Here is a 71,668-nt window from a genome sequence, read left to right as displayed (position 1 = left end):
AAAATTTCTTGTTTATTAATTATACTTTCTAACTTATCACCAATTAAATAATAAAATATGTTGGACTTTTATTTCTTCTTCATTTAATTTATATTTTCTCATCACCTCACCAAATCAACATTAGAAACTCCCATAGTAGCTTACAAACCGACACTATCCAATCTCTCTTTTTCTATACTTTTTGTTATCCATTTTGGGCCTCCAACCGTGATTCTAAAATTAGCATTTGATAACTCCTCAGTATACACTATTTTTTATAATGGAAATATCTTTAAAAATGATTATTTAGTAGTTATTTATACTTAATTGTTAAAAATTGATATTTTTCCTATTCATTGCTTTCAGATATAAAAATGAGGGATTCAAAGCCTAAAAGATGAAGAAAATAGCAAAAAGTTGAAAAAAGGTTCAGTCCAAGACACGCTCAGTGCGAAAACAAGCACTGATGCTAAGCGAGGAAGAGACACGCTAAATGCGAATACAGGCACCCATGCTAAGCGAGCATAGCGCGAGTACGCAGACTCAAGTCCACTCCAATAACTATAAAAAGAGAATCAAGCCAAAGAACACACCAAGTCTCAAAGCATTCTAATATACACCTAAAGCCTGAGAACTGTCCCTTAGGAAATTCTTTCTTCTTTTTCATCATTTTCTATTTTTTTTTTCATCCCTTCTCCTCAATCAATTCCTATATCCCTTTTCTAGTGTAAGGCCTCTTATGGTCAAGAGAGACTAAACCCTTAGTTAAGGCTTAGTAGACCTAAAAAGTGTATTGTATACTTCATATTTATTAATGCAACATGTGTTTTCTTTCCTATTAATTATCATTTCTTACTTTTAATTTCATGCATCATTCATCCTTGCATCATTTTGGGGGTTAGGTACTCGATGCATGAAATTAAAAGTTTTGCATGCATCAGTTTTAGGAATTAATCGCTCAACACAGGATAATTTCTAATAGAACTAAAAGAAAGAGATATCTTAATAAAATCATTGTTAGACATAGAATGATTGCATTATGCCCATGCATCAAAGCAAACATCTAAAATTAGAACTTCATACATTTCATCTATTGAATCTTTGCAAAAATATTTAGGAGATAGATAAGTCAAATAAGCTTATCATCGTGAGATATCGGGGACAAATATTCTAATAGACATGGGTATGATAAATTCACCTGATTGATAGAGAAAAATAAAAAAAATACATCTTAGACAAATAAGGCATGATAGGTCCTAGCATTCTCGTCTCATTGAATTCCCTATTAATTCTTTTGTCTTCTATTATTTCCTATGTCTACTAATATCTATTTAGTTAATGTTTTTTTTTTTTACTCATCTTTTATCCCATCTTATATTTTCTTTTTATAAATTAAAAATTATCTAACGTAAGTACAAAACAAAATTCCTGTAAAAATTTATATTCATACTTGTGAGTCTTTACTACTTAAATGTTTGCTACTTAAATGTTTGGTACAATTGTTAAACGGTTAACATCATTACAAACTAATTATTAATCTCAAATTCATCCTGATTATTATTAACAATTTTCATAATGATCTATACGTTTATAATGAAGAATCAAAATATATATCATCTAAATTAAAATTCAAACAAAAGGAAAAAATGATAAAATAAAAAAAATAACATAAAAAACTAAATTTTGATAAAAAAAAATGTCAAAAAAATAATTCAAAGACTTATTTTAAAATCTATTTTTATGTATAAATAGAGTAGTAGACTTGAAGATTACCTCCCACTTTCTTCACTTTTTTAAATGGTTCACCATCTATAATGAGACTCCCATTTACAATTAATGAGAGTAATAAAATTTTCTCACTCTTTTATATCTATGTAATTTTTTTATTTTAATTTAGGTTTAAGTTATAGAAAATATAATAAAAAATTATTAGCAAATAAAATATTTGTTATCAATATATAATATTAAATTTATCCTTATCAAAAGTTATTCATGTCACTTTTAATCCATTTAATAAGTATGTTATAGTATTAAAAAAGGTTTTTAACATTATGAAAATTTGAATTTCCTTTTATCTAAGTACTAATCTCATGAGTGTTTTATTTAGTTTTAAATTATAAGAAGTAAACAATTAGTGAATTGAAAAATACTCTTATCTTTTGAAGTTTTTAATTTAAAATTTATTACTTTTATATTTATTTTTTCAGTTTACTTTAAATAATATATAAAATTTATCGTTGCGTTATATAATTAGAAAATAAAGATTACTTTAATTAGTTTGTCTTTTTTGTTAATTTATACACCTGGCAGGAGTGGAACTAGTAGCAAACAGAAAGGAGAAAAGTAGGTGTGGCTTTGTAAGTTCCATATTCTTTCTTGTGTAATAATGACAAATAGATAAAAGGAGAATGCGTAGATTATTTTCAACACATTACTCAACTCCATTTTAGATTTCAAAGTCCTTTCATCCATTAGAGTATAATTGACCCCACGCTGATCATGAAAAGTAAAAAGTGAAATTTTAGAATGAAAAAAGAAGAAGAAGAGAAGAAGAAGAAGTCACCCGTCGATGCAGTAATGATCTCATAAAATTGGAGTCAACGTTTTTTTGAAAGGAAATTGGACTCAACGTTAAAAAACGAGACACACACACTTCACTTGATGGGGTTTATTTCGTGGTATTATTGATATATAGTGCTATTTTTACAAATTTAAAGTTTTTAATATTTTAAGTCTATATTTTTTAACAAAAATTTATAAGTTTTTCCTATTGAACTAATTAAAAGTTACATGTTACTGAAAATTACAAAGTTTTGTTAAAAGTTGTAATTTTTGTATTTAGAGAAAATCAGATACTGGTAATAAAAAAAATTATGCTATATTAAAAATAGCAAAGTGAACTTGGTTTTGGTTTATTTTATATAGACATGGATGAACTGATCAGTGGTATGAATAGATTGTGAAGAAGAAGAAAAAAAAGATTTCTGTACAATACAACGCACGAGGTTTGAAGAAAGAAGAACGAGAAGTTTGTGGCGACTAGCTAATTGAAAACAGCGAATTTCATTTCAGCTCAAATGAAAATCGAGGATTTTGGATGATAGGCTGAGTAAGAAGTAAATTAACGGATTTAAAATAAAAAACATGAAATTAAGTATAATTAATTTAAATAAATATATCAAAAGAAATAAGTAATTAAGATTTAGGGGGGGGGGGGGGGGTAAATGCTACAATTTAATTAATAAAATGAAAAAATTAAGATTAACTAATTGATATTTCAAAAATAAATTTTAATATAAAATATTATTATAATTAAAAAGAAATTAAAAATAAATTATAATTTAGAATTTTCAAAAAAAATGAAATTTAAAAAATTTCAAAATAAGTAAAAAATGATAATAATTCCCTTGAAAAATTATAATAAAATTTTCCTAATATTCAAAAAAGAATTTTTGAATTTACAACATACAAATGTCCTAAGAGAGGTGATCATGTTTTTTTTAATATACAAATGTGGGACCAAATGTTGACATAGGGAACGTTTCCATCGATCAACAAGGGTCAATCATCCATGTCAACCCCACCAAAGACGAAGATTAATTAATTTGGTGAGATTTCCTTTTGTCCACGAATCAATGATTAAAAAAAGACTTGCCACTCTTTGGAATGCAAGATAACCGTGTGAAATGTGAACACTTGACAGACTTTTCACATTAAGCAAGTCAATTCTGATAGGGATTGCCGCGAGTGGAAACAAACCCTAATTATGATTATCTGCATAATATTTTACAGCTTTTAAACACAAGGGAAACGTATTCTCATACTAGATAACTTAGATTATATTTGCTTCCCAATTGTAAATGCAGCAGCAGAAATTTCAATGAATAAAACGCAGAAATAACAAACTTGCTCTTTTTGAGTTTTGTGTCCCGTAATGATACAAATTCCATTAGAAACGGCTACAAAAACATGGCTCGTAAAACTTGCTTTTATTTTCCATTCTGGGAGCTGATCATACGAATAATTATTTCTCGCATTATTAGGAAGCAGACAAGCAGTCCTCAATTTAAGTTGACCTGAATAGGTAAGCAATAAAATTATAAATGATAAGAATTTTAAGCTATATATTAAGAGTTGATGTCAAAGGTTCTTTATGTTATAGTATACGTGTTTAATTTTCTTGTATATATGCAACTCGGTTTGTATTATCCGGTATTGAAAACTTTGAAAATATGTTAAACTTAATTACAACATATGCTAAATGCTTTGCATTTTTTATAAGTCAAATTAAATGCATCTTCTTAATTAAAGAGTACAAGCAGTATTCTAATTCAGCAAAAAAAAAAAAAGAAGAAGCAAGATTCTAATTCTAAAACAATATTATAAATGAGTTAGGGAGCCTTTGTAGGGTTTTGATGTATACAATTCAAAAATATCCACGTTCCTATGTTTCCATAACGTCAATGCTTTGCATTTTATCCTTATGTATATAACTTCGTTGTTCTGAAAAAATTATCATGATATCTATTTTAAGAGAAAAAAAATATTTATATGTAAAATTTGTACAAAAATTGTTCGATAAAGGGAGAAATAAGAGGAGGGGAAATTATAAGATAAGATTATTTGATGTGAGAAAATAAAGAAAAAAATAATATTATTAAAAAGATATTATATAAATATTATTTTTAAAAGCTATCCTATATATAATTCATTCTCACGTACAACACATATATTGGATAACTAGGGCGGCATGTGTTATGGACTTGTGGAATTATGGCTGAATATATGTTTTCTAAATCAACAAATTCAATTATTTTAAACCCTAGCTACCTTACCTAACTTAACGCATTAAAACGTTTTACATTTTACGTATATAATTTTCAGGCAAGTTCTACCGTGAACTTATGAAGGATATGGTTCACGCATGAGTCGTTAATTTTTTTTATCGTGTCCCAAAAGATACCTTGTTTACAGACGTGTCCAAAACGCACAGCTCTTTTAAAAGTGTTAGCTATTGATGCGGATGAATCCAAAGATGGCTCTATATTTATTTATTTCCTTATGCACGTAGGTTAGCCCTAATATTCAATATAAAAGAAAGAAAGAAAGAAAGAAAGAAAGGCTAGTTCTAGTATTATATATAGTAGTACTATAAAATAATTAGTGGGCGGCTCTTGCTCTTCTGAGAAGAAGAAGCTTTAATTTGGAGTTGACTCGCCAACAACACTACAGGGCCATGGCCACCCTTATTAATCTACAAATTAATTAAGCAAGGGCGTATAAAACACATGTCTTTTTCTGGGAAGAAAATTAATAAGAAAGCCCCATACTAATTCTATTTTTATTTTATACTCACCCATGGAAGTCCAAACTCGTGGCCACAAATCTGCTTCATCTTCATTTAGGATAGGTTTGGTCGCTAGGAAGCCAAGAGAAATTAAAGAGAAATTTTTACTATTTAGTATGAATTTCACATTTATTTTAATTTAAATATTTATTCTCTTTATTATTTCTTTTCATTTTTTTCACTCTATCAAACCTATCCGTAGTCATTTCTTTCTCTCAATTTTCTGCCGATGTATAGAGCTCGTATTCATATGGCCAAGAATATTGTGTCACCTTGTGTATTATTTTCTTAATTTCCTTTATATATATATATATATATATATATACCAGTTCCAGTTTTGTGAAATTGCACACCTCAATATTACATAAGCATGACATCAACGATAGTCACCACATACTATTTACATACAGTAGTTATTCCAAATCTGGCCTAAATTTAATAACTTTTTATTAATGCTACACTTTGATTGTTGATTATTTTGCATCAATGATACACTTATTACTTGATTGTGGTGCCTATAATATAATTGCCCAAATGTAAAAGCTACTTCATTTTTTACTGTTAATAAATTACATGATGTCGGTTAAAAATGATTAAGAAATGTGTTTTATATTGAGTATTATATTAAAGGCTGAACAGGTCTCTGCCGTGACATGAGCAACAATGGGTCCAGGATGGTCATTTTCTCCTCTGTAAAAGGAAGGAACATTTTGGGAACAAAAGAAGACAACAAAGAAGCTCCAAAAAAGGTTTTGGACGGTCATGACCTAAACAAACAAGAAAGCGATCGTATCATCTAGACAATCAATGATATCCTCTTATAGTCTTAACTCTTATGGCCTTGTAATATATATGTTGCTAACGGGGTCAATACGTCTTTAGACGAAAATGTGGATGTAATTTGATCAAAATCATGTGATGCCATATCTCTCTACATTTTTTTCGTAGAAGGAAAAAGATCATTGAATGTCTTAGAGTATAGACACCGTGTAAGAGATAAAAAGACAGAAGAGGTGATTACTATAATTAATAATGTAATATTATAAGAAGAGATAAATGAAAGATGTTAACGAGGTAAAAAAGAAAATGTTTGTGTAATCGGAGATGGATCTAAAGGAAGCCAGCAAGGATTCGAGTCCCCTCAGAAACTTTTCATTTATATATACATATATATTTTAAAGTTAATTAGTATAAAATTATATAAATTATTTTTTTACATTGTTATTATAATAATAATTAGTATAAAATTCTATAAAATTATTTATATTTGTTGTTTTATTGTAATTATTAAAGTGATAACCAGTGTAAAATTGTATAAAACTAATTAGGTGTTTGTTGTTATTATAATAACAATTAAAATTATCATCATTTAATATAAAATTAGTTTTAATTTTATGTGTAAAAATAGTAAAAATATTTTAAAAAATTATATTTATTAAAAAGTTAGATATTTAAACAATTATAAAAAAAAGAAAAAAAATCCAGCCCCCCATATAAGTTTTATAGATAGTTTACTTTCCATAACCACAAAGTCTTATATTATTTTGGAGTCTAAGTCACATGTTATTTATACAAACATTCTCTTCTTTCAATCCATAGAAGTGTCTTTTAAGAACAAAATCGTGATGGTTAATCGTGCAACTAAGTGGATAATACCCTTGGATACAGAGTCCTAATAATGTTTGTGGATTTGAGATTGGAACAATGGCATTATAAAGAGGATTTAAGTCTCTCTTGTCTCTTAGTCTCGACTAGGAACTTGTTTTGATAACTACAAAATATCATATTGCTTAGAAGTCGATGACATGAGTTGTTTATAAACACTCTCTCCTCTTAATCCATTAAGACATGTTTTATATCGACCGAACCATAATGATTAACCAAACACCTAAGCAGATAATACCTTTAATACAAAGAACCCAAGAAGAGTATGGCTATTATTACTCAAATAAATATTTCATTAATAATAAAGGACAATGTAAGGCCGTGTAACCTATTTTAGTTCGTTTATATGCTCTTCTTTTTTTCAAAGGAAGAAATTCTTTTCTTTTTGTCAGCAAATTTATATAACTCATGGTATGGTGGTATCTAAACTCATATATAAAGTGTTTTAGTAGCGACAAAGTTATTTACACATCATTTAAGAATCAAGGTGAATGATCATTTGTAAATACTTTTTTTCTCAACCCATTGAAATATATTTTACTAAAGATAAAAGGGTAACAGTCCTTCAAATATTTAAATGGACAATACATGTTACATATGCTAAATAACCTTTTGTACACATTTTTTAACAATAGGGTTAGAAAATATGCATACAAGGTTATGAGACGTATTATTTTGTTATAAAAACTGAGATTATATCTTAGTAACATATACAACAATGGTTGACACAGGTTATTGATGATAAGCTTTTAATTTTGATTAAAAAGTAATACTAAAATAACTAAAATATAACATTTAAGTTTTGTATTAAAACTAATGGTAGTTAATTATCTTAATATATTGAGTTATATTAGTTTTATATATTTCATATTAATATTTAATAAAAATTATTGTCTAAAAAATTGATTCCTATTTTTTTATTTATAAGATTCAAGTTTAAAATAATGTTTGTTTTTTTTTTTATAAGATTCAATTTATGATATTATTTGTTTTAATTATTTTTAGACTTGAAATACTCTCACTAAAGAAAAAAAGAAAATGTATTGATGAACTATTAGAAGAGAAACAAATATTAATGATAAGGATAATTTTAGAAAAAATTATAAATTTAAGAAAAAAATTTTATTTTTAATTAAATTAATTATTTTTCTTAATTTTAATAAATTAGGTAATTAAGTCTTATATATAGGAATAGAGAAAATTAAACTTTTTTTTTATAAAAATTATAGAAATAAAAAAAAATTATAAGAACATACTTTCTCATTTACTTTTATGCATGCATGAACACAACCCACAAACTTAGATTCAAAATTTGTTTTCCTTATTAAAAAAAGTAGTAGAAAAGGAGTTTTTTTAATAAAATATTATGTGTAGTATTGATTTATGCATAAATTAAAATGAGATTTTTATTGATGATAAATAATTTTTCCTGAAAAATAATTATTCTAAATTACTGGAAAATTAGTAAATAAAAAAATAGAATGCAAATGAAAGAAAAATGAATGGGTAACTGGGTAATAAGTGTGAAGACTTGAGAGTCATACCTTTAGCCTTTGACTCATGGTGGGTTGGTGGTAAGAAGAGGTCCCACTTCCTATTGCACGCGCGCATGCTTGGTGGGTCCGTTGTTCACTCTTGCCGCCTTAACTGTAAACCAGGTCATAAGCATGACGTCATCTTTCCTCGTTTGCAGAATACTTTGGGTCGTAATTGATTTGCTTACTACGTCTAATTAAACTATCCATGGAAGTTTACAAGAACTACTGTACTAGTACTATAGTATAACGATTTTTTTTTAAGACAGGATAGTACAGCGAATTAGTTCCTATAAAAAAGATTATTATGGTTTCAATTCTCACTGTGCATGGGAGATATTCACATTTACTATTTGGCTATATTTTAATTAAGATTACTTATTCTTAAAAAAAAGTAAGATTATTATTATTTTTTCCTGAAAAATTAAGATTGGTTATCTGTGCGGTTTTTTTTGTTTTCTGAATTGCTTGGACAAGTCCCAAAACAGAATTATATATTATTTTTGGTAAAATATTTTCTCATATTATTTTTCTAATATAGTACATTCACAATGAAATAGGAAATAAATTTCCCCTTGATCTTCACAATCTTAGAGACAAGATCTACAAATTGGTTTTCATGATAGCTGAGATCCTCCACAAGCTTAACAACTTTAGTTCATTGAGTTTCAACAATAATTGCTCTATAACTCAAATTGCAAGCCATATTCATACCAAATAAAAATGGTCCAAAAGCCTTCACAATAATACAATGTTTAAGTCTTCTTGAAAGTACTTTCAGAAAATTTTCTTTATCATTTCAGAGCAAAGCAGCACAAGTAGCAAGAATTGTCGATGCAAGATAAAAATCATTACAATTAATTTTCATAGTACCTTATAGAAGTTTCTTCCACCTTCCAAAAATTTCATATTACCATTATATCATTCTTAATATCATGAGTAAACTTAATTCTACTTATATTATGTACATCACTTCAAATACTCGGAACTAGATTTAAAGTGTTTGTTCACTTATTACTGAAGATGAATTCATTTATTTTTGACCAAATACAATTAACAATAATTCTAAACATAGTGCTTCACTTCATTTTTATGAATTTTTTTATATAAAAAATAGCTATACATAATATATACTTGTGGAACTTGAAAGTATAATAATTGTTTTACTCTTTTATGTCACTCTGTATGATATTTTTTTTAATGAATGATTATTTTTGTGCAAAATATACAAAGAGATATATTATTTAGAAATAGTTGTTTATAATATTTTTTACAATACTATTTTACTTTATCATCACTAATCTTATTTAATCTCGCATTTATCTTTCTTTTCTTATTTTTATTTGTTGTAAAAAAAATATACAAGTATGAATAATTTCGCACCTGTAAATTATATATATATAGTGTCTGTTTTGTCTAGTCAAATTTTAAATTTTAAAGAAAATATATCTGTGTCCAAATACCAGCTGGATGGTTTGCCAAACGTTTGAACCTTCAAGCTCCAAAATTGTGAACTCAATATTAGGCAGTGGTCCATAACATAATATAACACGAATATGTTGCATGATTAGTACGTAAAGTAAACCAATAAATTCAACAAGCCACTCTCTGACAAATTAAAATTCTAAAGTTGAATACTTGCACTGTGGGGCGGAGGCTATGAACCATATGAAACAAGCATACTTAGGTTATGTCAAAGTAAACTTCATCTATTTGAAAAATGACAAAGTTTCTTACATGTCAATTTCCTCGCAATTTCAAAAGAAACAGAAACTTATGGATCTGACCTAACTTCTGTTACTGAATCCGAATGATCAAGTCCGACTTTTTTTTTTAATTTCTTTTTCTTGTCCTTGTCAAATATATATTTTATTTTATGTTGACAATTTTGTTTTATAATGATATTATAGTTGCTAAGAATTTCTTAAAACGGCAGTAAAAAAAGAATTACTCAAAATTGGATTTCATTTGCACTAATTAATTGGTATTTGATGTCAATTAATATACAATTCAAGTATAATATTTAAATAACCTATATTTTGGCTTAGGGTTAATAGTAATATATATTGAGCCCGACACTCGAAAGTCAATACATTTTTCTCTTCTGAATGGGCTGGGCAAAAGCCCCTAAAAGTCAATGCATACAAAGTTTTATACAAATAATTGAATATAGAAGTCGAAATACAAATCGTTTACTCCATTTGTAATAGAGAACTCTTTGCTCTTCCTCCTCCGGACTAACCATACTTAAATGATAGCAAATCTGAATTATCAGTTAGTAAGATATAATTAGTATGCTTAACGTATAAGTTGTATTATTACATGTTCTCTGTTCATGTAGATTTTGTTTATTTGTTGGACATGCCAAGAATTCAGGGCCCATATATCTAATTACGCCTTATTAGCTGATTGACCTCTTTATAGCGACCATGAGAATGTTAGTACACCATTGTATCAAATTTGGCCAGTTTATTTAAACTTAAAAAATATTTTTTTACAATAAGTAATTTTTTAAGAAATAGATAAAATTTATTTCTTAAAACAAGTATGTTTTTTTAAGTAAAAATAATTTAAACAAGCATACCAAAAAATTTGCATATTTTATTTATAAATAAATATTTTTTTAACAAATAAGTTTAAACAAAGAGGTCCAATTACATGACAATTTCTTCATAAAATTTAGTTTATATCAGTTGTGTAGATTGAATTAATTTACATTTTTTTGTCTTTGACCAATATTTTTCATAGGTGAAGTTATGAGATTCATAGGCGTTTATGAATTATGATTCGTTTTAAGTAATTTTTGGAAGAAAAAAGAACAAAAAAAATTATGATTTGATTTAAATCAATTTAAATATTTGAACCAAAAAATCAATTTAAATATAAAATCAATTTATGTGCAGGTATTTTAGAAATTCTGTATGTATTTGTTGTTTATTAGTGAAAAGAAAAACTCAATAGGTGTGATATATATTTTGAGGTTTTGGATGCTATATTGTATGTTGATAAATTAGAAATTATACATGCGCTTAATTAATGATGTGCTATTTATTAGTGACCATTTTAAAATTTAAACCCTTAATTGACATTGTTCGTAAAGTTTATGGACTCACACCACTTCTATATATTGTGACCAACTTTTGGTGGGTAAATTAATTACCAATTGATGAATTATTATTTTACACTGATTAAAAATTATATACATTTTTTTTGTCACATAGTCATGTTACATTAATATTTAAGTAAGAGATATCATATATATCGCCAATTATTTTATTTAGTTTATAAAATTGTGTAAATAAAATATACACAAAGGTGTCGCAAATTATAGACCTTAGTCAAAATGATGAGATAATGTATATATCGCAATCTAATATGAAAGACAGAGAACAAAAGCTCGAATTGTACGCCAAGGATTAGGGGTTGACATTGATTTAATTACGTGGTTTATCCATTATTCTTCTTCCTCCAAAAAGAGGGCTACTGCATTTAAAAAGTATTTGACATCAAACACAAGTATTCTGCAGTAGTTGAAAGTATCTAAACTAATATGTATTAACTACCTAAAGCCAAATATGTATTCATTCAGTGTGGAATATTGTCTATCTCAGCTAATTTAATTTCTAAGGGAACAATGCCATTGTTGACATATGAATCTGGTCCCTGCTACAGTTATGTTAGGTCAAGTATTAGTTACATGGTCGTGTTTTAGTTTCACTAACCCGCGTGATGCACACGCTCCTACTCACAGCGATTTGGCCTTCCAATGCTCATTTAAAAATTGAAATATTAGTGCATTTCCTCACCTACTGGGTTTATTTTATTCACCGTAGTGGTACTACAATGTCTTCAACGATAAACATTTGGACCAATAAATGGTCCTCATGATCAAGTTTATCAGGGAACACACCTTTTTGAATTATTATAATCGTGTACTACCACATCAACAATTTATGAAAGAAAAATGGAGGATTCAATGAAAACTGAATGACTAAAATGTCAAATAAGTAGGAAACTGATATTTCGTTATATAATTAATAAATAGTTAATTAGTTACTATTCCATTATTAATTATTAATTTTTTTTATCAATTTTATGGTATTTTGTTTTTACTGTATTTGACTTTTCAAAAAGCTCAATATTGAGATTTTTGAAACCACAATTTAGAAACAAAGTGATTTCAACCATATGATCTTATATACATCCAAGACATGGCATGTAGATCAACTCCATCACTGTCACCAATATAGTGACCAAACTTTACACATAAGGAACACAAAGTCATGTATTAGTTATAATTCTTCATCAGATACTATTATTTTATTACATATACTTTTTTTAGAAAAGTAAGAGAGAGAGAGAGAAACAAGTCCGGGACAAATAATCATATAAAAAAATACCAGTTAAATATATTTGAAAAGAGAATTGGAATTGGATTCAAAATTCTCTATTAATTTCTCTTTCATTCATTTGTCAAATCATCTCCATGTAATGCCAACCGCGTTCCGGTAAATTCCCCTAGTCGTATCCTTCCAACCGTTCCATATATAAAATGTCTCAAACCCCCTAACCTTTCTTACATCCCCAACAAGCTTCTAAGTGTGTAACTGTGTTAGAACAAGAGCTCAAAGATACAAAAAATTCAGGAAATTCAGAATTGAAGGACAAACAGATTCTGCAGATATAACATATAGCTAGTAGCATCAAGAAGTCTTGCTTGCCATGGCTGAGGATTTTCAAGCTGCTATCTGTGGTGAAAATTGGTGGAATAATATTAATCCAACAAGAAGTGTCTTTCCTCTTATGCCATCAACTTGTTCGGTGGCAGCAGCTGATCATGCAGGAAACTACAGCACTTGGCAAAGTACTACTGATTTCGTTGATTTGAAGGGAACAAGGTCTTGTGCTGAGCTGGAGACTGATAATAACTTGAGTTTTCTTGATGCTGAGAAGCCACAGCAGAGTGAAAGTGGTAGCATCTTGATCAATTCCACCTTACAAATGATGGGTTTTGGCAAGTCATCTTCAACTTCATCGAATTGGAATCAATCTTTATTGTAAGTTTAATTTTCAGAATATATATCAAAACAAATATATGGTGTTGTTATTAATTAGTACGGCCCAAAGCTTCCCACCATGGAAGAAAAAGTTATTTTTTCTTTTCTTTTTCTTATTGTTTCTTTTGAAAAAGGAACTTCATTTTATCAAGCATATGCTTATCTTTTGTGAACTTCTTTCTCTGCACAGAGGGAGCGGTTTTGATTCTGTGCTTCAAGAAGAAACAGGCATAGGTGGTGGCAGCCAAGTTTCCACCGTTGATGCTTTGAAGCCAATGAACCAAGAATTTTCCTTGGATCAGCAGAGTCTGAATTCTGTTGTTACAAGCACTGGATCATTATCTGGTGGTTTCCCAGTTGTTTCAGCCTCCTATGGTTACCCTTCAACATTGATACAAAGCTTATATGAGCCTGAGCCTCAACCACAACAACAGAACTCACTTTTCACCAACCCCTCCATGTCCTACTCATCATCTTCCGCAAACTATGGGATATGTTCCAATGAACTGTCACCAACTTGGTCCAAAGTTTCTTCCCTTCCCAAACCCTCAATGCCAAAGCAACAGCTCAGTGGATTGCACTTTTCCAACAACACTGCTTTCTGGAATTCTTCAGCCGAAGCACTTAATGACATAAGAGCAGGTGTTTTTACTTCATCACAAGCCCAATATCAAACGGCAAAATTTGAAGAGAAACCCAACTGCCCCAATACTCTATTAAACAAGGTAATTAATTAATTAATTAATTAATGGTTTCCAAGTTTATAAATAATCCATGGCTGGCTAGCTAGCTAGGGTTTTTTGTGGATTAAAGGTAATAATTTGGTTTAACTACTTCAGCTCAAGAGAGAAGAATCACCAGACGCAGCGAAGAAAAATTCTCCTGAGCCTGCATTCAAGAGGCAAAGAATTGAGACTCCATCTCCATTACCAACTTTTAAGGTACTTTAGTAATATATTCTATTTTCCATTATCAAAGCTTTATATATATATATATATATATATATACTGGTTAACTTTCATTTATAATAATAACTCTTTAGAATTGATCATGTTGATATGGATATATGGACAGGTTAGGAAAGAAAAGCTGGGGGACCGCATCACTGCTCTTCAGCAATTGGTTTCACCTTTCGGAAAGGTAAATTTTTTTGTATGTTCTTTCTTTCACTTTATTTTTTTTCCCTTCACGGCAGCTTTGACAATGATATGGTAGAATTTAAACCTTTACATTTTAGACTTTGAAGGGTAAATTGAAAACTCACCAGATATTATTATATTCTTGTTGATTTTAATAGACGGATACAGCATCCGTTCTTCACGAAGCCATCGAGTACATCAAGTTCCTCCATGACCAAGTCAGTGTATGTTTCCATTGTTCGAAGTTCTAACTTTGTTTTAAAGAAAACCCTAGTTATAATTTTTATATTCTACAAAAAGAAAATGTTAAACGACAAGGGTTTTCTTATGTGTTTAAATATAATTTTTGTTTCTTAATTTCAGGTTTTGAGCACTCCATATATGAAAAACAACGGAGCTCCCATTCAACACCAGCAGGTACTCCATAATATTTATGTCTGAATACTCTAGTTACACACACATGTACTAGGCATCTTGATTAATTCATTGCAGCTGTCATAATCACCGCAGTGAATTATATATATATGTTGCAATATAAACCGTTTGATAATTCTATATATGCTCATCCGTCCAACAGTTTACGTTACACTACATTAAATGTAGTGAATGTCCTAACAATAACTTGACTGTAGAGAATATATAATTAATATAGAGATTTCAATTGTGAATTTTGAAATATTTGTATATTTGTGTGTTTGAAGGATTGTGATAATCTGAAGGACTCAGAAGGGGCAAAACAAGATTTGAGAAGCCGAGGGCTGTGTTTGGTGCCGATTTCAAGCACATTCCCAGTGGCTAATGAGACCAGTGTTGATTTCTGGACGTCTACATTTGGAGGCGCACTCATTGGCAGGTAGAGACAAGTGGAGAACTCGTGACAATAATAACTATATATTTATAAATAAACTAAAAGGAAGAAGAAGAAGAAGAAAACACGATTATGCTAAAGAGAAAATTAAAGCTGAAGAGAACAAAAGAGCAAAAAAGAAAAAGGAAGCTACTCTTCAAAGAGGACACGTAAAGCAGAATGATGTACACTAGTAAATGATTAGTGACTACTGGAAGAGATCGAATAATAGATTAATTAGCTATAGGTGCTTTAAGAAGTTTTAGTGTTTTTATTATTAACATCGATGAGGGGCAGGAACAAGTGCTAAATTCAGAGGCATTTGACATATTAGATTAGAGTTTTTGTTGCTGCTGTGGTTAGAGAGTCAGTATTATATGCCTGAATTTAGCAGATGGGGCTAGCTAGCTAACACGCCTTTTGTTCCTGCTATAATCGATGTATTATTGTAGTATATATTTTGAATCATTAAAGGGGTTTTACACCAACTTTAATTTTTTTTATTATTTATATGAAAAAAAATAATCAAAATAAAGCGGATTATATTGTACCGTTCAATTAATGTTCATTTTTTTCAGGTTAATTTAATCTTTTATTTGCTTATTGTATTAAAACGGGCTAGTGGTTACATAGTGGCTTACTTACCACTTCCCGGTTTTAGGGTTATCTATCTCTCTTTGTTTACTCATTCAATTAGTGTGTTTATAAATAAATTATACACGAGGGCACGCGGCAATGGCTTTTCAACCTAGCACTTATCAAATCATTGTCTTTGGCAATGAATCATTATTCTCCATCCTTATAAATTCCTATCTTCCCAATCACAAAGCTTTTGTATATAGAAATATTCAGATTACGAGGCAAGATATGATACTGTATTTTTTTTTACAATAATATAATGAATTTAGTTATTACATTAATTTTTTATCGACAAATATTAATCCTTAATATTATTAGTTTTTATTATTACATCAATTATAATTTTTTTTTTAGAAAACTGACTTTCAATTGTACTTTTGTTTGTCAATATTAGCGTTGTCTTAAATCATAGTTGTTTTTTTTTACCCAAAAATCATAGTTGGTTGTTTTTTTATGTATCTAATATTTAACGAGAAGAATGATTATATATATATATATATATATATATATATATATATATATATATTAAATTTATTGATTTTTATAATAATTATTTTAACAATTAATTATAATTTAATGGTAATATAAAAAGTATTTTATACTATCCGTGCATGACTATTAAATTCATATTTAATATTTTTATTGAAAAATATAATTTTGAAATAAATTTTAAATGTTTTTCTGATTAAAATTTATATTTTACTTAATTGTTATAAAAAATTATATTAAAGATCATTATAAGTTTACAAAGTTTAACTTATATACGTACTTGACGGAATAACGAGACTCTACTTTATTTGTCTCTTTACTGGTGTGTGTTTGATTTCTCATCTCTTCCTATTTTAGCACATCCCATATATATATAAAGCTAAAAGGATTAACTTTTTGCATATTGTGTATATTTTGACGTGATTTTTACTCTCAACGTACGCATTAGATGTTATATACCATATGAGTGTCAATTAAGTAAAAAGTTGTTGATCTGATTGAAATTAAATTTGTATATGAAAATATAATTAATTAAAAATAAAGATCTCATTAGAGGTTATTCAGATTTTTATAAAAAAAAATTATCACAAAATTAATAAATACTTTATAATAAATAAATACTTTGCATGTTATAGATAAAAACACTTAATATAGACCAAGTGGAAGGAACAAGTGCTTCGTATGTGTGGAAGTATAAAGTGATGTTTATTACCTCTTTATTTCAGTTATTAATATTTTTTATTTAAAGATTTTATTCGCATGTAATTAATCGATGCAAATATTCACAGTACTGTTTAGATATTAATCATCTCATGCAGAATTTTCACATAGCAGCAATTTAGATATTAATATGTATGAACAACAATATTCAACAAGAGTTTGTAACTCTGTATTTTTTTCTCAACTTTGTACTTGTATATGAACAAAAGTATTTCTTGTACTTTCCATTAACTTTTACCTATTAAAAACATTATTTTTTATGTAATTTTTTTTATTCACACATGACATAAATAATTACCCCTTTTAAAAAATAAATTGTTTTCATGTAAATTTTTATCCTTCTGTGATGTAAAAACTTACTTTTATAAGTTAGATATTTATATAGTTTTACATATATAAAGTTTAATTTTCACCTTTTTATGATACAATCTATAACGTGTTCATATAAAATTTTCATTCACTTGGATTTTAAATATTTATCTTGTGATTTTAAAAATGAATATATATATATATATATATATATATATATATATATATATATTTATATTTATATTTTCAGTCTGTAGCGGTAATTAAAATGACTTGAGATGTAACATTTTTCATTCCTTGTGATATAAATATTCACCATTTTGATTTAAAAATAAATTATTTATAATATGTAATTTCCATCTCAGTTGAAAAAAAAATTGTTTATATAGTTTAGATATTAATATAAATTTATGTGAAGTTTTTATCATCGTATAATGTAGTTACAACACTGTAAGTATTTGGTTAAAGAGTAGTAAATAAAGGACGAAGATTAAATAGAAAAAGAATGATACAACTAACTACATAAACAAATATATCTTCATGTTGCATGAATGTAATATTAATATTTAAGAACAATATTGAATAATACTATTGTAAATTAAAAATAAATAAATATGTACGTAACACATGGTGAAGAACATTAATTTTAGAAGCATGCAACACGTGTGATACATTTAAGATGCAATACATGAAATGAATTATATACTACTATGACATTGTGTTACAGAGGAATATCAGATAAATCATTATTTGAGAATTTTGATAATACTTAACATGCAATTTTACACATTTTTTTATGGATTTATATATAATTAACGTACGAGAAAACAGTGAGTGAAAGGTGAATGAATCAAAGTAGGGAGAAGATAAATTAACCATGTATAAATAAAAGCTGATATATATGCAGACTTGATATAATAACGGTGGACCAAGGATATAGCAAAACAAGAATTTAAATAATGAGAAGAGGAATAAGCTTAAAGCTGAAGAGTGGGCGTATGAGAAGTGACTAATCATGAAAAAGTACCACTTTAGTAATTAAAAATGTAATGGCCAGTATCTCTTGGCAGAGGCTTATCATTTTAATTAATTTATTTACGACTTTATGAGTTGACGATCAAACGCTAAATATTGCACCATACCGTTACCTTGAAGCATCTCGGGATCATATATATCCACCCTTTGTCTGGAGTACTCCGTGGATATATCAATATCAAATCTTTTTTTTTTTTCCTGTATAAAGGTGTGGTTACTTAACATAAAAGAAGATACATAAAGGAATTTCATAAAGTAGGAAATAAAGAAAAAAAGACACGAAGCATCATTGCAATATAATAAAGCATGCGTATTATTAATGACTCCTCACACATCTTTCTTCTTTGGTTGATTTGGCTAATCAATAAGTCCGTGTTTCAATCTTGTAACTTAAGTTTTTATTCCTTCCTTTCTGATTTTGCTATGCCGTCATTCACACATCAAAATATCGCTTAAATGCATGTCAGATTCTTCCATAGCTCTCCCTTGAAAATTAAACTTTTTACCCCGTTTAGTATTGTCAACACAACAATATGCTAGCTTGACCTAAATGAAATGTTCTCATTTGAAAAGGACACAATGATTTTACGGTGCGATAATAAGTACAGATTCTGACTTAAGCATCATGTTACGTTGTCTCTGATTATTGATCCCAAATTATAAGAGTAATAATTAGCTAGGAATATGATGATATGCCAAACATGGGGCTAAAAGTAAAAAGTGAGAAATGTATTGGATTTGGGCTGGCAACTTGAGGTAGACAGACTCGAGGGAACTGCTTAGTGTGGGTATTACTGTTTGGCCCAAAAATCCATGTATGCATGGGCTTAAACATGATGAAGCCTAACCCACGCACACAAAGCATTCTGAAAGGTATTTAATTAGTCCTTGATACAAAGAATTAATTAGTTACACTTATTCGATTTTATATTTTAGCATACATGTGTTTTCTTTATTCCTTTACAAGTGCAGTGGGTTTTTAGTTTGCTCCTTTTAATTATTTATATTTAGTTCTCTCAAAAAATTAATTCTCACTCCAAAATTTATTTAATAATTCACAAATCAGTGTCGGATAGGGAATCCACTAGCTAGGCGAACGAGTGTTAAAATGGAAGGATTAATAAAATGATATACGATCATGTAACCTTCTAATAATCCTTTTCAAAACAAAAATATATAATGTTCAGTTCAGAGGCAAATTCTCTCATGCGAAGCTGTTCTCATGGAAATCTGTTTTTCTAATTAATCCAAGGGATCTTTTTATCCGGCTGCTTTGAGGACATAATCTGAGGACGGATTAGACCATCAAATTAGCATCTGTTTTGATCTATGTGGGGGTTCTGATTTTTTGTTAAAAAAAATGGTTCTAGTTCGGTAGTTATGAGTTGGGGTGAGGCAAATGAAGTAATTATATGCATGTTTAATGCATTTTGAGTTTATATGTATTGCTATGCACCAACCTGGTACATCTTGTGCCACTTCAGTTGGTTTTCAATAATAAAATTCATATATTGCTTCTTCAAATAAAAAATTTAATTAATCGTTCTTTTCCTTTTTCTTTAAACTCATTCATATATATATATATATATATATATATATATATATATATATATATATATATAGATATAGAATCCTTACTTAAAAAAACATATTATAGAATCAAATTATTAACTTATTTTAAAAATGATATATCACATGCAATGATCATAAGATATTATTGAAATAAATATGAGTTAATTATTAGCTAAAAGAAAATGTCAAAGTTGTGTAACATCTGATAGCTAATGAACTTTAACTTTTTCAGAATTGTCTAATCTAATTACTCTGCATCATCACCATAAAGTCAATAATTCTCCTTTCTTTTTCTCCCCTTATAAATATTTTATTAAAGCGTATCATATCATATCATATCATAAGTACATTCCAAATTAAATCTTTTTTTTACGGATCCATATTAAAGATATGTATAAAATTATGAAAAACGGGTGAGAATAAAGTTATAAAATAAGTCGGAAGAAACATTAGAGAACAATTCAATGTGACACTCCCTTAATATATAGTTAACAAATTAAAAGTATCGGAGTAGGACAGATGCCGTCTTGAACAGCATATTCTTTCCAAAAAAGAAATATATTATTTCTAATGTTGCCTTCTTAAATATACTGTATTTCTTTATTTTCTTTTACTTTTGTCTCTTTTTTATTTCTTCTTTTTCCAATCAGAATATCACATCTTTGTTTAAATAAATATATGAAATACCAAGGATCTAATTCAATTAATTAAATATGGTACGTGAATTATTATAAATATCTTTGATATTGGTTTTTAATTTTTACGGATAAGTTAATTAGCATGTTTTATAACATCTCTTCTCTCGAAGTTTGTTATGGTTATAAGAAGATATGATATGATAATAGGATTATAAAATCGAATACATATAAAAAGTTTAAGAGATGGGTGGAAAGAGCCAAACTGACCATGATGAGTTAATCTTTTATCTCTTTTAATTTCTGCTGATGAATATATAATTATTTGAGTCCTTACTTTTTTTTTTAATTTGATCCTAGTTAAGTTTGACTCTTTTTTTGTTTTATAGAAATTTATCAAAATCTAGTATACAAGACCGACCCAAGTATAAGGCGTCCTATGCTCTTGCTTTAGGCCTAAAAAATTGTTCAATATTAAAATTTATATAATTTCTATGGTGAAGCATCTTACACATGGTGTATATACGGTGAAACATCAAAGATGACTTGAAACAACATCAAAGATTATCGCTTCAGACTGAGTTATAACTTTTTCCGGGTATCTGATGATTGAGGATGAGGGTGAGGTTGAATGCCCAATCTTTGTGGTCCTTGTTATATAAATATCTTGGTTCGCATCATACCAAGATTTCACTTTCAGAACAAAACCTAAACTTTGATACTAAGCCTACCAAAATTTGTAACTATTTAATTTACCAAAAAATTAATAACAATATGACTGAGACGGGAATTTATTGCCAAATTATATATCTAGATAATCACTTTAATTATCAAGAAGCGCATGATTAGCACCGAGCTAGCTATCTTCCAGTATATATTAATCACCAAATTCTTGTTATTGACAACAAACACTGCATTACAGGATACATATATTATGACAATTAAGTGACAACAATTGTATCGAAGATGAAGTATTAATTCATCATTATCTCACACGTACGTACTTTTATTTTTTCTACTAACATGACCTTATTCTGGTTTGATATTAATAATAGGGTAACTGGAGAGAGAGTATAGTGTGGGAGATAGATGAATGAGATGTATCTTATCTATCCCTTGAGCTTTTTTGCAATGGCTGCAAAGTATTTACCCTGATGAAAAGCTTGAGCCAATTCCAAGTCACTAGGTTGCCTTGAGCCATCCCCGACAACAGTTCCTGAGCCATAAGGGGACCCACCTTTGACCTTCTCCATCTCATACATGCCATCTCCAAATGTGTACCCAACCGGAACAAAAATCATTCCATGGTGAACAAGCTGAGTGACAGAGGTCAACGGGGTCTCTTCTTGTCCACCTCCTTGAGAACTAGTGCTAGAGAAGAACCCTGCAGGTTTTCCTGCTAGTGCCTGTGTATGCCACAGCCCTATAGTGCCTTCTAAAAATGCTTTGAATTGAGAAGCCATGGTTCCAAATGTTGTTGGAAAACCGAACAGAAAGCCATCGGCATCGGCAAGCTCACGGGGTTTAATAATAGGAACATCATCACTCTTTGGAGGTGCTCCCTTCTTCACAAGGACTTCTTCAGACAGTGTTTCAGGTACCTGCCACAGTTTTGCTTCTACTCCCTCCACGGAAGCAGCACCTTTTTCTATCTCTCTAGCTAGCTTCTCAATGTGTCCATACGTAGAATAATAACTAAACATATATGCGATATGCAAATTCCAATCAGATTTTAACCATAGAGAAATAGTAGACGCTAGCTATAACTTCTTGAACAGGATATGATATACTATTATATATTATTGGTCTTATGATACTGATCAATATAAAAGTTTGTCAGAATTAACTGATAGAGCTTGCTTAGAAACTCTCTACTAGTCGTTTTTGAAAATAATATTGTAGGCTGAAATTCACCTATTAATTGCCCTTGGGAAACCCTCTTGTCCCCAAAAATTAAAGTCAAAACTCTTTCCCTTGGCTTCTATATCTTTTTATTTTTTATTTTATATTTTATGTGATATGATATACAGTCCAAAAATAAATATTTTTAGTGCAGGATATGCGGGGGAATCAAACTTAATTATAGATAAAAAAATGTAATTAAAGAAAAAGATCTTACCAAAGATTATTAGTTAGATTTTTTTAAAAAAAAATTAATCATAAATAAAATCAAGATATTTCACATCAATAATATAATGACTCAAAATTAATTACATATGAATAAAATAAATGGAATATATGGATTTATAAATTGACAAATTCTACAATAGTGAAGTGAATTTATTAGAGGTTTCAATCAACTTGACTCACTTGGGTTGGTTCACCATGAATTTAACTTGAATTACTTTTTTGGTATGCAAAAAAATACATAATCTAGCTCAACCCATCACAGTTTGTTGAATTAAATAAGTTGGCTCACAAACAAATTCACCTGATTTAAAAAAAAATACAGAAAAATGAAAAAAACCATAAATATAATAAGTCCAACAATACACTAATTCATAACAACAAACTTATAGAGAATTAAAAAATAAAATGAAAATTTGAACTCATAAGATACATTTAAATTTAAAAATAAAAAAAATGAGTTAACACATGTTGGTTCACCTCAATCGACACAAGTATTAAATGAGCCGAGCAAAATCAATCAAAAAATGAGCCTACATTTTTAATCCTCTGTTTAATCTGTAATTGAGTTGGACTGTATTGACTCATAAGTTAGAATTCATTTTGACATTATTAAGGAGAAAAGCATATAAGCCGACGAAAATAGAATGTATTACTGTATGTTCAAAGTCATCAGAGTAAGACAAGATGGAGGAGAAAGGAGAATGTCTTACACAATGTAAACCTTGGTAACCATTATTAGTAACCTATATTGCCCTGTGTTGTCTCCAAATATCCGTGGAAACCAAAAGGTGTTGATGAATGACACTTGACAAGGTACCTATACTTATAGTGTCACCTTTCACCATTTTTTTAGATTTAAAAAGTGGTGAGATTTTTTTAAAGTTAATGATAATATTTTTATAGTGATTTAGTTGGGGTTGTTACATGCACTTGGTACTTCCGTTGCAAACTTTGACACTCCTTAATGTCATGTTTGGATTTTCAATAACTATTCATGTTTTTTGTTGAGAGGGTTAAAATAAAAATTTAGACCGCCTAATGGTTAAGAAGCCTTATGCCTAGGCCGGCCTTGTCTCCCTCAATTATGTGATAACTTTATTATTATTATAAGAGAGCCATTTAATTAGTCGTATTGTTCCCAAAATTACATTTGCTATCACAGATTTTTTGTTGTGTACTGCTGGGCCGCCACACTTTTGGATAGTTGTTTTCATCTTTGAGCCTTTCTTGGCCAATCTTAATGAATTCTGTTAAAAAATATGCTTTTAAGGATTTTTCATACAGAAATTATCAAAAATAAAAGAACAGGACAAAAAAGAGAAAAAATGTTTCATCAAGAACATACGTAGGAATTTTTCTACTTTGTAATTATGCAATAATTTCTTTTAAGAAAATAATTATGTAGTAACTTATTTATTTAATCATTATTGTCTTTTGTCAATTATTACTATTATCATTTTTTTTATTGAGTTTCACTTTTGATTAGTCCAACTGTCCAAGACGATGGTGGCTGATGCATAATTGGTGGGTCAAATGGTCAATCCTCAAACTTACGTCATACAAACGGTTAGTAGCTAAAATCACGTCCATGTTCTCCATTAGTTTCACAATGATTTATAATTTCTTATACTATTGCACCATTATAACATACTTTGTGGATAAAAAAATCTGTCTTTTGCTCTTGAACTAGTGTCCTAGCTATCCTCTAATGTTGGGTTTTCTTCTTCTTTATTCTTAACATATAGAAAAAATAATATGCTATAAAATATAATTAAATTTTAAAATAATATATTTATATCTCATCCCATCATCCCATGTAATGTATATAGGTATTAATTATTTAAAAAATATAAAAACTTAAAACGTGGTTAAATAGAATTTTTATCACCATTAAAATAATAGTTTGTTACTACTATGAAATAAAAATTAATGCATAAATAAAAAATTTATTTATAAAATTAATTATTCAAAACATTTTACGTTCTTTGGAAAAAGTCCTTGTACATACAACAATTTTATTAGTTGATAGTTGTGTTTTTCATCGTTAAATAATGGGATTGGGTATAAGAATATAAGGAATGCTAGCAGCACACTTGATCTCTAAACTCTAATACACATTTTACTGTTGATTAAAATTTATGAAAAAATATAAAAGTAAGAGAGCCATTAAATGGTAACATGAGATTTAGGTGTGGAAAGTCATATAAGATTTTGGCAAGACAATTGGTTACATGAAGAGAGCTTTGCAAAACATGATATCAGAACAGCAGAATGAGGTAGTTGGAAAAGTGGGAAAAAATGGGTTGGTGAGGATTGGATTTGGGAATTTAAGTGGAGGAGGACGAGATTTCAGTGGGAAGAAGATTTGGTTGAAAATATGAATAATATGCTGAGGAATGTCTAGCCAAAGTTAGATAGGGAAGACAAATAGAAAGCTCTGAAGAATACTCGGTTAACTGAGCATATAAGGCTTTATACAGCTTACATCTGGATACTCATCAAAGCTATCACATTTTTTCGGTAATGTGGAAATTGTTTATTCTTCAAAACATTGTCATCTTCATATGGAAACTATGTAATGTATAGAAAGGTTGCCAACTATAATCTCAAGAAAAGAAACATTCAGTTGCATAGCAATAGTTGGTTGTGTCCTTATTTGTCAACAAGAAGAAGCCTAAACAGTGGCTCATGTTCTTTTCTTGCTCTAAGGTGACACAAATGTGGTTTGATTGTTATTCCTGGCTGCAACTCACGACAGTGCTACCAGAAAATCCACAAGCTCATTTCTAGCAACATAGTCTTATTGGGGGATCAAAGCAAACAACACAAGCTAGGTGCATGTATTTTTAGAGGAGGTAGTCTTGACAGAAACAAAACCGTGGAGGAGATTTTGTTAATGCTAGGTTGATGGGGAGATTTTTTGTAAAACACATGCTATACTATTGATGTGTTGGGTACATAGATAGGTGGGAATTAACTGGTACGGGAATATATATAGTTTAGTGTTTTATTTTGCGATAGCAGATTCTGTTGTAGAGGCATACATGTTTTTATGCAGCAACAAACTTGTAAGGGATGGTACCCCTTATATCCTGTACGCATTCTCCTCTTTAACTATATAATATACAAAAATACTAAACAGTACCTATCTATAAATTCAAATCCTTGACCTGATAGTGATCAATTTAACACAAAGCACACATTAGTTAGATGGCTGATAGTGATCAATTTTATTAGCACCGAGTTTCCAGTATTAATTACCAAATTCTTGTTATTGACAATAAAAACTGCATTACAGGATACGACGATGACAAGTGGTGACAACAATTGTATCGAAGATATATGAAGTATTACTTTATTCTCTCACACTTTTATTTTATTTTTGCTTCTAACATCTCATTTTATTTGACACAGAATATGGTGTGGGAGATATATGGAGGATAAAAATCATTGAGATCCCTTGAGCTTCTTTGCAATGCCCGCAAAGTACTTTCCCTGATGGAAAGCTTGAGCCAATTCCAATTCACTAGGCTGCCTTGAGCCATCTCCAGCATAAGTTCCTGCACCATATGGGGAGCCACCTTTCACCTTCTCCAACTCAAACATGCCACCGCCAAATGTGTATCCAATGGGGACAAAGATCAATCCATGGTGAACAAGCTGAGTAATAGATGTCAACCTGTTTAATCAAAAACAAACACTGGCTAAGGTTAGTTTTAGATGCCATGTTGAGTGGATACAAAATAAACATTAATGAAGAATTCAGTGACTCACGGGGTAGTTTCTTGGCCTCCTCCTTGAGAACTAGTGCTATAGAAGAACCCTGCGGCCTTTCCTGCTAGTGCCTGTGTACGCCAAAGGCCTCCAGTTGCATCAAAAAATGCTTTAAATTGAGCGGCCATAGATCCAAATCTTGTGGGAAAACCAAACAAAAAGCCATCAGCCTCAGGAAGCTCATTGGGAGTAATAATTGGAACATCACTCTTTGGAGGTGCTCCCAACTTAGCAAGGACTTCTTCAGGCAATGTTTCAGGTACCTGTTTAAGTGCAGAAAGGAAATTCCTTATTTCTTCTGAATTATATGAAGGGTGTATAGCATGGCTAAATCATTTTAAAGAAATTACTATGAATTCTTGAATACTTTGGTGACATGTCATGTCCTCAAGATTGAAAAATGTTGTCAATTCCTCCACACATCAATAATTCTACCAAATTAAAAGTTTCATTAATATCATCACTTATGCGCTGCTAAAAGAGGTTGAATAACTGAGCACTTATTGTTTGAATGAAAATGAAAAGAGTTTACAAACCTGCCACAGTTTTGCTTCTACTCCCTCCACAGAAGCAGCCCCTTTTTCTATCTCTCTAGCTAGCTTCTCAACATGTCCATACGTAGAATAATAACTAAACATGCGATGCAAATTCCAATCAGATTAACCATAGAGAAATACAGTAGACATTTAACTTCATGAGCAGGATATGATATACTATTATTGGTCTTGCTATATTGAACTTTAGGGGTGCGAAAAATTAGTTCGGTAAAAAATTTGAACCGATTACAAACTATTTAAACTGATTCAATTTTGTGTTCAAATAGTCAAACCGATTTGAAAACTGGTTCAGAATAGAATTAGTTTAAAAAAAATAGACTGATTATAAGAATAAGATTAGTTTCAAACTAGTTTTAACCAAACCAATTTTATAAAATCAATTCAGTTAACTGAATTGATTTTATAAAACAGTACACTTTTTTTTTTTCATTTACAATCCAATTTAATCTAAAATGGTTCTTTGATGGAGCTAGTAGCTTAGAAACTCTCTACTAGTCAAAGGGAGCACCGACATTTATGTAGGATGGAATTCACCAATTGCCTTTGTCAAACCCCTCTTCTCCCCGAACTTCCAAAGTCACAACTTTTTTTTTTTTTAAAGTGATATGATAACTAAAGGTGGCGTTAAATCAATTTATAATGAATATACAGTTCAAGAATCTAAAGTTCTAAACATTTCTACTGCAAGCATTTTGTTTATTCAAAGAAAGGACAAAAGGCTTCTTATCTACTCCCAATTTCCTTCCTCTATCTTCCAGAAACATAAAAGGGAGAGAACAGGATAAAGAAATAACAACATAACATAACAATGCAAAAATTTCTCCTCCTTGGCTGCAATAGTAAGAGCTGAAAAGCTATTAATTCATTCTCTCTTCCAAACAGATTTGATTTCAGGATTATGCAAATTTATGTTATTAGTATTTAATTTGGTTCCCTTGGATTCGACACAAGTTCAACTGCAAAGAAGTAACAGGTTCCAATTCTGGTTTGGTGACAGAAAGCAGAATCTCAAAATTTCAAGGAATATAAGACAAAACAGCATGAGATTATGGGAGCTATTCTACATGAATACAAACCCTCGATTCCTTCAAATACCATAAGGAAGTGACGAGATAATACATACACTAATAGTTGACTTTCCGTGGTGAAAATTCTTCACAAGTAAGACACATACTGTACGAAAAGTCAAAAACTTAAAGCCAATACTACTGAAGACTCACCACCCCTTCCTTCCCAATTCATCAATCTACAAATACTCAATACAATTATAAGAGATTAAGAAGAAAAAAAATTCCATCAATCAATCATTAATTATATGTGGAGAAAATAAAGCAGACCCAGGATACGAGGATTTATAAATCGATGAACTATACAAATACAATAGTAAAGTAATTAAGACTAAACCATCAAAGTAGGACAAAAAAAGAGGAAAGTTTGAATGTCTTACACAATGTAAACCTTGGTAGCCATTGGTAGTAATCTGTACTACTCTGTCTTGTCTCCCTGTCTCTGTAGCAACCAAAAGGAGTCGGTGAATGAAACCTTGACAATGTACCTATTCTTATAGTGTCGCTTATTATTATTATAGGAATGGCGTACGTTTAAGGATTTTCAATATAAAACTATGAAAAACATAAGAGCAGGAAAAAATGTTGATCAAGAAATGATCAACTCTTATCCAGAACATACCAACGAATTTTTTAACTTAGTAATAGTTATACAATACTAACATTTATTTGATCATTATTGTATTTGGTCAATTATTTTTCATATTTTATTATGATGAGTTCCAAGGCGTGGTGGGTGGTGCATGATTGGTGGGTCAATCCTCAAACTTACATCATACGACGGTGGAGTAGTTGGAATCACGTCCATGTTCACTCTTAGTTCACAATGATTTTTAATTTCTTATTATTGCACCATTATAACATACTTCTATGACTTAAATATGCCGTAACTGTGATAAGGAAACTTACCTTTTTTTTTTCCTATTATAAATATTGAACCCCTCTTCTCCTCGATTTGACTCGTATAATTCGTCTGTTTTAATAGAATAAATTGCCGTTACTTTCACCTATTTTTCATTTCTATAATCCACGAGTCAAGTTAGATAACACCCGTCCGCCCGTCCGGTTGTGTTTTTAAAATTTATAATTAAAAAGGTTAGAACTTTTCTTTTCTTAATCACTCAATTATTGTATGCATTTTTTTTTTGGTACATGTGTGCATAAATTTGATTAACTCTAAAAATTAATTTTAAATGTCAATTAGTTTTATCATTCTTTTAGGTGATACTTTGATATTTTTTGTACTTTATTTTACGTTTTATTTTTGTTGTCTAATTTATTAATTTTTAAATTCTTAGTCAAGTTAGTCTATTAGTAGTTGAAAATTAAGGGTTACTTGGGAGGCAACCCAAGCCTATTACATATAGAAGTTCCTAAGTACGCGCCTCCTATTGTGTACCTTGAAGCATATCCATCATTCACCTTTGATGGCAAGCCATGAGAAACCCTTGTGAAGTTTTTCCTTCATCTTACCACTCCTAGTTCACCTCATAACAAATTTGAATTTTATATATAAAAAAATGTGCACTAAAAGAGTTAATCTTACTATATTATAAATATCTTCTTTTTAAATAAATTTATTTTCTGTAAAAGAAATAGTACAGACATGAAAAAAAGATGTTTGAATTGTCGTATTCTCTTTCTTTCTCTCGTAGATATGGGACCCATGTATGCATAAACACCAGCAAGGCAGCAACAGTAATTAGTGGCTTTTGATGGACGAATACATGCCCGGGTTCCCATCATAGCGAATACTTGAGATGGGGAAACACAATGAGTCCATGCCAAATGTGCCCGAAAATGAATATAGGAGCAAATGAAGTATATTTGCCCAAAAGTAAACCAATCCCTGGGCTTGCTACGAAAAATATCATCTGATTTCTGATTTCAAATAGCATGACCTAATTTAAAAATTTCACCCAATTGAGCACGTCTAACATATTTTTTCATAGTAGCTGAATCGCTATAACTGACTCCATTTAGCTTGTCACCATTAAGCTTGTCACCATAGAACTCAACAATTACACATACTTGTTTGATACTATATTTCGATTCTGCCCTTTTAGAAGAACTGGCCATTTTGATCCTTTGGGACAACATGATGAATTTAGTAGATCTTTATAGGAGGCTCTTGGGATCAATATCGGCAATGCAATTCATCCAACGATAAGCCTAACTTGAATTATAGAGTTAGATACAATTAAACCCAAATAAACAACATGTTAAATATTGGGGTTATTACTCATTTTTGTAGGTTTTATTCTCAAATTATTTCTTCAATTAATATAAGAAATAGCAATAATAAATAATATATATAAAGAATTCTTTTATCCCATTCGGAAGGATATCATTTCATTTCATAATTATCTATGACTATCATCTTTGATCTTGCTTTCCTTTCTTTTGTTCTCTCTTTAACATTTACTAAAAAATTCTGTATACTTAGTGGAAGGGCCACTGAACATTCTACTCCGCAATCATGGCCTTTAACATCATAGAAGTTTTCTAAGTGAATGTTCCTAAGTTCACCGCTGACATAATTTTGTCGCCTAACTGCAAATGTTCTAATTCCAAGTTCCGGATTACTGATTATATATAGGTTCTGTTCTACGAGGTTGACACAGTAAGCTGACCTCTACCACTTTTATTAAGGAGATTTGGATTTGAATTTTGGAAAATGCGTAATACAAATGTAAATTAAGCATGGGAGGGAGGGAAAATATATTTTTTATTATATAATTATATTAAAGTATTAATTAATTAAATCATGAGATTACATATTTTTTATGTGATAAGATCAACTAATATTAAATGTCAAATTATAAAAAATTACATATTTAATCATTTTTATTAAAAAATTATCAATCAAATTGTTAAATATTACATATGTTTTTTTTTCTTAAAATATTATTTTATTGGATAATTAATTAAGAAAAATATATTGATTCAATTTGATGTAATAGTCCGTAAAATAAAAATACTACACGGTTACATGAGAATGAAAACAAGTATAAAAAGTTTACACTTACTTTCATTCTCATAGGTCGTTCTCATTTTATAACTGAAGATAAAGACTTAAATTTATAATATAAAGGTAAACTTATTTTCTTTTAATAATAAAAAATAGAAAACTGAAAAATGATATGGATGTTTGAGATTGACAACATGTTAGAATAATTTTCAGTAAGCTTTATAAAAAATATTTTTTTTTTTAACTTTGAGAGAGATTTTTAAAATAAATAAACATTTAAAAATAGTCTATCTTTAATACGTACTCTGGACTTTTGTTTTTGTCTATATAAGACTGACATATTTGGGCTTCGACTCAGCCCTTAGACAGGCTCTAAGTCGTCTTGGGCTGAAGTACGACAAATTTTCTAGGGCTTTGCTATAGGCTTCCCTCTCGTTGCTATTTAAACATCCTCAATTGTTTTTTTATAACATGAAAATACCCCTCACAAAGGAAATTAGTTTCCATTATATATGTCTACCACTTATACAACGAAAACTTGCTTCCATTGTGTAGTTGGATGCCTATATACAACAGAAATAAGCTTCGTTGTATAATATTTTTTCACACCCTTTGCTACACAATAGAAACCTTTTGTCATTGTGTATTTTTTTTTTTCGCGTACAGGAATGGTTCATCATGAACCAATTTTAAACTTAGCCGTGTTAAAATGCACCCTGAATAACAGAAAAAAGTACGTGATGAGCAAACAAATCTGGTGTCTGAATAAGCAACGTAAAGAAAACTAGACAATCTGACAAGCTTAGTAGCAACCTTAATAAAGCAAGCAGTGAGATTTACATTAATATTGATTAGGTAACCAGTGACTCAGCGAGTAAGGGTCTCTTTCGCGAACTTAGTGGAGGGTGAACTAACTCCCTGCCAAATACCACCAATAAAAACACGAAAGGCAATATGAACAAACTTTTAAAAATAATTCTAAAAGTAAAAGTAACTTTTTAATAAATAAAAGTTTTATATAAATTCCAGAGAGAGAGAGAGAGAAACTAAAAGAAAAAACGGAGTTAAACATTACAGGTTAAAAAAAGTTCCTAATCCAGAAGCAGAGTGGAATACTGAAATGTATTAAGACCAAACAAATTAGCAACTTGCCTCTGCAACATACAGGAGGTTCAACATGACATAATAAATCGAACAACCTCCTTGAGGGCCCCACCGAGTTAAAAGAAGCATGCATAGTAGTAAAAATACAAGGAGATCAAAGAAAAATTCCTGAAGCAATTTTCTATCAACCCTGACAATTAAACTTCAAGAACGTTCTCAATCTTAAGTTAGCATACTGGAGAAGGCGAGAAGCCATAATATTACAATAGACATAGAATCCAGAGTTTTTATTTTTTGGTTACAGAATTCACAGTTTATTTAGAAGGAAGAGATGTTTCTCATCTCTCAAGCTAAAATTGAACCATATATTCATTATCTGCAATTTCAGCATCTAGCACTTACTATGTAACGTACACAAACCCACTCAACCAAGGTGGGTTTGCTTCAACGGCCAAGAAAAAAACAAATAGGTGGTTCAGTGGTTTTGTACTAGCACAGTAGTAAGTAATGCTTTCGTACAAACCAAATATTCATAACACTTCCCTAACTCCTAGATAGCTCATTTATTTAAGGTAGATAAAGGTAATAAAATTATCTAGATGAAGCTTTCCATGCTACTACATGCCAAGTTGCCAACCAAACCTATCCACAGAAATAAAAATGAAGCAGCAATAACACACAATTTAGTGTGCTGCACCCTGTGCAGTGGATCTGGTGATGAATTTAGAAGAGGACAAAATTTAGGTACGATACTTTAAATGCCTTTTGATACTATTATTCAATTAAAATAAAAATTGTACTTCAACATGTAAAATATTGTACTTCAGTTTTTTTTTCTTCAGAAAAAGAAGACAAGTACTTCAAAGACCACACCAGCCGTCCGTCCCCTCCCCTTTAAATTGACCACCCCATATTGAAAGTAAATTGTCAATAACAGAACCATTCAAACAGACAGTTATTATACCAACAATGATATTTGGCCACTCTTTAATTACAAACACCTCATCCAACTTTTATCATTTTTCTTTATATCCCTTTTTTTTTTTTATGACACGAAAAAACTTTTCTTTTCTTGAGGGTGCTCTATATTTCTTCTTATTATATCATATCCGCTGTTATACTTCAATTTATTTTTTCTACTATTGTTTTGTCTCTCCAAATGCCAAATAACATACATGGTGTCACATATCATTTTTATCATTAGACATTCAGAGTACAGTACAATGGGTCAATGGCAGTCTATTACAGGGTAAAAAACTCTTATGCAACGTTTGATGCTCAGTTCCAAATCATAGTACAAGTCTGGAAGAGAAGATAAACAATAGAGGAGAATGATGGTATTCATTACACTTTTCAACACCTTCAATTCTTTTGTTTATAGCTGTTCAAAAGATTCTTTGGTCAAAATTTTCATAGAAACTGGACTATTTAATTACATCCATCGTGGTATCTAAAATACTTTTGGCCAATTAATTGGCGGCCAACACTATTATTTGTTCTATAAATAATTATTGAATTGAGCAATAATTATAAAGACATTGATTTCTAAAATTTCATACATTAGGATTACGGAATATATTTCATCCAAACATTAACTATTAATTATATGCATTAAGGAAAGTTTGTTTTCAAAAGCTCTGCCTGAAAAATTCTAAATTCTTAGATTGCATATTCTGAAGTAAGTTATTGTGATATGGCCATTCTCAAATGTACGCTTCGAGTGACATAACGTGGCCGCAAGGAAGTTGTTATCAGTTGCTTTCATTGAAGTGTTAACCCAGTATTGCATAGTTGCTTGGATTCCAAGAGAAATTTTCAGACAGGAAGGAAGCATAACAGTCCAATTGGAATTTCCAAAGGATGAACAAGAGAAAGCTATCCCATCAAATTATTTTTTTTCCAATGTACAACATACAAAAGAACCCTATATCTATATGATACAAGAAAAAAAAAAAAAAAGGATCTGTCATTTTGTACAGGAGGTCAGGTAGCTACCCATCAATATAGAATTTTACAAAAAAGGGGAAAACTCACCTGACCTCCACAGAGGAGGTCAAAACTGACCCTTCTCCATTCCATATCCAATTAAAGATGATTTTGAATACATAAAGTGGAAGCAAGATGAGTGTTGGATTGGTTTTGTTATTGTAGAATGAATCGAAGTGATATCCAAATTCCAAACTGAACTCAACTCAAGCGATGGGTGTTCCCACGGAGAAGCTGAACCAAACACGAGGAATTCCTTCTGACCGTAACATTATCATCCTCCACCAACCCTTGACATATTTCCAAAACCCCGTTTTTTAAAGCCTCGACAACAGTTTCTTGACTGTGACAACAGAGTGAATAAAGAGCCATAAGAGCATACTGAACTCCCCTGGAGCTTCCATTCCTGAAAACGCGCGTAAGAATCTGCACACACCCGCAAAACCGTTCCATCTGCTCCCTCCCCTCTTTGGATTTTGACAAAACCCCAATAACCTCAACGCTCCTCTCAAGTCCAGAATCGGCACACCGAAACAGAACGGGAACGGCGCCGCACTCCACCGCTTTACGCCGGTTATCAGGGAAGGAGCAGAGGGCGTAGAGCGCCGTGGCGGCTTCTTTTCTTTCCCTTCCCTTCCCGTCGCGGAGGAGTGTCACGAGGGCATTGATGGAGCCCGGGAAGGCTCCGATGGTGGCCTTGTTGACGTGGAGGACGGCGAGGCTGGTGAGGAGGGTGGCGGCGAGGGCGCGGCAGTCGGAGGGGGCGGCGGAGGAGAGGAGGAGAGAGATTAAAGGGGAGAGGAGGCCCTCGGCGACGAGGCCGACCTTGGCGTCGTCGTCCAGGGAGAGGTGGAGGAGCAGGGAGAGGGCGCGGTGGCGGAGGTCGGCGGCGGAGATGTGTTGGAGGAAGGTTAGGAGGGCGGGGACGAGGGCGGGGGAGTTGAAGAGGCGGCGGCGGAAGAGGGAGTCGGAGTGGGAGAGGCGCGTGAGGTGGTGGAGCGCGTGGAGTTTGGAGGGGAGAGGAGAGGAGGGAGAGGTGAGGGTGGAGATTAGGGTTTGAGGGTGTGAATTGCTACTATTGATGAGAGGGTTGATGGGGGCGTAGTTGGAGATTAAGCTTCGGAGGGCGTGGTTGGGGATGAGAGAAGAGTGTTCCGGGAGGGGCAGTTTGGTAATTGGGCAGGTGCGATGGCCGGCGTCGAGCCAGCGCTGGATGGAGGAGCGGTCGAAGGTGTGGCCGGAAGAGAGGATGACGGGGTCGGACATAATTTCCAGGGAAATCGGACACTTTAAGTACTCCGGAAGCTCAGCCTCAGCCGCCATTGTTTGTTAGTGAGAAGCCTTTACGAGGTTTCGTTTCCAAAATTCTTCTTATGGTCACACCTAGTCATTCTTCTGCTCTGTTTCCGCTGCAAATACCACACTACTACTATCCTTCTCCTTCCCCCCCAAATACTAATCCAAAAATAAACATTTTGCATCTTTAAATATTTATTGATTTTTAAAAATGAAAAATATTATATATATATTTATCTATTTGATCATGTATCATTTATTAATTTATTACTCGCCAAAAAATGGAGATACAATTAAAACTATTTTAGTATTAAAAAGTAAATACATTGGCCTAATTGGAAGATTTTCTCTTATTTCTGGTGGAAATTGGTTTATATTATTATTATTTTTTGTTGGACAGTGAAAAAATTCATAACAAAATTGTTTTATCCTCCTCTTAATGTATTGAATTTGTCTTATACAAATAAATATTATCTAAATTGAGAATAAAAATACTATTAAGAAATTTATAATTATTTAATTAATTGAGTTAGATGTGATTAATGTGATAACTAAATTAAGAAATGGAAGGGAATTGACGAAGATAGAGAGCTAGTATTCATAAATTTTTACATACAATAACTAAATTAAAAATATGCAATATATTTGAAACAAAGTACACAACCGACAACCCGCACGAGAATATAATTGAAGAACACGAACCACGTATTTGATCAGTAAGCCAAACGACTCGTATATACCTATGAATCTCCATTCTTGACACACCAACGTCAACGGCTCAAAAAGTCCAAATTTGTGAGCTGACGATTTCCGTCCTCACACGTGTTTTCCTCCTTGTGCCGCTTTCGTTTTATTTTCTCAAATACATATTTCCACGATTATTAAACATAATCATTAAAAATATTTTTCTTAAAAATCAAAAAGTGATTTTGATCGATCACGCAAATTACTTCATCTTGTGAAGTAGCGTTAAGTGTAAGATTATATATATGGTCGAATCATGATGGGTCTAGCAGGGTTAATTAAATAAAGATTGTTTCTCAAGATATCCCGCATCATCACGTGATTCTAATGAAATGAAATATTACTATTAGCAGTACTGCAAAAGAATATAAAAAGAATATGAGGAAAGAGATGCCCTTATCCCCGGGCAACGGATCAAAGGGATAGCTTGATCGATGTAAAAAAGAATTCCTCTCATCATCTCAAGTGTTGGAAAGTTTGTTTCCACTTGTGTAGTTGTATGTATCAGTATCAAGTAACATGCAGATTAAAGAATGCCGTTAATATATATTGCGTTTAGATTGAAAATGACACTTTCCATGCATCTAGAAAGTGGTATACAAAAAATGGGGAAGTGGATAATGAAGTACGACTCAGCATCAAAGTACCACGCAAGCTTGTAATCTCAATGGACACTAGACAGTAAATTCTATATGATATGATTGAAGATGATAAGATTAAATCTTTTACTTTTTCTGCAAAAGTGGATTTTTCGGGAGCTTATTACTTTCGTTTTTAGATCGTAAAGCAATTCTTTTGGAACCTTACTAGTCTATTTGGTAATTAAGGAAGTGGTAGAGAAATAGAAAAGAGAAAGATAACGAAGGTTGCTAGCTTGATGAAATTGCTTTACAAAAGGCGTACGTGTATAACAATATATTCTCTCGCAGTTAATTAAAACAGTTAGAAATGTATATAATGAAAAAAATTCATCAATTTTTAAACAATTGATGGTTACTATCAACAACGAATTACTATCTTGTAATTTTTTTTTCTTAATTTTCTCTTCTCTATTTCTTCTGTAAATCAAACACCTCTAAAATTGATCTTATTTCTCAGTTGTCACAATTTTTTTCTTCACTATTTTAATCTCTGATATTTCTTTCCCTCCTTATGATTATACATAAAATCATATTCACCTTCATCAACAACCTGATCAAGATTTCATATTCTTGTAGGTGTGTACAACAAATTTCAGGAAGAGGGCTAAATGGTGGAATGCTATTCTAAAGATGAAATGAAACAAGTTAGTGAAGAAGTAAGTAGGAGGCAATGACAATTAATACTAGAAAAATGCTAGTTGGGTATCCATGCACATAGAAGCGTGGGACGAGCATTATCTTGAACTATAATATTTATTTAGTAAGGGGAGAAAGGGACGGGGCTTGTAATGTAACAACTAACAAGCCAACAAAGTGAAGGGCATGAGGATCCGTACAATGATGAGCCACGGCTGACAGCTGTGCTGTGCAGAAAATGATGGACTCGAAACTGTTTTATTGTTAAGAAGGCTAAGATCAAGTGATAAAAAGGTTCCTCATTGGGGATGCAACGACCCTACGCAATTTTTGGACCACTTGGTGTCAATAACCATTTTTGGCCCATAGTTTCAATCTTAGTAGGGGCTCTAGCAATATGGGCTTGGCGTCTTGACTTGCAGGCCCTCTTCTAAGGGAAAGAATTTAGTTCACAAACTTTCCCTGTAAATATTGGATCCCAGTAAAAAGAATGAACTCATCAAGTCATCCCTGTAAATATAGGATCCTCTGGCTTCTTTTTGTGTTTCCATTATTGGCTGTTAACTTGAACCAAGTCCTGAAGTCGCTAGTGATTGATTGAGTTATGTCCGTGTATCTAGCTGGAATTATTAAGGATAAGAAAAGTGTTGAGAACAAATCTTGCTTTATTATATCTGATAGATTTTCTATATACATAATTGACAGTATGAATATGCTAAGATACAGTTGAATAACTCAACTGCTTAACTAACTCCAAATTGTAACAGTTTAACTAACACTAATACTCCTCAAGTTGGGAATTCCAGGTCTAAAATTTCCAGATTGGATATGAGAGGCGGAAAAACAGTAGCTGCTAGAGGTTTGCTGAAGACATCCGCGAGTTGATGGGCTGAGTTAACATTTCAACTTGGAGGATTGAACAGTTTCTTGAATGAAATGACAGTCAATATCTATATGCTTAGGCAGTTCATTTCATTTTTATCGGCCCAATGCTTAGAGAGTTCATGGAGGCCATGTGGATAGTTGATTGGTTGTCACAAAAACCATAGAGGAAGAAACTGAAAGTTCAAAATTTGAGGAAAGTCTTTGTAGCCAAATGACTTCACTTGCTATAATTGCAAGTGCCCAGCATTCACTTAGATTCAGTTGATAATCTAGAAACAGTAGGCTGTTTCTTTGATTTCCATGAAATCAAGGCATCTCTCAAGAAAACACAATCCAGTGGTTGACCACCTAGTATCAATACAACTCCCCCAATCTGCATCAGCAAAGCTGACAGATGAAGTTGGTTCACTTTTGTTTATATATATATTTTTTGGTAAATGGAATTAATTTTAAGTGTATAACATAGAAAACTTGTAAATACATATTTATACATAAATACCAACATTTTCTGAGTTATTATACACTTCAAATCAATTCCATTTACAATAAAAAAGTTAAACATCTTTACCTTTTACAAAATTAATTTTACTGATGATAGAATGAATTCTAAGAATCTAAAACCTAAAACAAACTACCTAAGCCCATGCTAAACTTATAATTTGTCCCAAAAAAGAAAAAGGTTTGCTAAACCTTTAACGATACAGTTGTAGAAGAGTTGAACAGATGTGAGTTGCTTTAAGGTCGTTACTTGTTGTTTTACTTTTGGGAGGGAATGGAGAACCAATTAATCACTTTGCCTTGAGAATGAGTTTGCGTAACTGATGTGACTGATCAGACACTTAGCCAAAAAGAAAAATAGTAACATTCTCATCACAGAGCCTACAACAAAAACAAGTCTAAGCGTGATGATTCCCAGTATCTGCTTTTGAATCAGAATGCAGAATGCCATGCATATTTATGTTCCATGGGTTAATGGCAGAGACATGTTCCTAAGGAGTCATTAGTCAACGACCCTCTACTAAAGTAACAGTTATGTCATTGGAACCAGAGTTCAGTCCACCACGTGATGATGAATTTGTCCCAGAGAAAAATCTCTCGGAATATAATCCTGGCCTTCCAGGTTGGGGGACCAACACACTCTCACTGTCGAACATCAAAAGCACTGATGACATTGTTGGCCTATCTTCTGGGTGCTGTTGAATGCATGACAGACCCACTTGAATACACCTTAGAGCTTCAGATGTAGGAAACTGATTCTCAAGCAATGCATCCATCAGCTCCAAGGCCCTATCTTCATTCCATAGCTTCCATGCCTAGCACATAATGCAAGTTATTCATTTAATGAGATTATGATATGCAAAATTCAATGTACGAATTACAAGAAGAAAAAAAATCATTATACTCACATGGCCTAGGAGATTCAGTTTGTGATCTGGGTGAATAAATCCTTTGTTTTTCTTGCCACTCAACAGCTCCAAGAGTAAAACCCCAAAGCTATAAACATCTGATTTGAAAGAGAAGTGTCCATCTATTGCATACTCTGGGGACATATATCCACTGTAACAATGGCAAAGGGTAAAATGATTTTAGCAGTTAAGTTCAGAAAAGCTGTGGAAAGTTAAAAGTCATATGCCATTGTGTCTTTGTGCTTACTAGGTTCCCACTATTCTCTTGGTCTTTGCTTCAGTTTGATCACCCCCAAACATTCTTGCCATTCCAAAGTCAGAAATTTTTGGGTTCATTTCACCATCTAAAAGAACATTGCTTGCTTTCAGGTCTCTATGGATTATTCTCAATCTTGAATCTCTGTGAAGGTAGAGAAGTCCCCGAGCAATGCCGATAATTATGTCTAGCCTCTTTTGCCAACTGAGCACAGAACGCTTGGTTTCATCTGATTAAGAATATTGCTAGTGTTATACAGTATATTTTGATCAAGTGAAACGTGTTTACTCAAAAAGTATGTGTTTCTATGTGTAGATGTGATTGTGGAGTAGTTGAGAAACCAACCAAATAATAAGGAGTCCAAGCTTCTGTTTGGCATGTATTCGTAGACCAACATTTTATCTTCTCCATGAATGCAACATCCCAGAAGCTTGACAAGATTTCGATGCTGAAGTTGGGAGATCAAAATGACCTCATTCTTGAACTCCTGCAGGCCTTGTCCAGAATTCTCTGACAGCCTCTTCACAGCTATTTCCTGTCCTGATGGAAGTTGACCCTACAAAATCCAACAGAGCCAAGATATTATCATTGTTGTTGTAAAACTGAGATGGAAAATAGCTTTTCTTGCAGGAGAACAGAATCGACAAGCTTGTTTGCTTGGTAAATGGAAAGTTTGACGGTCACTTTGAATATTTGGACTGATCTACTATTAGAAGATGACAATGAGTTTTATCAGAAAAGTTAACTTTTATTGAAAGAACATAATACTATTTTGAAGAGCATTTAGATATCTCAGATGGTGAAGTTATATAGACCGAAGAAATGAAAGTTCATTGTTTAAATGGGTTAAAACTTGAAATGGGCTTTTTCCTACTGTCCAATCTGCAGGGCAGTTGTTAGAGACTAGTATGCAGCAATGATTGAAATATCATTTTCTTTCTAATTAACTACAAAGAGAGAGTAATTTACTTTGTATACATGACCAAATCCTCCTTCTCCAATCTTGTTGTAAAGAGAGAAATTCTCGGTTGCGGCTTCAATTATGGCAATCTCAAACAATGGGAGTTTAAATTCATTTCTTTCACTCCTAGCTCTGCCAACACTAAACTGACTATCTGTCTCTTTGGCTGCTTACAGAGGCAAAGAGCCAAGGATTAATCAGTAATCTAATAAACGGACACTATGGTTTAAAAAGTACAATAGATCTATCTTCTCAAACTATAACTACAAGATATATTTACCTCTTTTTCTTCTGCATTTCTTAATTATCAACCATAATGCTGATACAATAATTGTTGAACTTACAAATGCAGTCACAGGAAACAGTATGAGTTTTTTCCTTTTGTTTCCATCAACATTTGGACCTAACACCACAAATAAGGAGAAAATATACAACATATATATGAACGTATTTTAAGAAAAATCAAAACTGCATTTACTATAGAGAAACAAAGAATCTTTAATATGATAAATAAACTATTGTACTAAAATAGTATTTGTTGGCTTACTCAAAAACAAGTGAGCCATATTTCTGAAGACGGCTAAAATTGGACTAAAACATGACATGGATCGGGAGCATATACCTTTAATCTTCTTACCTACTTCTGAAGCTGGAACTCTTACGTAAAAATCTTCTCCATTCACAGAAACCTCTCTTATATCAAATAAATCCCCAAACCATACAATACAGCCTTTGCCGCTTGCATTTACATCTAGTTTGGCATAAGCAACACAAGAGCAGTTCATGGAGCATTCTGCCTCACAGTGATCACTGCTGATGGTGTAGTTTGTATGAAACTCAGCAGCATCTGGTAGTTTCATTCCTGTAAACTGCTTAAATGTGTCTCCATTGCTGAAAACCTGTGAATTCTTCCTAACACATCCACCTGACCACTCATTCTTCTCCCATTCTTGCGGAAGCTTAGGATCAAAACCCTTCAAACATTTGCAAACAGGGGAGCTTTTGATGTTACAAGAACCATATGCACCACAAAGGCCATAATCATCACAGCGGTCCCCTTGAACTGAGAATTCTGAGAACCAACTGGAATGATGATCATTCCATGAAAAATGCTGAATCAAACCAGACTGACTCAGCACAAATCTTGAAACAATGGTGTCTTTGGTCTCATAAGAGTAAGACACTTCATCAGAATCAAAAACAAAAATGGGTTTGAAAACTGGATTTGCACTGAGAACTGGATCACCTTTGAATTGTTGCCCATACCATGGTCCACTTCTGAAGACCTTCTTGTTTCCCTTGTGAAGAAAAAGCTGAGGAATCCCCCGGGGATCCACACCGTAAGTGTATTCACCTGAAGAAGGATTAGAAGAGCTTTTCCAGGAAGTCAAATGTCGGTTCAAGCCAGTTTTGAAGTTCCAACCAAGCTTCATTCCTGGTATCAATGTGTCAGATGGATAATCAAAACTCTCCCACAAATGTCCCTCATTTCCGTAGTCCTTCAACACAAAGTTTCCAGAGTCTAGAAGATGTGCCACTGGGTTTCTTGCAGGTCCAGATGAGTTTGAAGACCATACAACACTTCCTGTGTGGCTGAGAAGGATGAGCTTGCCATTGTTGCTGAATGTTAAGGAGCCACCAGAGTTAACTAATGGTTTGTCTCTATTTGCAACCCAAATAACTGTCTGTTTTGGGATATGCTTGTACCATATTCCAAGATAGATGTGAGTGGAATTGCCAGGACTGAAGAAACCCAGTTCAAAATTTTGGGAAGGTGAGACTAGTGTCTGGTAGCCACTGATGGTTTGTGGTGGAGTTATTGCATCCTCTGCTTCCAAAGCTGTAGGAAACAAGGATAGCAAATAGCAACAAGTAACAAGAAATAAAAGGGTGAACTCTGTTCTCTCCATGAGTCATTCGATCCTTTCACGTTACTACTTATTATAAAAGAAAACTTTGGTTCTTTAATCTGGCTAGCTGTTACCAAAATCTTATGTTGATCACTCTGTGTATTTAATTGCCCTGTTAAATTAAGCAAAGTAATTCTACAAATGGGAGCAGGTGTACCTTGAGGGGCCTGTTTTCTTTTTGAAAGGTCAGATTTAATGTTCTATTTTTTTAACCATCGTGTAACTGTTGTTAGAAATTCATGTTGTGTGATTTTATGTATTTCAAAGCTTCATGATTGTTTGGTGTTGGAACTTTTAAAGCCTTTATAAATTAATGTGTCATTGAACCTTGCAAGCAAATCAGTAAGAGGTTTGAAGTTGTGTATCTAATTGGTAAGAAATCAGGTTTATATCCTACAATATCGTGAGTTTGAATCTCTTGATGTGAGAACCCGTTAGTGGATAATTGTAAGTTGCTCTGTGAATTCAAATTTAATACAATGAAAATGTGCAAAATTTTAATGTAAAATAATCCATATATAATTACCGTGAAATATTGAAGAGTTAATTTTATGTCTATCGTATGTAACGTCAACTTTAGGCCATCAGACTCAACAACACCAACCTTTTATTGTTAGGACAACATTGGAGCTACACCAAGAACAAGGAGGAAAGATGGGGCAAATTTTGAAATTTGTTACCACAAATTCATCTTATTCGTGGCTTTTGCAGATCTTAATCATGCTCGATAACTAAATAGTACAAAATTTTAACGTGACATGTCAAGTGATAGGAACTGCAGAGACTCTAGGTCAATGAGTGCTGGAAGATGTTGATAGCAGCAAAGACTTTTTACCAAACTCTACCAATAAAGAAATATATAACCATCCTTTGGTTTCTAAATAATAGAATGTTGTAAGTCTCGATATCCTTACCCCACATTCAAAACTTGTTTGTTTCTTTTCCAGTGTCTCCCTTTCTCTGCATCTAGAATCTATATTTTCCATTAACTTGTGTAGGTGGTGACCAAAACGTCAAAAATTTGGGAATATTGAACGAGAGTTTCTTGGTATACGCAAATATTTTCACTACTACTCATGTACGTAGTATGTATGATGTGATGTAACCTTGTTAATAATATATTACTTTCTTCTGCCCATGCACAGAGTGAAGTGAAGAAACTTGATGTAATTTCATATGCTTGCAATTAATCGCATGACCGAAAATTGGATTAACTCAAACTCCTCTGCCATCAATCCGCTGCTCTCCATCTCTTTTATGTAAATGCTTCCTCTTTTTTTTTTTTTTTCTTTTTTTGTCAAGAGATCAATTGATCATTCACTAAAATGTATAACGGCACTTACACAAGCGTACTTGATGTTAATCAGAGTGCTACAATCAAGCACGCATGCATACTGAAAGCTAACAAGATAGCAATCTTGAAAATACAAATCCAAAAAACAGAAACATATAAAATACACATATAAAGAAACCTAGAAAGTACCATGAGCTTTTTCTTTTCTTTGTAATTCCTTCTGAACATGCACGCGCTCCACAATATCATATAAATTAAGACAACTTAAATATCATATAAATTAAGACAACTTAAATCCAATCTCTGATTGTTAGACCAACTGCAATATGGAACTCAAACTTCTTCATTGAAAGGAATAAATGTGTCATATAGAGATAAAACAGTGGGAATTTTTTTTAAGTGATCCTCTAGGCTGTTTTTTCCCCCTTCAAATCTGCTCATGATTTGAACCACTCATCATTCATCTTGGGCTTTGTACATCATTTGACTTGGGTCGAGTTTAATTGGAAAAAATGGATTTTAAGAAGCTGAGAGATTTGGATGGTGGAGTTGCTATTTAAACCTCTTTTTGCTATTCAAATTGAGAGATGTGTCCACAAACAATATTACTTTTGAGAGAGGATATTCGGTCACGAAAAACATCTGTTTGGTTTTGACGGAGCAGTATAATATTAGATTTTTAGACTTGAAAGTTCAAAGTTTCAACTTGCAAAGGTTAATTTTTTCGTCAAGAAATTTCTGAGAAGGACGATTTCATTTTTAAAAGTTAATGTAATATTTCATTTTTCATAAACTAATTTAAAAATGATTTTAAAAATGATTGTTATTTGTAAATAAATAGAGTTTTAGAAAAATGATGAGACTTTTATAATTAAATAAATAAAGAAAAATAAATGTATTAAAATGATGGTGTGAGAGAAAATAAAAAATGTATTTTATTTATTCATTTGATAGGAAAGAAAATAAAGTTTCTTTTTATAAAATAATAAAAATAAATAGAGTAAACAATAGGCTTTGAGTACCCTAGCTATAAATAGACGCAGATCAGTTTTCAAAATGATACTTTCTACCCCTCCTCTTCTTCTCAATTTAGTTTTTCTCTCTCTTCCTTTTAAAACCCTCTCTTTTTCTAGTATACCATCAAACCTATCTTAGAAAAACGATGATCTTGGACTCATTTACCATTGGATCATCGTAAAATTTAAGCATCAGGTTCAGAACTCATTTCCGAACATTCCCGTTGGAAATTATGAAAACATGTCGGAGCTGAGAGAAATACCCCGTGCATCGTAGCTTTTTCTTTTCCCATAGAAACCCAAAACTGTCTCAGTAAAACTACGATCCTGGATTCGTTAATCGTTGGATTGTCGTGAAATTTTGATATGTGGTTCGTGATTTATTTCCGCACATCTTCACCATTGGGATTTGCAAAAAAAAAAGTCTATAAAGGGAGAAATACTTATCGCACGTAGATAATGGAATGAAGGCTTCAATCATTTCTCTTTCTCTCTAACATTTGAGAACCCTATTAGAGTAGTCAAAGGAAAAACTTGAGGAATCTCATGAAATTGCTAGAGATACCGCTATTGCTGTCACAATTGGGGAGTATTGAGAACATGTGTAGAGATCCTTAGAGTATAAACTCAAATGAGTTTTTGAGTGTTTTTGCAAATTTTGATTTTATCCTTACATTTATAATTGTGAATTATATATGTTTGACAAACCAATTGATATCCTAATGAGAAGTTGCTGTGAAATTGATGTGTTCTTGTATTGAGTGTGAACCCTTAAAAAAATTGAGTTTTTTTTATTAACGCGAATTATATTCTAAATAATATTCTTTAATGATTTATTTTATACAAATTATTATCTTGTTCTAACTCTCCCACGATGATGATCAACATGTTATTTATATATATATATATATATATATATATATATATATATATATTGTAACATTAAAATAATAAATTAAAAAAAGTTGTAAAGTTAATGCCTAGTAGTAATTTCTTTTGATGTAATCTTAAATTAATTGTTATAGAAACTCTTTTGATTAAAAATAATATAGTTTGATTTACTCTCTCTCTCTCTCTCTCTCTCTCTATATATATATATATATATATATATATATATATATATATATATATATATATATATATATATATATATATATATATATATATATATATATATATATATATATATGTTGTGTCATGCAAATATTATTTCTGTGTTATGCATATATGAGTTATGAAGCGTGATAAATTATTAAATGAGATTATAATATTGTTATGAAGATTGAGTAGTGCAAAGTGAAATGTGTCAATTTGTGAAATACGTATAAACATGATATGGTTGATTGTGACATAATGAGATGTGAAATTGTGAACATGAGTTTTAGTTGTGAGTAAGTGTGTGGTTAACACTTGATGTGACATTACTTATGTCGTGAGTTGTGAATTGTATAATAACCCGACCAATGTTTATCTTGAAAAAAATGTTAATGCGCAGTGTTAAAGGGAAAGTGTAGGTTTCCTATTTAGGAACTAATGTTGAATCGTAGCGCAATTGTGTTGAATGTGTTTAAAACACAAGTCTGAGGTCATGTGTATTGAACATGTAAAAATTGTTTTAAGGTTGGACCTTAATTAGGAGGGAGATGCCCTGACGGACTTTTCAGAATGTAGGCCTTGAGGATAAATACATCTGGTTTGAGTGCTCTTTTAAGTCCGTGCCGATCGCACATGGTTGGAGCATTCTCGCAAAACAGCATGACCCTGACTGGTCTCCTTATGATTTTACTTAGTGAGAGTAATCTGACGTACTCATTTTGTGGTGTGTTTTGTTATGTACTCCTAAGTGTCCCAGGGTGGTTTTTCACTGACGTGGTATCACATTGCATATAGGCTTGGGTCTTAACATAACTGTTGCATAACACTTGCTAATTGTTTATTATGAAATTGATGTGTTATCATGTCTTGATCGGATTGTGTGATTCATGTGTAATGTGATTAATGATTGAAAAGTAAATTTTAAATGACAAAGTGGTAGAATTATGTGAGTTATGTTTAAGTAAGTTGTATCTCATTTTATATGATATGTACATCTAGTTGTCTTGTTTCTCTATTAGTTAGGAATGTGATAACTCACTCCCCATGTGCTATTTGTGTTTGGATCCTGTGATGATCTTGAACCTTGTGTTCGTGGGAGCAGATGATTAGGTAGATGACTATGAAAAACCTCATGCTAGAGGACACGGGAACACAATGCTCTGATAGGATTTGACATTGGGGTATAAGTTTCTATATTAATTGCATGAAGTCTTGGACAAACTTGTTTTGAGCCGAGATAATTTATTATTTATTTGGACAAATTTTATTTTAATGTTAGAAAAGTGAATGTGAGTCTTTTATCTTTTGAAAGACTTGTATTTAAATGTGTTTTAAAAAAATAATTAATTATAAATTCTTGTTTCTTTTATTTTATATATATATATATATATATATATATATATATATATATATATATATATATATATATATATATATATATATATATATATATAGTGTTACAACAAAAGTCTTCACGTGTCACATAACTGGCAAATCACCATTCAAGGGCTCTCAATATTAAAATCTTCTAACAACAACCAAACTACTCTTGTTTGAACCGTGTTACTTTCCTTCTTTCCTATCCCTGGTCTGTCCTCCGTAGTGGAATATACAATAAGACCATTAACAGAAATTGCTTATATTATATATGACTAGAAGCCTTATGTTTATTCAGAAGTTAAAGACCATCACTTATTAAAATGTTAGGATGTAAAATGCAAGTGCAGCTTTATGTAATTGAAATAGGTTTTCAAATTTGACGAGGAGGAGATTGAGAATGAAGAGAATTGTTATCATTATTTTTGCTCTTGCTTGTCTATCAATCCTTCAGAAAATGTCATATAGATACCCAAGAACTCATTTCTGCGGGACAAAATTTTTCGCTTGGATTCTTCACTCCAGGGACCTCCAAAAGCCGCTACGTAGGGATATATATGGTACAAGAATATTATGCCTCAAACCATAGTTTGGGTAGCAAACAGAGATAATCCACTTAATGACACGAGTGGAAATTTAACCATTGCTGCTGATGGTAATATTGTACTTTTTGATGGAGCACCTAAAAAAAATTGAAGTCGTGAGGGAAATAAAAGGGGATTACCCACTTAACAGGACAGATATGAATTGCACAACATTAACATGGAACTTATATGCCATTACCATTAATGCGACGAGATTGTTACAGTTTGTTAAATGGAACACTATGATAGCAGATTAGCAGGAACTTGTCATCCTACCAATTCTCTCACCTTAACTAAAAATCAAGGGATTGTAACGTATTAGAAGAGCTCTTTAACAACAAATTAGTTTTTTTTTTTTCAATTATTTCAGTAATTTATGATCGAAAGAAATCAGTTTGACTTTGACTGAGCGATAAAATATTAGATTATTACTTATTAGAATTCAAAGTTTCAAATTGCAAACGTTAATTTATTCCTTAAGAAATTTGAGAATAAGGCTTTTATTTTTAAAATATAAAGGTTTTCACCTGTCATATCTTTTTATAACTGGTAAATCACCATCTCAATATTAAAAACTTCCAAAAAAAAAAAATAAACTTCTCATGAACTTTGAACCGTGCCACTTCCATTCTTCCTCATCCCTGGTCTGACTTGGGGGATTTTATAATAAGAGATATTAACTGAAATTGCTTATATGACTGGAAACCTTTTGTTATTGAATTTTAAAGTAAAAAACATTCTATCTATGATAGGATGTAAAATGCAAGTGCAGATCTGTGTCTGTAATTGAAATTGGAGGTCAAATATGAGGAGGAGGAGAGTGAGAATGAACAAAATTGTTATTATTTTTGCTTGTCTATCAATGCTTCAGAAAATGGCATATGCAGCTGATGCCTTGACTCCAACATCCTCCATTAATGATGGCCAAGAACTAATTTCTGCTGGACAAAATTTTTCTCTAGGATTCTTCACACCAGGAATCTCCAAAAGCCGCTACGTAGGGATATGGTACAAGAATATTATGCCTCAAACCGTGGTTTGGGTAGCAAATAGAGATTACCCACTCAATGACTCAAGTGGAAACTTAACCATTGTTGCTGGGAATATTGTACTTTTTGATGGATCAGGTAACAGGATATGGTCTACAAATTCATCAAGATCATCAATTCAAGAACCAATGGCAAAACTGCTGGATTCTGGAAATTTAGTCTTGATGGATGGAAAGAGCAGTGATTCTGATAGTTACATATGGCAAAGCTTTGATTATCCAACAGATACAACGTTACCTGGCTTGAAATTGGGTTGGGACAAGACCTCAGGTCTCAACAGATATTTGACTTCTTGGAAAAGTGCTAATGACCCTTCTGCTGGAAGCTTTACTTACGGCTTTCACCATAACGAAATTACTGAGTTTGTATTGCGCCAGGGAATGAAAATCACATTCAGAAGTGGGATTTGGGATGGCACTCGTTTAAATTCAGATGATTGGATATTTAATGAAATTACAGCCTTCAGGCCAATAATTTCAGTAACTAGCACTGAGGCACTGTATTGGGATGAACCTGGAGATAGATTGTCAAGGTTTGTGATGAAAGATGATGGAATGCTTCAAAGGTATATATGGGACAACAAAGTTCTTAAGTGGATTGAGATGTATGAGGCAAGAAAAGATTTTTGTGATGACTATGGAGCATGTGGGGTGAATGGTATTTGCAATATTAAGGATGTTCCTGTTTACTGTGATTGCTTGAAAGGCTTCAAACCCAAATCACAGGAAGAATGGAATTCATTTAATCGGTCTGGTGGGTGCATCAGGAGAACACCCTTAAACTGCACACAAGGTGATAGGTTTCAGAAATTAAGTGCGATAAAACTACCCAAGTTGTTGCAATTTTGGACTAATAATAGCATGAATCTTGAAGAATGCAAGGTGGAGTGCTTGAAGAACTGTTCTTGCACCGCATATGCAAATTCTGCCATGAATGAAGGGCCTCATGGATGCTTTCTTTGGTTTGGGGACTTGATTGACATTAGGAAGCTTATAAATGAAGAGGCTGGACAACTTGATCTTTACATAAAGTTAGCCGCTTCAGAAATAGGTATGCATGGGTTCTGCACTGTCATAACATCTTCTTTATTAGTATGAAAGGGGAAGTTAAAATTCAGGAGTCTTTGCTCCCTTTCAGGTCTCTTTCTGACCATTTTTTCATCCTAATGTCATGAACTATGTGTTTTGACATGCTTTTTCTAGGCAAACAGCAATAACATATAGCGAAAAGACAATTAGACAAATCATTCATTCATTTGCACTCTAATAAAATGTATTCTTGATTAGGTTTTCTTCTATGTTTAAATCTGCATTCTCTTGAAGAAGTATATGTTCTAAAACTTTAGCATCTGCTTGATTTTTGTGAAGAGTCCACTGCTAATGCTATTAAAAGGAGAAAGATAGCACTGATTATTTCAGCATCTTTGGTGGCACTGCTGCTTTTGTGTATTATTTTGTACCTTTCTAAGAAGTATATAAAAGAGAGGACCACTACTGATTTGGGTAAGATTCTTAAGCAAGTTAACTTGTTTATTCATATTATGAGTTGTTCTCAACTGTTATTCTATCATCCAAGAGGCAAAAGAAGCTTCTCATATCTTTGGTGGACAGAGACCTGAATATTTGAGAAGAAAGAACATAAACTGCATTAATAGCTATAGTTTACTGTGTGAAAAACCTTATTTGTTTCAAGGTTCAAGTTGATAAATTCAGCCTAGAGTTCAGATGATCATCAGATCAATTAAGCCTAGCAATCTTTCGCATCATGTTTTTGCTGTTTCAAAGTTTAAATAGAGAGGTAAAACCAAATAGTCAGACTAAATAGTATATAACACATATGCATGCAATGGTTGAGTATGTTTATCTTTGATAAGTTACCAAGAAAATGGCTGGCTGTGATAGGTTCAAGCCATGTGAAAATTGTTTCTTCTAGTCGCAGGTAATAGAAATCATAATGAACATCAAGCATCGCCTCTTTTTCATATAGACACTATTCTGGCTGCTACAAACAATTTTTCTACTGCAAACAAGATTGGAGAAGGTGGTTTTGGCCCAGTATACAGGGTAAATGTTTTTTTTTTCTTTCCATGAAGAAGTGTTTTATTTTTCATCATCAGTTTTAAATGTGTCCTATAAAATCAGGGTAAATTGGCAGATGGACAAGAAATAGCTGTGAAAAGGCTATCAAAAACCTCAAAGCAAGGCATCTCAGAGTTTATGAATGAAGTTGGATTGGTAGCCAAACTCCAACACCGTAATCTTGTGAGTATTTTGGGAGGGTGCACTCAAGGAGATGAAAGAATGTTAGTCTATGAATACATGGCAAATAGTAGCTTGGACCACTTCATTTTTGGTAATACATCCAATGCAAAAACACTTTCCATAATTTCCCTTGCTTACAACTTGGAAAAGCTCTGCTAGAATATCACCCATTATGCTACTTCAATCTTTTGCTTCAGATAACCTATTCTGTAATGGCTAAACAAGTTCTCTCTGATCTTCCTCAGATCCTACACAAAGAAAATTTTTGAATTGGAGGAAACGGTATGAAATTATTATGGGGATTTCTCGGGGACTACTTTATCTCCATCAAGATTCAAAGTTAACCATTATTCACAGGGATCTAAAAACTAGTAACATTCTACTAGACAGCGAATTGAACCCCAAAATTTCTGATTTTGGTCTTGCCCACATCTTTGAAGGAGATCATTCTACAGTAACAACAAAAAGAATTGTTGGGACAGTGTAAGGCTGTAAGCTATGTGATGAATTTCTGTGATTTACTTAGTATAATATACATTTTTATAGTATAATTTATTTTTAAAAGGCTTACTTATGTTTTTAATTCTTCAAATGAGGGGGGATCTGTTTTTTTTTTTTTGTTTCCCAAATAAATTCGAAAAATGTTCTTTTTAGTCTTTCCTCCAAATAAAAATTTACATTTTTTAAACATACTCTAATTTGAGGGATTAAAAACATAATTAGGCCTTTTTGAAAATATTAAGTTCATGTTGTTTATTGTTTTTGTGTGTAGTGGTTATATGTCCCCCGAGTATGCAGCAAATGGGCTTCTTTCCCTAAAGTCTGATGTATTCAGCTTTGGAGTTATAGTGTTAGAGATACTAAGTGGCATCAGAAATAATAATTTCTACCATTCAGATCATGAGCGCAATCTGTTGGTGCAGGTAAGGTAACCATCCAAGTGTAATGCAATATTGACTTTTCTATAAAAGTCGCTCCTAATCTTTCTTTTTAATACACTAATTTGTTTCATATTACTAGTATTAACCTTCTCTTAAAATACCTAGGCATGGAGATTATGGAAAGAAGGTCGAGCTGTGGAATTCATGGATGCTAATTTAGACCTTGCAACTATTCGATCAGAATTACTAAGGTGTCTGCAAGTTGGTCTCTTGTGTGTGCAAAAGTTACCAAAAGACAGACCAACTATGTCATCTGTGGTTTTCATGTTGAGCAATGAAAGCATTACACTTGCCCAACCAAAGAAGCCTGAATTCATTGAAGAAGGATTAGAGTTTCCAGGGTACAGCAACAATTCTATGACTATTACTCTATTAGAAGCTCGAAATTAGTTGCTAACTTACAGGTTCCATTGCAATTGCTATTAGGCCGTTTCGGTAATATTTTGTGAAAGAGAACCAGATTTGGATGAAAGAAAGAGCATTGTAGTAGGTGATTACATAAAGGCCCTAGCCCTGCACAATAACTTTCTTTTCTTAGTTATATTCTTATTAAAGGATATTTGCACTATATAGGAAAATAAAATAGAAAACAAGGCAGTGAGTCTCCAAAATCTGAAATAGACTAATGTTGACATCCTGTAGTGCCTCAGGGGTTTGTGTTCTTGGATATTCCAGTGCTCAAAGATCTTCCTTCAACACTTCGAATTAGCGGAACTCCAATGCTCTTCTCTGCTCATTTTAAGGTCAATTTTTCTCGTTTTCATTATCTAACACAAAAAACTAGGATTAAAATGAGTAAACTCTTAAGTAATACTAGAACAGGGTTTTATTTAAATGATTTTTTTTTCTTAGTATCATAAGTTACACTTTCTTAGAAAAATATAATTCATTTTCGACCAAGATAATTTTCAGAAAAAAAATATTTTTTTGTCTATAAAAAGAACTAATGATATAATTTCTAGAATTTTTCAATTCATTTCTATTTTGATATTATAATTTAGATTTTATCTGTTTGTTTTGTTGTAAATTTCTTCCTTTGAGGTTGAGTATAAAATTTTATTTTATAAAAAAAACAATCCACATGATTCTATTTGTTTTATTTGTTAAGTATTTATGTGACTAAAAAAACAGGGATCAAATAAAATATTGTGGAATTTGTAGAGATTGAATAGAAAAGTCACGTAATATTGAGACCTGAATATATAGACTTTTTTTTTTTACATAAAGATACTTATTTCATTTCATTTAAAATGGGATAAAAGATACAATTTGGAATATGATGAAATGTATGAGAGCTAACATAGGACATTGAAGCTATTGCTAGTTTACGAACAACAATGGTGACATTCCTCTTTAGAAAGAAAACTCAGCATTGAGTTTGAATAATTTTGTAACATGAGTCTACAAGGAGAAATCTGTCTTGGCTGTTACACGTTGCTGCAGCTCATCCACCACTGGTTTGCAAATTGCAGTCGAATTCGATGATCATACTATGACAGCACAGCTCTTGAATCCATTTAAGACCCCATGCCTGGGCCTCTTTTGAATTCGGAGTGTGTGTCTTTGCTTGAATTCATGGCGTATATATGCACAGCCCAATGATGTTGAAACCTGCGCGAGAGGTTGATGACTTCGTTGTTGATGATGCGCATTCCTAGCACGACTCCATTCTTCATAATACTGAAGCGCGGAACATATAGAGATCTGCAATAGAATCTCTGCTGACTCCCAAAGTTTCTGGTTTCTCCTTTTCCAAATACACCATAAAATCATAGACATTCTTATTTTATGCTCAGGTTCAAGGGAATTAATAAGAAGATCAAAGACCAAGTCACGTATACCTTCTCTCTCTCAGCTGCTTCAATCTTAATTTTGCTGTAATAATAAGTGCAATAAAAAATAAAAATAAAATTAGCTACATACCCTCCGAAACTTGAGCTTATCTTTCATGGTAAGGAATTAGTCCCACTGATTTTCCTAAAAACATTACGATGATTGCATCCTGCCAAGGCACCTTAAGCGATTAAACCACTTGTTCATCAGTGTAAAAATCTGGCTTTAACTTGTTGCTCTCCTCGTACTCAATCTTAAATAGATCATGATCATGACTAATGAGATCAATATTTTCCTTCCTTTGGAATTGCATCTTTACCTGCTAAAACCTTATCTCAAAATGAAACTGAATTACAACTGATTCCCCAATCATCTGGTGGCTTGGCCGGGGGAGATTGGGAAAGCAAAACTCCCCCTAAGACTTCATATATATGCATTAAATAATATAACAATGAAGTTACCCCTTTAGGTTTCTGAAGATTTTTTTTTGAAACAAATATATGTTTGCATATAACAGATATGTAAAAGTTTTTTATAAACCAAGGATGGGTGAAACTTCACAACAAACACAAGAGATCCTAATTCGTTTGACACTACAAACGTCATTGATCCTAAGCCACATGGGCGGACCCAGACGAGAATGAGAGGGAGGGCCAATCACAAAAAATAAAATTCATCTAGTAATTATATTTCATCAATTTTTATATAAATTTTTTATAATTTGATGTTCAAATATGTTAAATATTTACATTAATAATCTATCAAAATACACAACATATTTCTTATATGTCATGAAAATAAATTAATAATCAAATTTATACTAATTTTTAATAATTTTCTTTTTGATGTATACTAACAAATAGTCAATAAATATTTTATCTTTCATCTTATTATGTTGTGTAGTATTTGATACCAAAACATTAAATATCATATTTAGAAATTCATTTTTTTAGTGTGGTGTTAGTGTCTTTGAACTTTTGTTTCTTATCAAGGTTGCAATCGCAACTCATTCATTATTACAATGACTTTCATAATTTGAAAATTATAATATTTTTTAATCAATCCAATAACACTTGTTTATGTGAGATTCTTTCAATGACAATAAATAGAGTTTGTCAATTAGATATTAAAAAAAACTAATTATATAATAAGTAAAATTTGATAAAATATAACATTTAGATAAAATTTCTTTAAAAAATAAAACTATTGTTGATTTTATAATTTAAAAAAGTTTAAGAGATAAAAATTAATTATATAATAAGTAAAATTTGATAAAACAAAATATTGAGAAAAGGTTTCTTAAAAAAAGATTATTATTAATTTTATAATCTAAAAGAAGTTAAGAGATAAAAAATAATTTTATAATAAAAAATTATATTCAATTTCAAATCAAAATTTTAATTATTAAAGGGGTCTAACTTAATTAGTTCAGCAAGATGAATAAGTCTTATAAATTTTTTTAGTACCATCTTTGACTCATACTAATAAAAAAATCAAATTTTTACTTAATAAAAAGTATATTTTTTTATAGTAAATAAATAATAATCTATTTTTTAAAATGAAAAAAAAAAATCAGGAGGCCAAGGCCCCCCTCCCCATATGGTAGGTCCGTCCCTGCTAAGCCACCCACCTTGAAAATATCATTGATAAAAAAAAGATAAAAGGAAAATACAAAATAAGCATGAGGGATAAAATTAAAGTTGTGCATATTTATCGGAATTAAAACTAAATAAGAAAAAACATGATTGATTTAACACATTATAGAACAAATTAAAATTAATTATATATAAGTCAAGAAATATTACATCACAACAAAATATTTAACATATAAGTGTAAATATTTTTATTATTAGTATACTATTTAAAACATTACATATTATAAATATTACAAAAATTACATTGGAAAACAACATATTCAAAATATAAATATTTTTACTAATACTGTAATATATAAAATATTACCAATTAAAATTATTACAATTTTTAGGTCACATATTTTGTGTGATTGATTAAATAACATACAACTTTGTGAAGATTTCTCAATATATGACTGGATTATATTTTTGGAGTTGAGGAAATATATATATGACCGAAAATAAATATGAGAAACTTTAATATGCATTCATATAGAACTAAGACAAGAAATTAACAATAGCCTTTTAAAGAAGAATAAATTAAATGTACGTACAGTTATTAAAGTTGTCAACACATACTATAAATGAAGACAAACAAACTATTGACTATATATCACATTACATTTAATGAAAATTGTGTTATATGTTTATAATAGTATCTCATTCGTGCCCTGTAGTAATTATATGCATTATAATTACAATATACTTATAATATATATATATATATATATATATATATATATATATATATATATAATATTTGTATACTTAGTTTTATAACCTAATACAATGAATTTGACGGTATTAATTAAGTTGTCATCCTCATTCCACCTTCGTCAAATTTGACAGTCAATTTCAATAACAAATCTTTTTTATTGGGACTATTGACACTTAATTTTACAACCTAATTCAGTGAGAAGGTTTGACTTTTGATCAATCTATCTAAAGTGTACAATTGAAAACTTTCCTCTGTCATGAGTTACTTTTTAGTTTTTTTTAATTATAATATATTTTAACAATAATTAATTATATATATAATTGATTATTGAAATCATCTGATTTTCACACCGTCTAAAACACACTGTAACAACAATGATAGATTGTACATATAATTAATTATTGGAATAATCTAATCTTCAAAGTGACTCTTTAACCGGTCTAGTTGAGGATTTTTTCCTTTATTTCTGTGCACCTATTTGAATATTTTAATTGAGATTTTGTACTTGGTTTGATGTTAAAATTTTAAATTTTAATTGTTTTTTAAGTTTATCAAATGAGCTAATCTATATGTATAAGCTTTTTTATATCATATATATATAATAAGTATATTGTAATTATTAATTACTGTTATATTAATAATATTAAAAAATTGAATACCTTTGAAATGTTCAATAAATTATTTCTAATTTTAATACTAATTAATTTTCTATAATATTAAAATTAGAAATGATTTATTAAACATTTTAAACCTATTTAATATTATTAATATAACAATAATTATAATTACAACATACTTATAATATATATATATATATATATATATATATATATATATATATATAATATACTTATAATAAAGACAAACAAACTATTGATTATATAACATACTACATTTAAAAAAAGTTAAGTTATGTTCTATGTTTATGGTATAGTATCTCATTTGTACCAAGTAGTAAATAATATACTTATAATATATATATATATATATATATATATATATATATATATATATATTAAGTATACTATATTTTTTTATAAGTATATTATTTATAATGTATATATTTACTACAGGATACGGATGAGATACTGCTATAAACATATAATACTACTTTCATTAAATATAGTGTGTTATATAGTCAATAGTTTGTTTGTCTTCATTTATAGAATGTGCTGACAACTTTAATTACTGATTTTTATTGTATGTACTTTGAAGATTAGATATGATTATTTTAATAATTAATTATATGTATAATCTACTATTGTTGTTACATGGTGTTTGAGGTGGTGTGAAAATTAAATCATTTTAACAATCAATTATATGTATAATTGATATTGTAAAAATTGATTATAATCAGAAGAAGAAAAAAATTACAAAGTAACACATAGCAAAGGAGGAGAGTTTTCAATTGTATACTTAACAAATAGACTCAAAAGTGAAAACCTTTCTCACTTTAGTAGGTTGTACAATTAAGTGTCAGTATATAATCTCAATCTAAAAGCTGTGTTTGTTTGTCAAATCTGATGAAGAGGGGAATGAGGATGAACAAAGTTGTTACCATTATTTTTGCTTTAGTTTGTCAACCAATCCTTCAGAAAGCGTCATATGCAGGTGCTGCCTTGACCCAAACATCATCCATTACAGATGGCCAAGAACTCATTTCTGCTAGACAAATCTTTTCTCTTGGATTCTTCACTCCAAGAAGATCCAGCAGCCGCTACATAGGGATATGGTACAAGAACGTCAAACCTCAAACCGTGGTTTGGGTGGCAAACAGAGATAACCCACTTAATGACATAAGTGGAAATTTAACCATTGCTGCAGATGGGAACATTGTACTTTTTGATGGAGCAGGTAATAGAATATGGTCTACAAATATATATAGATCAATCGAAAGACCAATTGCAAAGTTGTTGGATTCAGGAAATTTAGTGTTGATGGATGCAAAGCATTGTGATTCTGATACATACATATGGCAAAGCTTTGATTACCCAACAGATACAATGTTACCTGGCATGAAATTGGGTTGGGATAAGACCTCAGATCTCAACAGATGTTTGACTTCTTGGAAGACTGCTAAAGACCCCTCTCCTGGAAGCTTTACTTACAGCTTCCTCCATATCGAATTTCCCGAGTTTTTAATCCGCCAGGGAATGGATATTACATTCAGAAGTGGGATTTGGGATGGCACTCGTTTTAATTCAGATGATTGGTTATTCAATGAAATTACAGCCTTCAGGCCACACATTTCAGTGTCTAGCAATGAGGTAGTGTATTGGGATGAGCCTGGAGATAGATTGTCAAGGTTTGTGATGAGGGGTGATGGACTGCTTCAAAGATATATATGGGACAACAAAACTCTAATGTGGATTGAGATGTATGAGATAAGAAAAGACTTTTGTGACAATTATGGAGTATGTGGGGTGAACGGTGTTTGCAATATTGAGGATGTGCCTGTTTACTGTGATTGCTTGAAAGGCTTCATACCATGTTCACAGGAAGAATGGGATTCATTTAACAGGTCTGGTGGGTGCATCAGGAGAACACCATTAAATTGCACACAAGATGACGGGTTTCAGAAGTTAAGCTGGGTAAAACTACCCATGCCATTGCAATTTTGTACTAATAATAGCATGAGTATTGAAGAATGTAGGGTGGAGTGCTTGAAGAACTGTTCATGCACCGCATATGCAAATTCGGCCATGAATGGAGGGCCACATGGCTGCTTGCTTTGGTTTGGGGACTTGATTGACATTAGGCAGCTTATAAATGAAAAGGGTGAACAACTTGACCTTTATGTAAGGTTAGCCGCTTCAGAAATAGGTATGCATGGGTTCTGCTTTAACATGGCATGTAATGTTTAACTTCATATTATGTCTCTATATATTAATATAGAACTTAGAAGTCTGTGCTGTGTTCCCTTTCAGGTCTCTTTCTGACCTTTTTTTTTCATCCTAATGTCACGATTAATCTGAACTATTTGTTTGACATGCTTTTTTCTAGGCAAACTGCTGCAACATATAGTGAAGATAGACAAATCATTCATTCATTGGCATTTTGATAAAATGTATTCTTGATTAGGTTTTCTTTTATGTTTACATCTGCGTTCTCTTGAAGAAATATGTGTTTTAAAACTTTACCATCTGCTTGATTCTTGTTAAGAGGCCATTGCTAAAGCTAGTAAAAGGAGAAAGATAGCACTGATTATTTCAGCATCATCTTTGGCACTGCTGCTTTTGTGTATTATTTTCTACCTTTGTAAGTATATAAAACCGAGGACCGCTACTGATTTGGGTAAGATTCTTAAGCAATTCAACTTGTTCAATTATTTATATTATGAGTTGTTCTCAACACTGATTCTTCCATCCCAGACCCACCCTTCTCATATCTTTGGTGGGCTTTGGAAATGTATATTTGAGAAGAGCATAAGCTGCATTAATAGCTATAGTTTACTGTGAGAAATTAGCATTTTTGTTTCAAGCATAGTTATTAGAATTTCACGATTCATGATTCGAATCTTACAATTCGGCAACCTACCTATTTGTATCATTAGATGAATTTTAAATAACTTTGTATCTTGCTATACATGAATGAATCTATGCAATTCAATATTATCGATACGATAACATGATTCAATGATTCATTATATTTTTTTTATAACTTTTCTTTCACCATTTTTCCTGAAAAATATCCAAAATTTATATAAACTTAAATTATTAAATGAAAAGGAATTAAAGGAACTCTTCTAAACTTATTCTATTCTATTATTCTACTACTTTATTTGTCATTCACTCATTCAATTATGTTGGAAAAAACCACCTAAATTGTGGTTATCTCTAGATAGAGGAGGTGTTGAAAGCCCCACATGATGGGTAACTGTGGGCAAAAAAGAAACATGTTAAAGTCTCACATTGACTAAAAATCATGTTGAGATAGATTATTTAAGTGGGAAATAATTCTCAACTTATAAGTCGGTTGTGTAGAGTTGAATTAGATACATAACTCATTTCTGGCATGGTATCAAAATTTATCCTAGGCTCATTGATGGGTCTCTTGTGTTTGTCACGCTAGAGGCAGATAGTTTTGAGTGTGCGGGAGGATGTTGGAAAAAGCCACCTAAATTGTGGTCACTCCTAAATAGAGAAGTGTGTTGAAAGTTCCACATGACAAGTAGTTGTGGATAAAAGGGAGACATGTTAAAATTGCACATTGACTAAAGATAGACTATATAAGTGGAAAACAATACTTATTTTACAAATAGGTTCATAACTCATTTCTGACAAAAGCTATTTAGGAGGGGGGGGGGGGGGGGGGTGTTTTTCCGTTCAACCACACTCAAGTGACTCAACCGAAGTTCCTCACTTAGCTTCCATTCCTTTAAAATAAAGCCTTCAAAAACTCATATATAACTAATAATTTCTTCATAAGACTTTGGTTAAGTTGTTTTATCTATTTTTTGTTTAAACTTTTTACATAGAACACTATATATATATATATATATTAAAGTAATTTTTTATTGTCTATAAGTCTTACAATTCGATACAAATTGTGATTTACAATTAAAAATTAACTCGATGATGAATCATGAATCTCTATTTGATAAAAAAAATAAAAAAAAAAATTGTTTCAGTCTTGATTTGATAACCTTGGATTCAAAGTTTAATTAGAGCAGTAGAACCAAATTATTAACAGACTAAAAAGTACATCATATATGTATGAAATGGTTGAATAAGCTTATTTTTGATAAATTACCAAGAAAATTGGTTTTGCTGTGATAGTTTCAAACCATGTGAAAATTGTTTCTTCTAGTCCCAGGTTGTAGAAATCATATTGAAGATCAAGCATTGCATCTTTTTGATATAGATATTATTCTGGCTGCTACAAACAACTTTTCTATTGAGAACAAGATTGGAGAAGGTGGTTTTGGTCCAGTATACAGGGTAAATATTCTTCTCCCCCCCCCCCATTAAGAAGTGTTATTTTATTTTTCATCATCAGTTTTAATTGCTTCCTATAAAATCAGGGTAAATTATCTAGTAGACAAGAAATAGCTGTGAAAAGACTATCAAAAACCTCAAAGCAAGGCATCTCAGAGTTCATGAATGAAGTTGGATTGGTAGCCAAATTCCAACATCGTAATCTTGTGAGTGTTTTGGGAGGGTGCACTCAAGGAGATGAAAGAATGTTAGTCTATGAATACATGGCAAATAGTAGCTTGGACCACTTTATTTTTGGTAATACCACCAATGCAAAAACACTGTAATTTCCCTTAGTTGCAAAAGCTCTGCTAGCATATGTCCCATTATACTATTTTTCTTCAGATAACCTATTCTGTAATGGCTAAGTGTGTTCTCTCTGATCTTCTTCAGATGCCGTACACAGAAAACTTTTGAAGTGGAGGAAACGATATGAAATTATTTTGGGGGTTGCCCGAGGATTACTTTATCTTCATCAGGATTCAAATCTAACCATCATTCATAGGGATCTAAAAACTAGTAACATTCTTCTAGACAAAGAATTTAACCCTAAAATTTCTGATTTTGGTCTGGCCCACATCTTTGAAGGAGACCATTCTACAGTAACAACAAAAAGAATTGTTGGGACAGTGTAAGCTATATGATGAATTTCTGTGATTTGCTTGGGATAGAATACTTTTTTTATAGTATAATTTATTTTAAAAAATAAAATCAAATTCATGCTGTTTATTGTTTGTGTGTCCAGTGGTTATATGTCCCCTGAGTATGCAGTAAATGGGCTTCTTTCCCTGAAGTCTGATGTATTTAGCTTCGGAGTTATAGTGTTAGAGATATTAAGTGGAATCAAAAATAATAATTTCAACCATCCAGATGACAGTAATCTGTTGGGGCAGGTAACCAAAACAAACCACATGCAATACAATATTGACTGATCTTTCTTAATTTGTTATAAGTCTAATTTTACCAGTATTAACCTTCTCTTAAGTCTTAAAATACCTAGGCATGGAGATTATGGATAGAGGGACGAGCTGTGGAATTCATGGATGTTAATTTGAACCTTGCAGCTATTCCATCAGAAATACTAAGGTGTCTGCACGTGGGTCTCTTGTGTGTTCAAAAACTACCTAAGGACAGACCAACTATGTCATCTGTGGTTTTCATGTTGAGCAATGAAAGCATTACACTTGCCCAACCAAAGCAGCCTGGATTCTTTGAAGAAGTGTTACAGTCTCAGGGGTGCAACAACAAGGAGAGTTTTAGTAACAATTCTCTGACTATTACTCAATTAGAAGGTCGAACTTAGTTGCTAATTTATAGATTCTATGGCAATTGTTGTTGGGTAGTTTGGTAATATTTTGTGACAGAGAACTAAATTTGGATGAAAGATATTAGGGCTTGTCCTAAGAGATTTTTGGTGTTCTGGCAAACGGAGAAAATTATGCCATCATAATCATTTGAATATTGTACTTCTTGCATTTTTTGTTGCAAAGTCATTAGTAATTCGTTAGTTATCATGATTCTTTAAAAAATCATCTTTAATAGAAATCAAAGCAAAACTATTACTCTATCTGACATAATAGATAGAGAATTAGATTTTAACATTTTAATCTCAATAAACCTTTTTCTATAGACGCAATATAAACAGGAATAATTAATATTACTTTGTAAATTGTGCATACATCAGGAAAATAATTAAATGTCTTCAAAAGGCTCAATTACTTTAAATTCTTTAAACAAAATTACTCCATCAAAGATCATAAGAATTATCATGTTATAAATTTCAATTTTTATTACTTTCTTTTTAATTTCCTAGCTTAACCCTCTTTATATTTTGCATCGGGCCATCATTGGCTTTGCTATAAATAGTAACATTGTACCCGTAAACCTAATTTCCAAAATTGTTAACAATTAGACACACAGTTGCAATGAAGAAACAATTAAACTTACCAAAAATCATTGGAGGCAGCTGCATAATGGAAAGAGAGATCAACAATAGTCGAATGCCACAGAGAAGCTTGCGGCGATTGACGGATGAAGGTTCATAGTTCAATTTCGAGATTCCAGCTGAGCAAGAGAGGTCACGATTAACGAATTGTGATTTACAACACAATTTTTTTACTGCGAAAGCACCTAGTCGCTACCCTCCACCATTGTTTCACGTCTTAGTTCTCATCGTTATGAAACAGCGAAGCGCCCACCACGACGACGGTGAGACACAAAATAGCATAAAGATTAAAAAGAACGAGACACAAATTGACAGTGAGAAGACACGACAGAAAGTGGTGCGGCGCAATTGTGTGTGCAAGTGACTGGCACGATGGGACAACAAGGAGATTAGAGGGAAAAGATAAAGCTAGAGATGCCCGATAAAAATTTGTGGGTAGAATTTTGTTGAGAAATGAAAACATGGTCGATAGACTGACTAATTACTATAGTAATTGTTTTCCTAAAAGAATATTGTTATTATTCTGTCTTTTAATATAATTTTAAAATTATATAAAAATATATTTTAATATTTATATAGACTAAATAAAAATATAAAACTCTTGCGGCCATTCAAAGTCATCATAGATGACATAAAGAGACCTAACATCATATTTTAATCCAAAATTTTAAGATTTAAATTTACAAGTCTTTTTTTTTATTTATATAATATTCAACTTTTCTATTTTTATTTGATGTCTGACTTCACCTTCCACTTGAATAACAGATGAAGAGAAGAAGAGATGAGAGGAGTTCCCTTATTGCATGAGTGATCAGTAAAAACTGGATATCATCGGCTGAAAGTAATTTCAAGCCTTAAGCTAAGGAGTGTGCTTTTCTTTTCACTGAAGTTATCTCTTACATATTACATTAAAGCAAGATCAATATAGATCTCAAAGATGCCGCAACTATCAGACAAAGGAAGATTTACAGAATACAGATTTTTTTTGTTGTAAGGAATATACAAATATGTTAGGTGACGTCATGATGGTTTCAAAGTATTTTGAGACTCCACAATCACATCATGACTATAATTGCGGCCTCATCACTCTCATTTTCCCACAATTACACCTAATATAAAGGTTTTTTTGCTGACCACAACCGTATTTTAGAATCGTATTGCTTCTTTGACTACCTAGCATCTAGTAATGTGACTGTGACTTGGTTCACACTCCATGATTCATCTTTCTTGCTTGAAGAAGAATCAGTCTCCGCAGGATTCTTCCCTATGGAAAACCCAGGGTTTCTGGGTTGTGGCATTAACACGGATTCACTACTCAGCATCAACAACACTGAAGACATTGTTGGCCTATCTTCTGCACGTTCTTGGACACACAAGAGTCCAACGTGTATGCATCTAAGAACTTCAGATGGTGAATATGAATCGCCAGTGGACGAATCAATGAGTTCCAATGCACTGCCATCTCTCCACTGCCTCCATGCCTACAACAAGAAAATATCATCAATTGTTTATTAACAGAAAATGATATTATCTACTAAGTAGCACTCTAATTAAAGTAGCACTCTCACGTACATTCCCTAGAAGATTCATATCTTCATTTGAGTAATAGAATCCTCTATTTTTCTTCCCAGTTATAATTTCCAGCACTAAAACTCCAAAGCTAAAAACATCAGATTTCACTGAGAAGTTCCCGTCCATAGCATATTCAGGAGACATATAGCCACTGCGCATTAGAAAAATATACAAAATAATAAGGTCACCATATTTAGTCTTAAAGAGAGTGCTATTTTGCGATATTGTGGTACTCACTATGTCCCAACAACTCTCGATGTGTTTGCTTCTGTCTGATTTGAGCCAAAAAGTCTAGCCATCCCAAAGTCTGATATCTTTGGGTTCATTTCACTGTCAAGTAGAATGTTGCTAGCCTTGAGATCCCTATGGATAATCCTAAATCTGGAATCATGGTGCAGATAAAGTAGCCCTCTAGCTATGCCGCATATAATGTTGAAGCGTCTTTTCCAGTCCAATATGGGTTTTTTGGCTTTGTCTGGAACATTATCATAAAGCATATTTGAATATAAAAATAAGACTAGATTAAGCAAAACATGTCTGCATTTAAAAAAACAAAAAACCTCAGGTATAGAATGCTACAAATACTTACCAAACAAAATGGAATCAAGACTTCTATTTTCCATGTACTCATACACTAGCAACCTCTCATGCATCTCAATGCAACAACCGAAGAGCCGAACAAGATTTCGATGTTGAAGCCTGACAATTAACTTGATTTCATTCTTAAATTCTTCAACTCCTTGCATGGAGCTTTTTGATAGCCTCTTGACAGCAATATCTTGGCCTTCCATCAACCTTCCCTGTTATATATACACACAAGCACTCCTATTAGTATGGTTTCTGTATGGGTGCTTTGTGATTTTGAGTTATGGTGGGAGCTATAAAAACAAACCTACCCTGTAAACAATACCAAATCCTCCTTGTCCAAGTTTATTTGCTTCAGAGAAGTTGTCTGTGGCCATTGTTATGGTATTAAAATCAAACATTGGCAACTCTATGTCATCCATGTTCCTTTCTCCTGAGTTTTTTCTATTAGTTGAAAACTTCCTTTGTACAGTCGTCAGCAAATCCCGACTTCTTTGGAAAGAACCTGGTTTTGTGGAAAGAACCAAGACAACACATGTCATCATCTAGCACCACAACATTTATACCGTATACTTAACATTATATGGAGGGGCATTACCTCTAGGGCCTGCCTTCACATTTGATATACTCAACAGTTTCCTCTTCTTCCAGAAAATGACAACCAATCCCAATATTATTACAGCTGCAGAAATTGTAATTCCTACAACCTCACCTATATGGTTTTTCTTGTGAGAGCCACCTCCAGATCCTATGTCATCTGTGAAACACAGGTTTCTTTTAGTACTCTTATCCACTTAATATTTGTTAGAAGACAGGTTTTCTAATGCTAACATGCACTAGCAATTTTCTTGTTATAAAAAATTTTAAACTAAAATGTATCAATGCGGGCAAAGTATATGTAACTAAATTGACTCTATAGTGTATCAATACTCTCTGTTCATCTCACATTAAACGTTCTACAGATAACAACATTATAAATGCAAAAAAATCAGGGAAAAAATGTAGATTTTTTGTTTCTTGTCGAAAAAAATATTGTAAACGTGAATGTAACCATTATGATTGAGAAAAGAATATAGCATTAGTCTGACCCGAAAAGAAAATCGAACGAGTCAAAAAGGTCGGGGATGAAAAAGGTCAGTGAAGAAATATAATTGCGTTCATATTTTATTATTTTCCAAAGTCAGAAAGATTGCCTCGACCTGCAGACAGAGATCTCTTTTTTCCTTTCCTTTAGGGCGGCACCAAGAAATTGAAAAAAAGAATCTTGTGAAAATTGAATGCTAAAAAAAATTGACCATTTATTTTTCAAATCAACAACTTTTTTTTTTCCATGAAACAAAGTAATGGTATCGTACCAGTTGAAAATTATTTTTTTGTTACTTATGTAAGCTTTTTTTCCGCAAAAGCTATACGCGGATATTTATGTAGTTAAACTCTAATTTAAGAAAATATAAAAAGTACTTTAAATTCAAGCATAATCACTTGAGTCTTTATGCGCAGTTTAGTCATTCAAAGATAATAGTTCTCATTGATTTCAGTTTAAATAGTTTTTTTTTTAAACTGAATTCAGTTTAAATAGCTTCCTAGTAAAATCATGAATTATACAGTAAGCATATACAGTATAAAAATAAAGATAAAATTGTGGATAAAAAATTAAAGGAAAATCTACCTGATTAAAAAAATGAGAACCCAAAATATTAAAAACTTTACCCAAAAGCTCAAAGAGGACGAGGATCGGTGGATGCAATAACTTTTCCTGTTTGAACTTTGAAAGACCTAATTCTTTTTTTCTTTTTCTTTTTTTTGTCTCTAGTGAAAGTCAAATTCCTCTGATTAAAAATATCCCAAATAATATATGCATTTAAATAAAAAAAATATCATATTTTTTCTCCAAACTTTCAATCCAAAAACTTATTTTAAGTCTCCAATTTTTTTTTTCCAAATCAAAATCCCAGCTAGTATATTCACATCGCAAGGAAACAAGCCGTGATGTAGATAGTTTTGTATGTTTCCCGTTGATTGATATGCCTACAAATTTTTATTTTGTAATTTTGATCGAGACAAACAGGTCATAGACTCCTAGTTTGGAAGGATTAGCGGGAGACTCAGCATGTGGAAACGTATTCCATACATCTCTCTGTCTTGTAGCCAAACCAACGTTTCCATCACAAAATGTAATTATTCTCATTCTCTTATTTTAAATATTATTATTTTTAGCAATTACTCTCATTATCGTAGTTTCAACACTAATCTAATCCAATCTAGTAACGTCAATTCCAAAAAAATTCTTAAATCATAATGACCTATTATTTTATAGGTGTTGTTAATCAGTATTCTTAAATATTGATTAAGGAACTAAAAAAATATATTTTTATTGTAAGAATAATAAGAGAAGGTAAAAAAGTTATCAATAATACAATTTTATTTTGTGTATTTTAAGATCAGTGTCTAACATTTGTCCTGTTTTATTATCTTTCTTTCAAAATGTTTCAATATTTTAATTCCATTCCAGCCAGCCAAATGCGTAAACACCCTTAGCCCAATTTCTAATAACCAACCGCACGAGTATGAAACAGCATAAAATTATTAGGTAGTATCGTACCACTGCATGTCCAATTTCTATGATCAATGCAATCTATATATTCAAGTTTTTTAATTTGGCAAAAAAATTAATAAGTTTTATACCAAATAATTTATTGTGGGACAGAGAATGGAAGATTCGAAAGCAGAACAGAACCAACAAACTGAGACATGGGAGAGAGCACGTACCTACGTCAGAAGCTGCTAATCTAACATAAAGATCTTGTCCACCCGCAGGATACAGCCTCATATCTATGAGTTCACCAGTCCACGTCACGCACCCGCTTCCACCGTTTGTGATCTCAATGTTGGCATAAGCAGTGCAAGAACAATTCTTACGGCACAAATCCTCACACTCCCTTAGGTTCATAGTCCTGTTCGCAAACACATAGGTTGTCTCTGGCAGCTTCACGTTCTCCAAATGCAAAAACTTGTCCCTCCCACAATCCAAATCCGTGTTCCTCACACACCCATCAGAACCATCTCTCAAATTCCACGCTTGCAAGTTCCTCGGCCTGAACCCTCCCACGCACGTGCAAACCGGCGAAGCGTTGGAGTCACACAAACCATAAGGACCACACTCTCTGTAGCCATCACACTGATCCTTACGCGCGTACCAAAACTTGGTCCAAGTGTTTCTACTTGGCACCCAAGTAAGACGCTGAAGTTCACCACCCGAAGTCAAAACCAGCCTCGACAAAATAGAACGGCTTCCAATGGAAAACAAATAGTACACACCATCTTTATCGTAAGAAAAATCAAACGTAATAGTATCTGTGTTGGGTTGCATCTCTGGCACCCCGCTGAATCTCTCACCATTCCAAGGGCCACTTCTGTATGTTATGTTCTGGTCATCCCTTAAGAAAATTTCTGGTATTCCACGAGTGTCTATCTTGAAAGAGTAATCTCCGCTTGAAGGGTCGCTCCCTGTGGCTTTCCACGATGTTAAGTGTTTCTCAACGCCAGTGTCTAGGTTCCACCCCATTTTCATGCCGGGTAAGAGCGTGTCTGTTGGGTAATCGAAGCTTTGCCAGAGATATTTTGTTGGGTCGGTTATGTTTGCTTCTCTGAGAACTAGGTTTCCTGTGTCCAGAAGCTGAAGCACGCGATTGTTGTTGTTGGCTTTGGTTGTTGCGTTGGAGGACCAAACGGGGTACTTCTTCATTGATGGATTTGTAAGGACTATGTTTCCGTTTTCTGCGATGGTTAGAAAACCATTGGAGTTCTCGAGAGGGTTGTCTCTGTTGGCTACCCATACTATGGTTCTGTCGTTGATGTTGCTGTACCATGTGCCTAAGTACCAAGTGGAATTGGTCCCCGGAAAGAAGCCTAGAGCGAAGACTTGGCTTGGGGATATGAGGGTTTGGTTGGTTAGAAGAATTTGTGTTGAGGTTAATGTGTCTGCGGAGAATGAAATTGTGATGTGTTGCGATGATGCCAAGAAGAAGCAAAAGAGGAAGAATAAGAAACCAGGCATGTTTGGAGAGAGAGAGAGAGGGAGGGAGAGAGTTGATGAAGTGTTTGGTGAGGAAGATAAATAATAGTTTCATTCCATAGTTTTGGACTGTGGTATTGTGGACGGTAGTGAGGAAATTAAGAAGGACAAATTGACCCTGGCATTGGCATTCATTCGCATCTTGGTCTAAGTTGTTTCTTCCTTTGAAAAGTGAACCCATCCTATTGTGTTACGCCAGTGACTCTCTTATGTGACTCTATTGTTTTTGCCCTGTCAACAGTGTGAATATGGTTTGCCATCCAAAAGATTTTCACAACTGCTTCTTGCATAAGTTGATTAGATGTTTAATGTTTTCTTTTTTACACAAATTAGATGCTTACTGTTATACTCCTTTTCCTTTTTCTTCTGTGCATGAATCATGACAAACTGGTGAAAATTTATTGATTCTATATATAAACTTACCAAAACATTCGTATACTCCATTTTTTTTTTACCGGAAACATTCATATATTGCATAAATAATTTATTTTTTTCATAAAATATTTATTTTATTTTCAGACGTGGAATCAAATCACAATATTGATGCGAGAACATATAAATACATTTATAAGTATTATTTGAATCTTAAGATGTTGATTGACCTTTTAAGATTCAAATTATTTAAATTTCTTATTATAAAAAGTAATAAATGCCAATAAGAGTGATTGAAACATATATACTATTTTTCTTTTATTTCTATAAATTAATCGTATTATCTTTATAAGTTTTTTGCCGCGTACTAATAAGAGTGTGTGAATTAATAAATATGAGATTGTTTTAGTTTAATTAATAATTTTAAATTTAAATCTTAAATATTTAGAGAGGACAATCATAAATGGTTACAAACAACTTAAATAAGATGGCAAACATTTGTCTCCACCACAAAATTCTTTGCCGTATGAAAGGGTGACTGGATCACAGTATAATTAACAAAGCTAGCTAATTATGCTTTAGTTCTGGTTTGGTAATGACTTTTTTTTTTCTCTTCCAAATCTGAACTTAGTTAATTATGTTTTAGTGGCGGCCCAATTAGGTGACCGAATTTGGTTGCAAGTACCAAGTATGGGCCATATTTTATAGGGTATTTTTAGTTTTATTTTTTTTTCAAGTTTTTTTAATTATTTAAAGATTTAATTTTTTTATTTTAGTCTCCATTACATAATAATAACTAGCATTAAGTGATGATTCAACAGTCACATATTATTTTTCTGGTAAAATATGTTTTAAATCTCTATATCAACACATCATCAATTATTTTAAACTAATAAAAATTTAAAATCATAGTTTATCAACAAAAATTAGGCGTTATTGTATTGTCAAATTTCTTATGGTATAATTTAACTAGTTGACAAGTCATTGTTACATCATCATGGATTTAAAAAAAAATTAAAGACTAAAATTGAAACAAAAAATCTTTTAAA

The 71,668-nt window shown here is 31.7% G+C and overlaps 8 protein-coding genes and 1 long non-coding RNA gene across 11 annotated transcripts; 4 read left to right on the top strand and 5 right to left on the bottom strand.

The window, feature by feature from the left end:
* Positions 1–13,001: 13,001 nt before the first annotated feature.
* On the top strand, positions 13,002–16,127 carry LOC114377459 (transcription factor bHLH112-like). Of its 2 annotated transcripts, none has more exons than XM_028335974.1 (7): positions 13,002–13,583; positions 13,774–14,308; positions 14,423–14,524; positions 14,658–14,723; positions 14,881–14,940; positions 15,086–15,139; positions 15,424–16,127. In XM_028335974.1, exons 1-7 carry the CDS (start codon positions 13,249–13,251, stop codon positions 15,577–15,579), a joined length of 1,308 nt encoding a protein of 435 aa, XP_028191775.1. In that variant the 5' UTR covers positions 13,002–13,248; the 3' UTR covers positions 15,580–16,127. The 2 variants fall into 2 exon arrangements, with proteins under 2 accessions (XP_028191775.1, XP_028191774.1); XM_028335973.1 differs by having other exon boundaries at positions 13,003–13,583; positions 14,881–14,946.
* A 5,706-nt stretch (positions 16,128–21,833) lies between these two features.
* LOC114376723 (probable NAD(P)H dehydrogenase (quinone) FQR1-like 1) lies at positions 21,834–23,911 on the bottom strand. The gene is made up of 2 exons (XM_028334967.1): positions 23,809–23,911; positions 21,834–22,663 (listed from the first exon to the last, which is right to left on the bottom strand). The coding sequence occupies exons 1-2, from the start codon at positions 23,829–23,831 to the stop codon at positions 22,078–22,080; spliced, it is 609 nt and encodes a 202-aa protein (XP_028190768.1). The 5' UTR covers positions 23,832–23,911; the 3' UTR covers positions 21,834–22,077.
* Positions 23,882–26,463, top strand: LOC114376724. The gene is made up of 2 exons (XR_003659015.1): positions 23,882–24,664; positions 25,808–26,463. It is a non-coding gene; the product is annotated as an uncharacterized LOC114376724 (long non-coding RNA).
* Positions 26,343–29,079, bottom strand: LOC114376722 (probable NAD(P)H dehydrogenase (quinone) FQR1-like 1). The gene is made up of 4 exons (XM_028334966.1): positions 28,877–29,079; positions 27,409–27,502; positions 26,873–27,135; positions 26,343–26,777 (listed from the first exon to the last, which is right to left on the bottom strand). Exons 1-4 carry the CDS (start codon positions 28,897–28,899, stop codon positions 26,546–26,548), a joined length of 612 nt encoding a protein of 203 aa, XP_028190767.1. The 5' UTR covers positions 28,900–29,079; the 3' UTR covers positions 26,343–26,545.
* Positions 29,080–34,393: 5,314 nt separating this feature from the next.
* LOC114377168 (U-box domain-containing protein 8-like) lies at positions 34,394–36,022 on the bottom strand. Its single transcript, XM_028335576.1, has one exon. The coding sequence runs from the start codon at positions 35,878–35,880 to the stop codon at positions 34,759–34,761; it is 1,122 nt and encodes a 373-aa protein (XP_028191377.1). The 5' UTR covers positions 35,881–36,022; the 3' UTR covers positions 34,394–34,758.
* Positions 36,023–39,534: 3,512 nt separating this feature from the next.
* LOC114375308 (G-type lectin S-receptor-like serine/threonine-protein kinase At4g27290) lies at positions 39,535–43,441 on the bottom strand. Its single transcript, XM_028333080.1, has 7 exons — positions 42,005–43,441; positions 41,663–41,785; positions 41,391–41,548; positions 40,767–40,977; positions 40,413–40,650; positions 40,166–40,316; positions 39,535–40,072 (listed from the first exon to the last, which is right to left on the bottom strand). The coding sequence occupies exons 1-7, from the start codon at positions 43,290–43,292 to the stop codon at positions 39,764–39,766; spliced, it is 2,478 nt and encodes an 825-aa protein (XP_028188881.1). The 5' UTR covers positions 43,293–43,441; the 3' UTR covers positions 39,535–39,763.
* Positions 43,442–49,380: 5,939 nt separating this feature from the next.
* On the top strand, positions 49,381–53,623 carry LOC114375399 (G-type lectin S-receptor-like serine/threonine-protein kinase At4g27290). Of its 2 annotated transcripts, none has more exons than XM_028333172.1 (7): positions 49,381–50,757; positions 51,075–51,209; positions 51,646–51,770; positions 51,849–52,059; positions 52,214–52,451; positions 52,741–52,891; positions 53,015–53,623. In XM_028333172.1, exons 1-7 carry the CDS (start codon positions 49,464–49,466, stop codon positions 53,297–53,299), a joined length of 2,439 nt encoding a protein of 812 aa, XP_028188973.1. In that variant the 5' UTR covers positions 49,381–49,463; the 3' UTR covers positions 53,300–53,623. The 2 variants fall into 2 exon arrangements, with proteins under 2 accessions (XP_028188973.1, XP_028188972.1); XM_028333171.1 differs by having other exon boundaries at positions 51,640–51,770.
* A 5,007-nt stretch (positions 53,624–58,630) lies between these two features.
* Positions 58,631–60,042, top strand: LOC114377525 (receptor-like serine/threonine-protein kinase SD1-7). The gene has a single exon (XM_028336073.1). It carries the CDS (start codon positions 58,636–58,638, stop codon positions 59,956–59,958), a length of 1,323 nt encoding a protein of 440 aa, XP_028191874.1. The 5' UTR covers positions 58,631–58,635; the 3' UTR covers positions 59,959–60,042.
* A 4,801-nt stretch (positions 60,043–64,843) lies between these two features.
* On the bottom strand, positions 64,844–70,279 carry LOC114375256 (receptor-like serine/threonine-protein kinase SD1-8). The gene is made up of 7 exons (XM_028333030.1): positions 68,942–70,279; positions 66,771–66,929; positions 66,484–66,677; positions 66,177–66,387; positions 65,825–66,062; positions 65,588–65,738; positions 64,844–65,496 (listed from the first exon to the last, which is right to left on the bottom strand). Exons 1-7 carry the CDS (start codon positions 70,227–70,229, stop codon positions 65,185–65,187), a joined length of 2,553 nt encoding a protein of 850 aa, XP_028188831.1. The 5' UTR covers positions 70,230–70,279; the 3' UTR covers positions 64,844–65,184.
* Between the last annotated feature and the right edge of the window lie 1,389 nt (positions 70,280–71,668).

The sequence above is a fragment of the Glycine soja genome, chromosome 11 (assembly GCF_004193775.1).
Source record: "Glycine soja cultivar W05 chromosome 11, ASM419377v2, whole genome shotgun sequence".
Classification (NCBI taxonomy): Eukaryota; Viridiplantae; Streptophyta; class Magnoliopsida; order Fabales; family Fabaceae; genus Glycine; species Glycine soja.
The sequence above is the reverse complement of the archived record's forward strand: the minus strand, read 5'-3'. Positions and strand labels throughout refer to the sequence as shown.

Coding starts and splice junctions, on each gene's coding strand:
- LOC114375308 (XM_028333080.1), bottom strand. CDS start 43,292: ATGGAGAGAACAGAGTTCACCCTTTTATTTCTTGTTACTTGTTGCTAT. Junction 40,317..40,412: donor AAGAGAATAGTGGGAACCTA/GTAAGCACAAAG, acceptor CCATTGTTACAG/TGGATATATGTCCCCAGAGT. Junction 40,073..40,165: donor AACTGAATCTCCTAGGCCAT/GTGAGTATAATG, acceptor ATTATGTGCTAG/GCATGGAAGCTATGGAATGA.
- LOC114377168 (XM_028335576.1), bottom strand. CDS start 35,880: ATGGCGGCTGAGGCTGAGCTTCCGGAGTACTTAAAGTGTCCGATTTCC.
- LOC114377459 (XM_028335973.1), top strand. CDS start 13,249: ATGGCTGAGGATTTTCAAGCTGCTATCTGTGGTGAAAATTGGTGGAAT. Junction 14,724..14,880: donor TGGTTTCACCTTTCGGAAAG/GTAAATTTTTTT, acceptor TGATTTTAATAG/ACGGATACAGCATCCGTTCT. Junction 15,140..15,423: donor CTCCCATTCAACACCAGCAG/GTACTCCATAAT, acceptor GTGTGTTTGAAG/GATTGTGATAATCTGAAGGA.
- LOC114377525 (XM_028336073.1), top strand. CDS start 58,636: ATGAACAAAGTTGTTACCATTATTTTTGCTTTAGTTTGTCAACCAATC.
- LOC114375399 (XM_028333171.1), top strand. CDS start 49,464: ATGAGGAGGAGGAGAGTGAGAATGAACAAAATTGTTATTATTTTTGCT. Junction 52,452..52,740: donor AAAAGAATTGTTGGGACAGT/GTAAGGCTGTAA, acceptor TTTTGTGTGTAG/TGGTTATATGTCCCCCGAGT. Junction 52,892..53,014: donor AGCGCAATCTGTTGGTGCAG/GTAAGGTAACCA, acceptor TAAAATACCTAG/GCATGGAGATTATGGAAAGA.
- LOC114375256 (XM_028333030.1), bottom strand. CDS start 70,229: ATGCCTGGTTTCTTATTCTTCCTCTTTTGCTTCTTCTTGGCATCATCG. Junction 66,678..66,770: donor TGTGAAGGCAGGCCCTAGAG/GTAATGCCCCTC, acceptor CCACAAAACCAG/GTTCTTTCCAAAGAAGTCGG. Junction 65,739..65,824: donor TCGAGAGTTGTTGGGACATA/GTGAGTACCACA, acceptor TCTAATGCGCAG/TGGCTATATGTCTCCTGAAT.
- LOC114376722 (XM_028334966.1), bottom strand. CDS start 28,899: ATGGCTACCAAGGTTTACATTGT. Junction 27,503..28,876: donor GCTACCAAGGTTTACATTGT/GTAAGACATTCA, acceptor TCGCATGTTTAG/TTATTATTCTACGTATGGAC. Junction 27,136..27,408: donor TAGAAGCAAAACTGTGGCAG/GTTTGTAAACTC, acceptor GCACTTAAACAG/GTACCTGAAACATTGCCTGA.
- LOC114376723 (XM_028334967.1), bottom strand. CDS start 23,831: ATGGTTACCAAGGTTTACATTGT. Junction 22,664..23,808: donor GTTACCAAGGTTTACATTGT/GTAAGACATTCT, acceptor ATATATGTTTAG/TTATTATTCTACGTATGGAC.